Source organism: Rattus norvegicus, chromosome 9 (assembly GCF_036323735.1).
Source record: "Rattus norvegicus strain BN/NHsdMcwi chromosome 9, GRCr8, whole genome shotgun sequence".
Classification (NCBI taxonomy): domain Eukaryota; kingdom Metazoa; phylum Chordata; class Mammalia; order Rodentia; family Muridae; genus Rattus; species Rattus norvegicus.
Genome location: NC_086027.1, coordinates 76,588,108 through 76,660,196, shown reverse-complemented (window position 1 = coordinate 76,660,196; position 72,089 = coordinate 76,588,108). Strand labels below are relative to the sequence as shown.

General features: G+C 37.7%; 1 long non-coding RNA gene across 1 annotated transcript; it reads right to left on the bottom strand.

The window, feature by feature from the left end:
- Positions 1 to 30,058: 30,058 nt before the first annotated feature.
- LOC134480291 (uncharacterized) lies at positions 30,059 to 38,613 on the bottom strand. Its single transcript, XR_010054662.1, has 2 exons — positions 38,549 to 38,613; positions 30,059 to 30,574 (listed from the first exon to the last, which is right to left on the bottom strand). It is a non-coding gene; the product is annotated as an uncharacterized LOC134480291 (long non-coding RNA).
- Positions 38,614 to 72,089: the final 33,476 nt, after the last annotated feature.

The window sequence follows — 72,089 nt, the reverse complement described above, 5'->3', positions numbered from 1 at the left end:
TTCAAATGAAAAGCTGCTCCTCACATAGTAGTATAATTAGTCTATGTAGTGGGGTCAATTTTTTGTAGGTTTAAATTCCTAGGAACGCATAGATAGTCAAGGCAAATTACATAATTTATCAACTCACTGATTGATTCAACAGAGAAAACTCTCTGGCTAATGACAGACTCATGAGTCGAAAAAATACATGCAAGAAGCCAGTGCTATAGCTCTATGGTGTACACATAGACTCAGTACCCCTAGCACCACCACAAGAAAGTACACTAAGTCGTCTTCACCCATGGAACACCACAGCTTAGTAATGCAATACATGGTGGACTATGGTAGCAATACATGGTCATGATTGCTATCTGACTGTGCCGTATGGCTAACTGTTGTTGCCCAGGATTGTAATAGGATACCATGGAGCATATTATTTTCCCAGGGTGGGGGAATCAAAACCCAAAATTAAAAAATGGTTTCTACTAAAAAAATGTGAAACCATCTTAAGTTAAAGACCAACAGTATGGATTACTTACTATATACTAGGAAAAATGAAAATTAGGAAGGATTGCAAAGATAAAAGTAGACATACACTAACTCTAGAGATTTATACATACTATAATTAACATTTATATGCAACTCAACTTTATACTCTTCAACATAATTCTTCAATACATTCAATATATAAGTAATACATTTTCTGAATAATATATTACATTATTGTTAAAATGTTATATATGTTAATATGTTATTGTTATTGTTAAAATGTTATATATGTTAATATTATTATTGTTGTTAAATGCTATCTATGCTATTATTCATAAATATATAATTGTTATGATGTTATTTTTTTTTTGAAGTTGATACCAGATAGTGGCTGACAATGGGAAGTAAAATTGGAGAAAACCTATGAAAGAAATAATTTTACTTCTAAATATTTAGGCTTTGCAAAAATGCTCCAAGATTTCTTCCAGGACTGTTCACATAAAGAACGACTGGAATGATCTTTAAAATTAATAGAAGTGACAGTGGCAGCAGCTACAATCATAGCAAGTATTTCGCAGTTGTTCGCAAACATTGTCTGCTGGACTCTGAGAAGATGGCGAATATGAGTAAGGTACAGCTACACCAGTGTAGAAACAGATTGTATGGTTTATTAGGATATTTATAACCACAGGGAACCCTCAGTTACATTGTCACTTCAAGTACACAGATTGGCCAACGTTATAAAAAAGAATATTAAATGCTGACTCTATAAAATACACTTAAAGATTGGAAAATCATTTCCCTCCATTGCCAGGAAAACTGCAGATATGTTACCAATGTGAGTAAAATAATCAGAGTCAAATTAGGTAGTATAATCTACTTACTTTTGACCAGTGAGACAGATGACTGAGATGTAGGATTGAGCTTACCAAAGACCAGAGGATCTACTCACTTGAGTCTAGCCCAAATCATCAATGCACAAAGCTGGATTTGGGAGATGAGTTCTGTGTAATAATGGTTACATTCAACACATGCACAGATGTTTGAGCTGTCTGTATTCAGATGAGAGTAAAGAGTTCCATTAAGATACAAAAAAAAAAAAAGAGGAAAAGGCAGAAACATATAAGAAAAAATCTTGTATAATTATTTTACAATGAGACGGCACCTGGCAAGATAAGAGAATAATGAACACCCTGTTCATGTTCTGGTTTTACTTAATATGTCACATATAGTGGTCAAGTTCATTTCTTTTTCTCCTAGTAAACCTTTCACAGCTTTTACTGGAGCAAGTAGCCATCCTTTTCCTCCTTTCCTCCTATCATCCCATGAATTTGGGTCCCTAAGTTTGCAAGTGTACCTGGTGGTCATTGATGGGTTGACTATTTTATTGGCATGATTCTCCTCACTGGAAACCCAGGCAGGTGCCCCTTCCCTCCTTTGCATTGCACTTGAACCTGACCAAGTGGACCTACTTTGTCACAGCAAGAGAACGAAGACAAGACAGAGAAGAATTGAGCTAAGTAACAAAATGGAGAGTAGGCTTGAGGGATAATATTTAATCTTTTATGATAAATAGGCACTGCCCAAAGCCAGCATTTCCCTTGAGCTTTTTGATTTTGTGAGTCAGTAGAGTTTCTTTTGTTCCCAGCATTCAAATATAATTTTTATTAATTTTTTATTTATTTTTTATGCTCTAGATTTTATTCCCCTTCCAGTCCACCCTCTGACTGTTCCACATTCCATACCTCCTCCCCTTCCCCTTGTCTCCATGAGGAGTTTTAAGTAATATATTCACCAATAATTTCATATATGTTTATAATATTCTACTCATACTCACCATCCCATACTTTTATGTCCCTCCCACTCTCACCCTCCTACCTCATTGAAAAAAATTCTCCTTCCCTATAATTTTTGTTGCTGCTATTGGTTTGTGACCTAGTACATTTTACCAGGGCAACCATCACAGGCATGAATATCAATTCAATCAAAATAATCTAAATGATTTAAGACAGAAACTCCAAATGTGTATTTTTTGTTATATCTGTATATTTTATAGAAATAAAGTAAAAAATGAAATCATATTTTAAAAACAGATTAGATCATTGATTCCTTATATTTCTGGTGGACACAAAATAAATTTTATCAGACCTTTTTCATAGTTTTTTTCTAGAACCCTTATTGGTAGTGGCAACAATATGTGGCAGCCTATTCTTTACTGATATGTTTTGATAGGTACTTAAGCACTTAGATATGTTCTAATTCCAACATAATATTTAAAACCCTGCCTGAACTTAACTGTTTTTCAATTAATTTTAAACACATGGAAAATTAGATATAGAAAATCATGTTGCAATTATCTGTTGACAAAATCAAAACAAGACTGGTTTTTATATGTACTCCATTAGAGAAAAACATGTAAGAATTATGAATTCTATTTTGAAGTCATATTTTCCTTTTATCAAGAAAAGTGTAGAAAACACATTAGAAAGCTGAATACCATAGCAGCATGTCCTATGTAAGAATCTTTTTAAAACTCATAGCATTAAATGTGTAACAACATCAAACACACACCCATCGTGGTAAACGGGAGCCTTAGTTCTTCATGTAATGAAGTGCAGTGCCGCTACCCTATAAGATCATGGAAAATATAGACAGGATTCTCACATTCATATTCATTTACATTCAAGTTGCCAAATGCTGTAGTTACTCAAGGATCTAGGCATCTAAATTCAAGCCATGTATCCTATCCTGGTACACAGGGATTAAGGTGCTTTGATAATTGGAAAATCTGGCGAGTGCATATCTATTCCGATCCATATCTTACTTAGGCAGGTTTTGATTTTCTACAAAATATTCATTCAAAGTATCTTTCAAACTGCCCATTTAGAAATATATTGAGATATTCAAGGTCTTCGAGTCTTTCTTAGAATATTTCAAATATTTCCCCTAAATTTATTTAATAAATATCTTTACAATAATAAGCATAATTATGAAGGGAAAGGTTCATTTTTTAATGCATTGGCCAGAGTTTGACCTAACTGCTGTATTTATGGCAGGCAAGATATTTGTTTTGTAATGTGTTCTTTTCTCTAAACCAATGTCACTATCTTCCTCACTCCTCAAACAATAGAACTTATAAATTCCATTCTGTTATTTTGTTAATTAGGTATTATTTTCAAAGAACGCAATTTGGAATCAGACAAAGCAGGGTAAAAGCAGGGAGTGATGCACTTCTGAAGTCATAGTCCTATGAGATAAACTATCAGACCCAAATTCAGAGAAAGGTGAATCACTCAAAATCTTTTCCCTATATAAGTCTTCATTATTCTGAGAATACCGAGATTTGTTGTTCCTATTATTTTGCTGAAGTTTCTGTTTCTTATTTTACCAAATTATAGATCACTGTTTAGTGTCAAATAATAGTTCTCATTAAAATTTCCTTTGGAGAATCAATATTTCTCAGGCTTTTGGCCAGAAAATGGACAATTCCATTACTGTAGTGTTTCCTGTCTGATGTACATGCGATCCTGGAAGACTGGCTGTGAGGGACAAGCAGGCATGGCTGCCCCTCGGGAGCTTTTCAATAAGAGGTATTAGCCTACTTCTGCTGCTCTCAGGTTGATACTGTCAGGAAAAAAAGATATCATATGTACAGAGTGCACTATTACATATTACCTCCTTAGGGAGAGGATAATCTTCACTTTAACGGATAATGTATAAAGCTTTTACTTCATATGCTAATATTGAAAGATCATAAGGAGCCACAATCTTTTATTTCAAAAATGAATATTCTTATCATGGAAAAGTATGATCTATAATTAGAAATCTACCTCTATAAAATATTGACATTTCTCTAGGCTTTTCATATACACAAAAAATATGTATGTATGTGTATAATATATATGTGATATATAGACATAAATATATGTGTGTGTGAGTGCATGTGTGTGTGCAGTGTGTGTGTATGTATATATGTATATACATGGATTATTGGTGAATAGTCAGACCTCAAAGAAGTTAAGTCTCTCAATAACTATTTGTAAACTGAGGAGGGATGAGAAGAGTACGAATTCTTAAACTCTTCTGATGGAGCAATCACCACAAACTCTCTCCTTTTATTTATATACAAGGTCATATGAAGTTAATTTGTAACACAATGAAAGGCATTTAAAAAAAAGTCAAGAATAAGTGAGGCAGAAAAAAAAAATAAAGCTCCGTTTGCTTCCAAGTTGGCCAGAGTTAAAGGGGATAAAGCCATAACAGTCTCAAGAATAAAGAAAAGAAACAGGAGACAGACATCACACCATCTGGGAGGGACTGCCATACGGCCAGGGCAAACAAAGACAAAGGTGACCGGAGCCTCAGAAGCCCATGGTCACAGGAGTGATCACAGCTACGCGGCAGCATCTGAGATCTGTGGCTGTCTTTCCTCTTCTTTTAAGTCCATTTCTTTCAAGAATTACTGTTGTTGTTCTAGGTTGAAGCTATTTGTGTAAAAAGAACTGAAGTTGGCATCATGTACTGTTCAACTGTCATTTGCAGCCAAGTATAATTTTAACTGCCACATTTTACCAGTTTTGAGCATTCTAGGTTCTCCCAAATATTTGAGTCTGATTCTTTTTGATATAATACCCAATTTAAGAAAATCCAACTATCACCAATACATCCATTATAACCTGAATTTTAAATTAGCTTTACAAATGAAATTAATCCTTTGGGAATAAGTTGCCTAAAGGTTAAAGCTCAAACGTTGAGAACTTAGGAAAGGATGTCTCCGGTAGCATCATTTTATACCTAGCCATGTATACTGGCAGCTTACCTCTGCAAAAATAAATAAATAAATAAATAAATAAATAAATAAATAAATAAATAAATAAATAAACAAACAAACAAACAAACAAATAAATAAATAAATGTCATGTATGAGAAAAGGTTTTAACAATAAAATTGATGTTCTTTGGCTCTTTTAAAAATACTTATGATGTTTGAATGAACCATGCTATAATGACATATGCAAGCATATGGATTTTGAAAGCGACCCATAATTTTGTGGTTCCCACAGTGACTAGAAGTCACAGGCACTGGTAAATTTTGGATCAAAGGTTTTGTGGGTGGATTGGTATCCTCATTGCTCCACTGGGTTTCTGCTGGCTATAGGAGGTATCCTCTGCCGGTTCCATATCCTCAATGCTATGAGTCACAACTGGGCTCATCTGGACTGAATCTTGGGCATTTCCCTTATCCTAGGTCTTGGTCACATTCTAGCAAAGCCCTCTAATTCCCAAACCCCTCATGTTGAAAATTTTCATTCATTCTCATGGCCATTTGGTCATCTTTCCTGTCCCTCCCCATACCTGATCCTGAACCTCCATCCCCACTGCCCCCAAGGTCCCTTTCTCCATGTTTCTTAAGACCATTTAATTCCCCCTTTAGGTATCCTTCCTTGGGTCTTCCTTCTTGTTTAGCTTCTTTGGGTCTGTGGAGTGTAGCATGGGTATCCTGCATTTTATGGATACTATCTGTTTATAAGTAAGTACATACCATGCATGACCTTTTCGGCCTGGGCTATCTAACTCAGGTTGATGAAACAGAAAACTGAGGAGAGAATGTGGGAATGGCCAACCAATAACCTGTTCAACCTGAGACCCATCCCATGAGCAAGTACTAATCCCTGACACTATTAATGATGCTCTGTTATGCTTGCAGACAGGAGACAACATGGCTGTCCTTTAAAAGGCTCCACTCAGCAGCTGATTAAGACAAATGCAGACACATACAGTAAAATAGTAAATGTAGCTTGGGGAATTCTATGGAAGAATAAGGGGAAGAATTTGAGTCTGAGTGGGATAGGAATTCCACAGGAAGGCCAACAAAATCAACTAACCTGCAGCCTTGGGGCTCTCACAGGCTGAACTACCAACCAAAAAAAAAAAAAATAGCATACATGGGCTGGACCTAGGCCTATCTGCCCATATATAGAAGATGTGCACTGCCAGGGTCCAGCCTTGACACAGATCGGAGTTCTCAACTGAAAGCATGGATATCTGGAAGGCGCATAATAAATATACACAGACTACTCTTTGGGTACAAACTGACAGACAATTTCAAGGCAATTTCAAGGCAATTTCTCTCTCTCTCTCTCTCTCTCTCTCTCTCTCTCTCACACACACACACACACACACACACACACACACTCACACAGCTTGAGGCTGCTGCACACACTCTGCATTCTCTTGCACACTCTGCTTTTTTATTGTGATTTTCTTTTCTTGAACACCCACACTCATGTACACCTCTGTTCATTTCACACACACTCTTCATACACACCTCACACATATCCCACACACCACATGCATGCTCCTTTCACTCACATACACAATCTTCATACACACCTCACATTCTCTCATTTACTCTTCTCATGCTCTCTCACTCGCTCTCACATTTGTTCTCAGACTTGCTCTCTCATTTGCTCCCTCATGAGCTCTCTGATGAGCTCTTCACATTCTCTTACTCATGCTCTCTTCATGTGCTCTCTCTCATTCACTCTTTACATGTTCTCTCTCATTCTCTCCAGTCTTTTATTGATAATTCAAAAGCAGGTAGAAAAAAGACATCGTATAATCATTGCCAAATCAAATTCAAAAGAATAACCATATCCCACAAAGAACTAAGAATTATAATTGTTCCCCAAAGTTTCAAGCTTCCTCTATTCCCAGGCCTGTGGCCAAAATAATAATTGTAAACTTATCATTATTTAAACTTTAACTTTTAACTTATTATACTTCAGAACCCAAAGCTCCGAGGTCAGCTACTTGCACTTTCCTGTGAAGCTCTAATGATAAATGACATAGGCAAAGCTGTCAGGCAGTGGCCAGAAAGAGCCAAGTTAACCCTTAACTCAGTGGTTCCGCTAGCTTTCTGTTCCTTGCACACAATGACTCTCTTAAGAGTCCCAGTGTTTTGACTTAGTTATATATTGTATACTTCCTTATCCAGGAACCACTCTCAAAAGTTTTGTAAAACTTATTTCCTAATTTCAATACCATTTTCCTTTTTCAGGGTCCCAATGTTGGCTCTAATTCATTTTCTAGTAATTTCTTTAAAGTTTCTTTGCAAGTCAAGCATTAATCTGGAACTACTGTTGTGCAGTTATTACATTGTTTCCAAGATGAGAACACACAGCCTGCACCTGGGCCATTAGGGCTGTGCTGTGCTGTGCTCCTGTGCCTCAGTTTCCAATTGTTTAAGAATCATTACATCAATGAACATCTAGTTTCACAAAATTCACCAGACCAGAAGGAGAAAGAAGTAAGAAAGTCAGATATAATAGAATAATTATGCACACCAAGGCCAACTGAAAGGCAGTCACACACAAATGAAATCGATACAGCTGTTGTCCATGAGCTAAGGTTAGGAGAAATGGGAACAGCCAGTTTTTACAAAGAGCTGCTGCGGGCTTCTGAGATGTCTCCATCCCGGCCTACTGCAGGCAGCCTCTTATTTCAGATGGCCGGTCCCCTGGAGGGATGTGTCTCCTGCTTCTCAGGGTCCCAGACACCACCCTACTTTACAAGGAGCTGCCGCAGGCTTCTGAGATGTCTCCATCCCAGCCTACTGCTGGCAGTCCTTGTCATCGTATGCTGTCCCCAGCAGTGCACCTTCATCTCAATGTGAGATCCGAGCAACTGGAGCAAGGGCTGTCCCAAAAGCTCTTGCCTGTCAGAGGGATGTGTCCTTCTAGCTGGGCTGCCTTGTCTGCTCTCAGTGGGAAAGGATATGCCTAGCCTGTCCAAAACTTGATGTGTCTGGGTGGGGAGATAACAGGGGGCTCCACCTGCTCAGAGGAGAAGGGGAGTGAGGATGGTGGAAGAATTGTAAGAAGGAGTGACCAGGAGGGGGACACTGAGCATGATATAAAATTAATAAATAAAAACAATAGTTAATTAAAAATGTCACACGTGTAGACCAACAAACACACACAGAGGGAGTGGGAGGGAGGAGAGAGAGAGAGAGAGAGAGAGAGAGAGAGAGAGAGAGAGAGAGAGAGAGATCATAAACAGAAGTTTCAGCTTCCCTAGAAATCACTCCCAACAAAATATTTTCTTTGGTGCTTTACTCACAAGGACACAAATAGGAACAAATAATACTTTGAGTCTCCTATAATCTCTAATAATCATAATATTTTGATATATTTTCTCTGAAAGTAGTGTTGCTGAAAAAAGAATAATATACATTTAAAATGTAATGACTAGAGATACACTATAAACTAATTGCTAAGATAATGATGAACATTTAGTAACTAACACTCAGTGGGCATCTATGTGCCAAACAAATTTCCAAATATATCTCACAAAAACTTCTTTAGCTTCCCTAAGGATTTGGTTCAGTGAAAACTATTACTGCAAAGGTTTTTAGGTATGAGTAATGGTGATGAGAAATGGTAAGTAACATCTATTTCCAAGTTAATATTACAGAGCAGTAGAAATTAGGAGCCAAATCCTTCACAGTTAAGCAATTACAATACTTCCTTCTAGGAAGAATAAATTGGATGGGCAAACACTCATTATAAGTGTGATTCCCAGTCTTCTGCTCTTTCATTTAGTGCAGCTTTTAGTTTACAGTAAAATAAAACCTTTTGACATTTATATGTATGTGTGCGTGCGTGTGTGTGTGTGTGTGTGTGTGTGTGTGTGTGTGTGTGTGTGTATGTTGTAAAGTGTCTGAATATTGTGCATGTTTGTGTACACAGCTCTGGCTATCAGTTTTTACCTTTTCTAAAGAAAGCATGTAGACAAGAATTCTACATTTCTATAAACTGAATATTTAAGTTTTAAAGAATCCTTTTTATCTTTGGGGAGTAGAATATAAACTAACAAAAATAAAACCAGGTCTAGTGGGCAAGATATGTTTTCTGCATTGGGCTGTACACACAAGCATATTTGTAACCAAAATAGCTGAGACCCTTTAGAAAATCTTTCAAAAAGCCATTGAACGTCAGCCAACAAAGATCCCTTAACACTCTAGAATAAACAAGAGCATCTGGCGATACCCTCTATGAGCTGTCACCTTTACTCTGCCTGTTCATAGACTTTCTGGATAAGAAAGTAATGGTTCCATCTGGTCACCACAACAAGGAAAGCAGAAAACACAGAGAAGCTTCTGGTGGGTATCAGAGACAATTCTGCAAGGCTGTCACTGTGGAGAAGAATGCAGATATTGTGGATCTTTGCAGAATGAGAGATTCCAGTGTGACACACTGACATGGTACATGGCAGGTATCACGCATGGCCACGGACAACCTGCCCATTCTTGTTTAGCTTTGAAGTACACATGATCAAAAGTATTCAAACATTTTTATTGTTTTTCAGTGGTAATGAAGACATCTGAGATGTTGTTGGAATTGAAGGAAAGTGGTTATGGGACGATGAGACTTAGGATTTCCTTTCTAAAGTAAGAGTGAAGTAGATTATCAAATAAATAAGAGCAGAAGCTAAAAGGAAGATTGGTTTATACTAGAGAATATTAGGAGCTTAACCTTAAGACTCCAATCTACTGTTGGGAGATAGAAGAACAAAAAGTTGTGGAGTTTGAGTATATGGACATAGTATAGAAGAGTGGAGACATGTTTCATCTGAGAGAACAGAATTCTCATTCAGGGCCAGAGCATACAGACATAGAAGCCTTGCCACATCTCTGAGGAGAATAACCACATGCTAATGAATAAGTCTCCTTTTCCACTTCTATGAACTTCTTTTAGGTCAAGAAGTTTTACCTCTAAGCGTTTGAGCTTGAAATTCTATATGTGATTTCACTTCTCTGAGGTAGTGTTTAAAAGCATCACACACACTAAAAGTTAAAAAAAAACAAAACAAAACAAAACTGTTTGAAATGACTCCAACCACACATGTCTCTTCAATTTGGAATAAAGACCACCACCCCCTCCTCTCTGTGTCTTTTCCTTCCTCTCTCCCTTCCTTACGTCATTTCTTTCTCTTTTATATTAGGTCATAACATGGAAAAATCTCCATAACTTCTGGTGAAGGTGTAATGAATGAAAAGATGAAGGTCGCGGAAAGGAGGACACATTCTTACCATCAAGACTTTAAGAGGCACATCGGTTTGTTCATCCAGACTCGTTATTAGAGGGGAACAATGAGTGTCAGCCAAAGTCAAAATGGTAAGTTCAAGCTTAAAAGTGTAACAGGGTGTGGACAACCTCAAATGTCCCGGGAGATTCTTTTTACTTTTGGAAAGACTCCACTGTATTTTCATCTTAGGGCAGGAAAGCAGCCATGGAAAAGTGGAAGCTCAGAACTCTTCTCCTCTGATTTTTATCCAGGAGTCACTCCTGTGAGTGCTTTAGGTCATTAATCTGTTTAAATTGGAAAGATAGTGATGGGACAAGAGTCAGGGGATCTGCTTGATTTAGTAGCAGTTTGCCACCTCATTAGATATATAACCTTGAACATGTTACTCAGCCTTTAAAAATGAACTGTTTTAAATTTTTTCCTAATAGTATTTTCTTAATATGTCTTCACATTTCCAAAAATTCTCCACATGATTTAGATACATGTAGACACTTTTATGAATAGGAGGGGTGTAAATCTCTCTCACTGTGCATATTGCATTGGTAGGAGTGATGAAGCCACAATGTATATGTGTGGAAGAGAGAAAGAGAAGAGAGGGAGAAGGAGAGAGAGGGATGGAGGAGGAGGGGATGCGGGGGAGGGGGAAGAAGGAGGGGGAGAGGGAGTATTATCAGGGGCATGTGTATGTATTTATATATTAATGAGTTTTGCGTGTGCATATATTGTGATAGTTTATGTGTCTGTTGAACACATGACTATGAGTTTCAATGTCCTTGTTCCTCTTTTACTCTTGTCACAGTGTCATTTGTTCTATACTATATCACAGTGTTTTCTTTCTTTCCAGTGTACTATTAAGGTGACTGGTACTATTGATCTTTGGATTACATCATATCAATCACTTTGAATATTTTTTGAACGTCATTTTGTTCTCCTGTATCCTTACATAACTTGGATATAGTCCACAAGTGGAAATGTTTGGTTACAGGTCATATCTAAGGCTTTAACAAACTTGATAAACTGCTCTCAAGGAATTCCCACCAATTTGCAATGCCACAGAGAATATTGGATTTCTAATTGATGCACTGCCCCTCCCACTTGCTATTCACAGTTTGCGTAACCTTAGTAATTTCAGTGGCTATGCAATGCCATATCACTGAGGAATTAACTTTTGGATATCTGATGATTACTCTTCAAATAACCATTGCCCATGTAAACTCTTACTCAATTCCTATATCTGTTACCAACTACCAATATTTCATCAGTTTGTAAGAAATAAGCATGTATTCTAAATACATGTATTTACCTTATATTCATACCCATAAATTATTTATGGTATGTAGATGCTCAGTATCTCATGCTTAAGTTGGATACAAATCTTATGGTATGTGTGAGTTATGCATAGGTGTGTGTGTGTGTGTGTGTGTGTGTGTGTGTGTGTGTGTGTGTGTGTGTTTTGCTCTGGCATTTGGTATTTTTTGTAGTTATTGACAGACTATAGTCAAGCACCTGTAAGAGTGTGTCAAGTTTGGAAAGGTAGTTTACCTAACTTTAATGATAATGGTATGATGATAATGGTATGATAATGATAATTATAATGGTATGCTTTAGAGTTCTGTTTTGCAAAAGCACCAAATGTAAGAATATATGTACATCATTATAATATTTGACATCATTCAAGAGTTTCTTTGCTTCTCTCTCTCTCTCTCTCTCTCTCTCTCTCTCTCTCTCTCTCTCTCTCTCTCTCTCTCCTCTTTCTTAAGACTCTAGGCAGTTACTAAAGTGATTCATGTCAATACAAATTTACAAATCAATGTCTGTCTTGCTAGACCAGAACACAGGCAGCACCAATAGGCATGCTAACTTGGAATAGAGAAAGCTCATGAGGCTTCAACTAGACAAAGAACCACAGATGACTTAGCAATGCTGAGAATAGGAGAAAATAATTTTCCCCAAGGAAGAACACACCAACGGATTAATCCAGTATTCCCTAGGAGGTCTTCATGCATACCAGATTCTCAGTTGACTTTAATTTTATACTGTATGACCAATGTTTACCAACCCTTGTCCTCTACATCACCCCATTCTACTTTAGGCTTTCTGAGTTGACTTCCCGAGTATAAGTAGAATTTTAAATTACTCTTTTTTGATTCCTGTTTATTTTTCCTAATTTCCTCCAGGTGAGGTTCTGCTATTATAAATCATAGAATTTCATTCCTTAAGAATTAATAATATACCATCACTTGTGTGCCAGATTTTCCTTATGTGTTTATACAGGTAAGTTTAATGATCAATGCTCTCCAGCCTTCATTTTTTAATATGAGATAGTTCTATAGCTATGATCATCCAAAGTCATAGTTCTAGATTTTGAAATGTCATTTCTTTCTGTGGTTGCCTTTGCTAAGCATCGTTGTAAGCACCCACACTTAGTTACTGGGGCAAGTTTACTAGACATGCAAGTGAGGAATGAAATGAGGCTCAGGTTGGAATAGCCATGGCAACACTGACAATTTTTTGAAAGAAATCAGGCTTTTTTAAAAATACCTTTATCAAAAACAAAATATAATGGCAATTGACATGATCAATATACCTGCAGTTTTGTGGATACAATGAAGTTGGCAAGTTATACAGAATATACAATACTAATGTCTAAGTCAATTGCCCTGCCAAACTCCATGCTTCCTTGACTACTAAAGGAGCATACAAAGAAAAACACAGCAGGATGAATGTGTCACTGCCTGAAAGACTGCATCAGTCTCTCAAGACCTGAAAAGCACAGTGTGCCCTGGGAGCCATGGACTCTTAACATCTAAAACCAATGACACATACCTGGTTAGACCAGGCCAATTCTATGATTCCTTACACATTGTCAAAATCTTTTCTTTATTTTTGCATAGAATAGCTAGGATGTGTCTTCCCTGAATCCATAGCTGCAAAATAGGTGCTAAAGATTTCATGGGAAGTTGTGCTAGATGTGTGCCTTATTCTGTCCTTTAAATTTGAATGATGCTGGTTTCTATTTAGGATAACTGTTCACATACAGTTTTGTTGGCATTTTTACAGGTCTATCATTTTAATTTTGTCAAACATGTAGAGAATCAAGTTCATAGAATGACTAGTGCCTGGCAATTATTTAAAAAAAACTTTGGATAATTTTATGCAGAATTCAAAAAAGTATTTTTGGTAATCATAAAAATCTATTTAGAATTTAGCATGCAATTACTGTGCCCAATTTAATATATTGTTTCCAGTTCTTTGTGATAGATTTAAGTAAAGAATAAGAAACAAAAAGTTAATCTTTCATGTTCATGCTAGGAATAATATTATTTTATGTGTTTTTCAACAAGGAGATGTTCATGTGTCACATTTTGGATTTCAGTTTGATTGTCATGTTCATAAATCCTAAAATAAATTGCCGTTGTCAATAGTCTTTCATCAATCTATTTAAAGACCTAAAAAAATCTCTGTTGAATTTAAATTTTAATAGCGGATACACGATATTTAAGTCTGATGGTTACATATAAATATCAGATTAGGTATTTTGCAATTCAATTAAGTTGTGAATAATTATAGTTTGTGCTTGAGATTTAATGTTAAACACTGCATTGTTTAAGTTACTTTCCTTTGGGCTATAATCCATTCTTTAAACCGAGTTTTATTAATGTTGAACTAAATTTCTAATATCATTTCACGTTACATTGCTAATACTAAGTGTAATGTGTTAAATACTGCCACACACTAGTGAACTCTCTCCTTTAGAGACAAGTTTCTCTACCACCCTTAAATTTATAGTGGAATGAATTGTTAGTGTTGGATTCAAAGATGAGGTGATAAGAATTTTGAGTAAAGCCCATTAGTTTTATTGTTCTTCTTCTTTATGAGATGTCAGTGTCCTTGAAGAGATTAGTCTCAGCTATTCTAATATCCACTCAACAATTTCCTCAACATTGAAATGAGGTCATTTTGGAATACCAGCCCTCAGCTTTACTATCTATTGCTAGTAACTGGAAAATGTTCCAACAGAGCTCTGTAAGAATTACCACTGCAAGCTCACGATGACATTAAAAACCATGTTCTCAACTATTATGCTTTAGAGTTATATTTTCATACAGCATTTGAAAATTATTGACATGGTTTTGAAAAGAAGAAGTTATTACACTGGCCTTCATTTAGAAGTGTATGCTTTGAATAATTCTATCAAACTAATCCAGGGAAGATCAATTGAGAAATTTTTCTGAGTACCAGAGGATGAACCGTGGGGCCAAAGATGAGTTTTGTATTATTATAAAGTCTGTGACACTAGTTATATTTACAAAATGGACAAAAACAATGAGTATTATAATAGAACAGGCAATTTAAGAAAGTCTTTAAAAACACATATAGGTTATAATGACTCTACTTTCTCTGTAACTTGAGTAGATGGAAATTCTAATTTAAATATTACATTTTAGTATGACTTCATGAATTGGACATTGTAACATAGGGACAAACACACTAGGAATAAAACTGACATTATGAAGTGATTATTCTGAAGGAAAATGCTAAATGCATATCAAACTGATGTCAACATCAGATTGTACGTGTTGTAGCAACAAGTAGCCAATAAAATAAAAGAGAGAGAGTTAACAGGAGAGTGAACAGTGTCTTCATTTATAGCTCTCATGGTATTATTAATGAGGATACCATCCAGCTTCTGCTTATCCTCCATCATAGAGTGATATCTCATGTCACCAGAGACTCAATCTGTCACTGCTGTGTTTTCTCATAAAGAAAGCCAAGAACTTGGTAAATGAATGTCAAATACTCTTCTAGATTGGACACAAATGAAGTTCAGTGGGCTTGAAAACAGGCCATGGTGCTGAGTGTGGGGAGTATGGTGACTAAGGGGCACTTATCTAATAATAGTAAGTTCACCTCTAACGAGCAGCCTCACATGGTGTTCAAGGACAAGTCCAACAGAGGACAGAGGTGATAGCTTTCTTTTCTAATTGAAGAAGACAGATAATTGATCATCAGAGTTGTTAAAAGTACTGCTACAATGAAAATGCCAATATATACCTGTAAGAACAGTCTGTGCTCAATAGGAGTCTTAAAGGGACAGTAGATTATACACATACTGATTTTTATATACAAAAACATTACCGACGCAGTATTTTTATGTTCCTAAAAGCAAACACTTGGTGAACTCCCTTGAAGGTATTATTATTTGCATTAACATTTAATGCACTATTTTCTGAAAAGCCAACAGCCTTGTTGCAGGCCTTTATATAAGGTTCAGAAAATTTCTCATAAAACTATTCAACACAGTTAGTGTTTTCCTACCTAACTGATGAAAAGGAGACTTAATTGTTTGGCCTTTCTCATTTTAACAAAATGCTGGAGACAGATTAGTCTATGTAAGATGAAAAGAAAAATATATTAGCTCACAATATGGAGAGTCAAAGTCGTAAGTGTGTAGTACAGGTTTGATGAGGGAAAATTGTTGACAACACCAGCAACTTAGTCCAGTGCAATATGATACAAATTTTGTTGGAGTGCCTACCCCTCCATGATGATATTTAAAACACACTCCACAAGCTAGAACCTATGCTTGACACTGTTTTTGTGGCCAAGGACCTGAGAATAGATATGCCATGGGCCAAGGTCACATCCAGTTACTATTGTTCTGCTAATGGAATATAATAAGAACATCACTCCTATAGCCATAGATTAGTGTCTCATAAACCATCACAAAGAAGCTTCTTCTTGCTCTAGAAGGAAACTTACACAGAGACCCACAGTTGGACAGTGTTCAGAGTGTGAGAGACCTGGGAATCCTCCGTTTTAAATGGAATGTCTTCATCAAGCTCCTCCCCCCCCCTCAGGGATCAGGGAGCTATATGAAAGAGGACACAGGAAGATTCTAAAAGTCAGAGAGGATGGATAACTTCAGAAAAACAGTGTCTTCTAGAAAACACTGTGATCTGAGTTTTGGCCAACAGGCCTGAGATTTTTTAACACGCTAAAAGCTGGCTTGTTTTCCTAAAGAAAGCAGCAAATTAATAAAAACAGGCAGGAAATTATGTTAGTCCTAATGGCCATTATATAAAAATGACTAGCAAACATTTCTGCTTATATTTCATGTCTTGACATTTTCTTTTGTTTCAAGAAGAAAACTAATTGGAGTAGAGATTGAGAACTATGATAACTACTGTGGTTTGATTGGTCATTGTTTCAGTTTTTGCTCTCTAAGGTGGCTCAGTGGACTGTCTGATTCCCATGATTCCTATATGAGACAGGCGTCAGTTCCCACAGGCTGCATCTCCTTTATGATTCATGATGAATGTGATCTCATCAGGGGATGATTTGTCTTAAGAATTCTGCTATTTCTAGAATCGGTGGTGGCTGCAGGTTTAAGAAAATGACTGGAGACGTTTAGGGACTATTTCTGGAGTCTGGAAGAGAAAAAAATATGACTGTAAAAGAGTTCAGTTACTCTTGCCCTTCGTGTTTAACTTTGTGAGCTTGGTTAGGCACCACCAATTTTAGACAGATATTCATTGACTGATTAGCATGCCTATATGCAGAGTGGAGTGAGGACATGGCTTGAAGTAAAGGAAACAGATATAAAGAGAAGTCTGACGTGTTGTTGTTGTTGTTGTTAAAATGCAAGTCCAAGTGAAAAGTTTGTAGTTTGGGCAAATGATTTTCTCAGTAACTGTCATAGAATGACCTTATAGAACATGGGGGTTGGCAATGATGTGAGAATGTATCTGGAGAGAATGAGTAATTACATCTTGAACCTGAAATGAGTGACTTCTGGAATCCGAAGCCATGATTTCAGAACCATCTTCTCCTAGAGCTGCTTTCCAATGTTCTTATGGACCCAGCAAGTTTTAACATTCTAAAGACTCTACACCTTTGAATAGTGACATCTTTTATATGGATTAAGCTTTTCCCACATGGCCACAGGGAGACATTCAGTATCCCAGTGACAGCCCACGCATGCAGACACAACATCTTTGCTTTATAATTTCATTATCTGACGACTCCAAGATGAATATTGAGGGGATGTAAAAGATGTCTGCAGAAGGACTTACATTTATTTAACAGATTTACACTACTTTTCAGAGATATGTTTTCTTCCTCCCTTGTAGATGAGGCATGCTGCCGTCACACCCTTCACTGAACAGAGCAAGATGCACACTACACTCAGTTTGCCCCAGTGTCAGCTGCTTCGATTACTTTTCCTGTTTTTTTTCTTATATTTTATTTTTCTTCTTGAGACTTTTTTTAGTAAATGTTATATTTTACATTTAATTATGTGTCTGCATGTATGTCTGTGTTTGTGTGGGGGGTTTATCTATACATGAATGCTAAAAAGGCTAGAAAGGCTAGGATTCCTTAAAGCCAGAGTTGTATTTTTGTTTGTTTGTTTGTTTTTTTGTTTTTTTTTTAACAAAGCAACATGGGTCTTGGGAACAAAATTCAGGTTTTTTTCTTATCTACTGAATCCACTCTCCAGTTTTCTTTGACTCCCCTGATTTTATTTAGACAGGTTCTTCCTATACAGCCCTGGCTTGCCTGGAACTCACCTCGCTTTGTAAGGTAGCCTGGCCCAGATCACATCAAAGAGTTTCCTGTCTCTGCATCGCAAGTACTTAGAATAAAGGGATGCATTTCTACAACTGTCCCTTTAAAAATAAATATTGCTACTTATTCTTTGAAAAATTCATGTATGAATACAAAATATTTTGGTGATATCCATCTACTGTTTCTATCTATCTCCAACTCCCTGAGATCCTTCTAATCAACCTATCTCCCAACCTTATGGCCCCTTTTGAAATGAAATGATTTTATTATTAACAACTTCCTGAATCAGTGAATGCTGACCATACGCAGGGATGTGGGATGATTATTGGGGCATTGGCAGTTCACCATCAGCCATCTCCACAAAGAGAAGTGAACTGTCTTTTCTTGAAAAGAACACCCAAGCAACTGTTGAAAAGGAAGCTAACTAACATATAGATCATTTAATTAGTCAAAGAAGATCATTTAATTGATACTAATTATATCTGGAAATGGGGAGCATACAAAGACAAAATATGAGAGTTTTGAAGCCTGATTTAAGTATTCACTAGCTATGGAAGCCTGTTTAGGAATGAGCAAAATTCTAGGCACAATAGTAAAGCATTGTGGACATATCAGAGTCAGAGTTCTAAGCAAATCATAAACAGCCTGGGTAAAAACATCCTTGACATGAACCCTTTCATAAAGGTGAACTAAGTAATTCAATTTTGAAAAGGAAAGAAAAGAGGATTTTAAAATTTTCAAAATAGCCTTGAAACAACTAAAAATGTTACATTCTGGATAATAGGATCCTGAGTGACCCAGAAGAGTTCTCATTTCCAGAGGACAGGAGCCATTGCTTTCCAAACCAGATAGAAATATTGGGAAGAGTAAAACACCTATATGACAGTTACAGAATCAAGTTTATTCTTTCTAAAGTTTTTGGACAAACATAAGAAGAGTTTGAATTTCACAGCATAAGAAACATCACGATATCAACAGTGAAGGCAAAGAAGCCACTAATCTGTGAAACTTTCCATAGGCCATGGCCATTTGTTCACAGAGCACTCAAGGCTAAAGAGCAATATTCGTTCTTGGCTCTGGATACAAGAGAAACATAACACAGTGTTTTGTAAGGAGCCAGCTTGTTCTAAGTCAAGACTGAGTTTAATAACCAACACTGTTCTCAGCCTAAATGTCAAAAGCTTCGTGTTCTTCTTCCTTGTAATTGAACTCATACTGAGTCACATAGAGAGGATTAAAGTAAGTTGGAAACAACAAACTTACATTTTTCTTGGAATACATTTAACTTAAGAAACAACCATAACAGCAACAGAAACACTTGAGGATCATAACTCATTACAGAGAAATTCCCCTCGATACAAGCAGTGACAAGATACAATTCATTTGTACACAGCTTCTTTCCTAAGAAATCCAATTACTGAAAGACTAAAAGTGTGTTACAGTAATAAAGCCTTCATTGTAATCTAGTTATATGACATAATTAATACTAACTCTGATGTGATGGTTAGTTTACATGATCCCATTTACCCTGCTGAGGTCTTTTAGGGAACATATGTAAGAGAGAACAAAATGTCTGTCTTCTGTCAAAATTATGCATTGAAACTAAGAAAATTGTACTGGGAAGTAGACCTTTACGCTGCTGAGGAAAAGAACTAGGTTCTTTCCCATATTTAATGAGCATGGGGACAGAATGGACAAAGACAGAAATATCAAGTAAGTTTTAACAATCCTTTAAGATGGTCTGCAAGATCGAGATCTTTCCACCCTTGTCTTCACATGTCTGTGGCTTACTTCTAGACATGTATTAGAGTACACAGGTGAGATGTTAATCTATAGTTATAGAAAGACTGTGATTGCCGTTACTCCACTTTTGCTTCTCCTGCTCCAATTTTCCAGCCTCGAACTCCATTTGCCATCTGAGGGAAGTCAGCTGCCATGCCATAAACAATCCTATAGAGAAAATTACATGGCACTGAACAGATAACTCTGGCCAGTAACCATCAAAGCCTGCCAATGATACATGTGACCTTGGAAACAGGTCTTTATGTTGTGAATATTGCATCCTAGAAAGCATATAAATCACAGGCTTTTGAGTCACTAAAAATAAAAGTGTCAACTCTGCCATGTCCAGATAACCGATCTATAAAATCTGGAAAATTTGAACTTAGACTATTTAAATGGTTAGTAGACTATTTGAAACAGAGAAATACATAGTCAATGATAGATGTCTGAGGAAAGTTTTGCTCTTGTACAATTTGATGTGGAATTCCCCCCCCCACTTCCCATAACCATCACCATTTGAGCAAAGGCCAACTTTTCATTAGTTAATCGAACCCCAGATGAGTGGGATGTACATTTGTAATTGAATACAGTAAATGGGTAAATGTCAAGAGGCATTTTGTGAGATACAGAGAAGGGTAAGAAGGACAAGCTAGGTATCCATATGCTTTTAAAAGGCTCTAACAGGTAGCATGTGGTCTCACATTGCATAAATCTGTATCTTAACCTTTTAAATTCTAAAGTCTAACTGCCTTACAGAGGAACAATTGGGTTGATTAAATAAAGTCAATAGGACAGAAGGATGCTTTCTTTTCCCTGGTTAAAACTTGCAAGCAATGGTCTTAATATGTTAGAAACCCAAGAGAAGGATGATCAACATCCTCTGTATTCAAGGATTAATGAATCTGAATTATTATGTGAGGCAAATAATTTCTAGGCACGTAAGCTAAGTACTTGTGGACACCCTTAGAGTACTAGGTAAAATATTTTTATGAGAGCCAGTTCTAAATATCTGACTAATAGTTATGTATATGTGTTTAAATTTTTTTCTGAAGCATACTTTCAATAAAACTTGGTTGCAAAGATATATCAGAGTAGATAACTCCATGCTCCTCTAAGAGGCCTCCATTGTTTGTCAAAAGACTCAAGTTGTGAGTCTAATGCCATTGACATAGGATAGTTTGCAACTCTGCCTAAAATGACATTCCGGTATAAACAAAGTACACAGAAGAAAGAAGCTGTCTTGGGTATAGGAACAGGTATGCATAGAGGCTATCGACTTGTGAGTATTTGCTCATATAAAGGAACTATGACACTGGAGATTCATAGTGAAGGAGTCTTCAAATTAGCCACTGATGCTTTTACAGAGCCAGGATTCAGAAAATTAATACTATAGCAGGACTTGACTTTCTCTGTCCCTCTGCATGGCTAAAATCCTTAGATTCCATTCTTAAAGCTAGTCCTTGAGGACTATTCACTTGTTTGTCCACTTTCTCTTCCCAGGGCTGACTACCAAAGTCTAAGTATCAAAGAATTGGAGTCCAGCAATCAAAAAACCCTTTGCTCACCTAATTAACGTGTCCAATCAAAATTAAACACCTCTCTCTAACACGAGTTTCCCTTGTACCTATAAAATCATCATTTTACTATGGGCCATGGCTGTCTCTTCTCTACCCAGAGGCAGTCATTTGGTCCTCTGTACAAATACCTCTTCCCTCTTTCCCTTGCTCCCTTTCCTTCATCCTCTATCTCCTGACTCGGTCTTGTAAACCCTGACCTCTGTTCCTCAGCGGCAAGTAAATGTCCTTTGGTAAGAATTTGGCCTTTGGCGTCCTGAGCCAGTACTTTCCCTTTCAAGTAATAAAGTAGTGCTGATCAAAATAATTTTCATTGTTGTACTCTATCAAGTTCAGCAAATTAAATAAACCAACATGTGGGCATACACTAGGCAAACGGTATTAGTAGCACTCCACTGTCACGAGCTTTTTCATGAAAAATTTCTTTGGAAATTTCAAGGTTAAAATATACAGTGTTTGCTCTCTTCTCATGAACTACTCTATAGTATTTTATAGTGCAATTGTATCACTCTTTGAAAGCCATCTTTACTTAAAAATCTTTACCATAGAGTCAAGTTGTTTTACTCTTTTAAAAGTGATTTATCTTTGTGTGTGTGTGTGTGTGTGTGTGTGTGTGTGTGTGTGTGTGTGTGTGTGTGTGTGTGCAGACACCCACGGAGGCCAGCACATGATATCAGATTCCCTGGACCTTGAGTTGTAGAAGAGTGTGAGCTATACCACATAGGTGCTATAAAACAAACTCTCTGAAAGAAGAACAAGTGCTCTTAATGGCTGAGCAATTTCTTCAGTTCCTGATGTGTTACTCTTATGGATAATATTTGGGGGACTTTGTATATGAGTTTGATATATGATAGTAAGCTTTCAGAAATTCTGATTTTAGCAACCTTGATATCAACTGAGAGTTCGCATTTACATGTTTTTGATTGCTTTATATAAACTTGATATCTCTAATATATCTCTTCCATATTTTTGAAATCACTATAGTTGGATTTTGAGCCAAGCTAATCCACATAATATATTCTTGTCATCAATAGCTCCCACATTGTTCAATCTGATAGCTACAGCTTGTCCTTCTTACTGATAGAAATCTATTGCAGTTCCAAGAGGTTCTTTCTTTCCTTTCATTAAAGCATTTTCTTTTTTTTTTTTATTAACTTGAGTATTTCTTATATACATTTCGAGTGTTATTCCCTTTCCCGGTTTCCGGGCCAACATCCCCCTAATCCCTCCCCCTCCCCTTCTTTATGGGTGTTCCCCTCCCCATCCTCCCCCCATTGCCGCCCTCCCCCCAACAGTCTAGTTCACTGGGGGCTCAGTCTTAGCAGGACCCAGGGCTTCCTCTTCCACTGGTGCTCTTGCTAGGATATTCATTGCTACCTATGAGGTCAGAGTCCACGGTCAGTCCATGTATAGTCTTTAGGTAGTGGCTTAGTCCCTGGAAGATCTGGTTGCTTGGCATTGTTGGACATATGGGGTCTCGAGCCCCTTCAAGCTCGTCCAGTTCTTTCTCTGATTCCTTCAATGGGGGTCCTATTCTCAGTTCAGTGGTTTGCTGCTGGCATTCGCCTCTGTATTTGCTGTATTCTGGCTGTGTCTCTCAGGAACGATCTACATCCAGCTCCTATCGGTCTGCACTTCTTTGCTTCATCTATCTTGTCTAATTGGATGGCGGTATATGTGTGGGCCACATGTGGGGCAGGCTCTGAATGGGTGTTCCTTCTGTCTCTGTTTTAATCTTTGCCTCTCTATTCCCTGCCACGGGTATTTTATTCCCCTTTTAAAGAAGGAGTGAAGCATTCACATTTTGATCATCCATCTTGAGTTTCATTTGTTCTAGGCATCTAGGGTAATTCAAGCATTTGGGCTAATAGCCACTTCTCAATGAGTGCATACCATGTGTTTTTTTCTGTGATTGGGTTATCTCACTTAGGATGATATTTTCCAGTTCCAACCATTTGCCTATGAATTTCATAAAGTCGTTGTTTTTGATAACTGAGTAATATTGCATTGTGTAGATGTACCACATTTTCTGTATCCATTCCTCTGTTGAAGGGCATCTGGGTTCTTTCTAGCTTCTGGCTATTATAAATAAGGCTGCGATGAACATAGTGGAGCACGTGTCTTTGTTATATATGTTGGGGCATATTTTGGGTATATGCCCAAGAGAGGTATAGCTGGATCCTCAGGCAGTTCAATGTCCAATTTTCTGAGGAACCTCCAGACTGATTTCCAGAGTGGTTGTACCAGTCTGCAATCCCACCAACAATGGAGGAGTGTTCCTCTTTCTCCGTATCCTCGCCAGCATCTGTTGTCATCTGAGTTTTTGATCTTAGCCATTCTCACTGGTGTGAGGTGAAATCTCAGGGTTGTTTTGACTTGCATTTCCCTTATGACTAAAGATGTTGAACATTTCTTTAGGTGTTTCTCAGCCATTCGGCATTCCCCAGCTGTGAATTCTTTGTTTAGCTCTGAACCCCATTTTTTAATAGGGTTATTTGTCTCCCTGCGGTCTAACTTCTTGATTTCTTTGTATATTTTGGACATAAGACCTCTATCTGTTGTAGGATTGGTAAAGATCTTTTGCCAATCTGTTGGTTGCCGTTTTGTCCTAGCCACAGTGTCCTTTGCCTTACAGAAGCTTTGCAGTTTTATGAGATCCCATTTGTCGATTCTTGATCTTAGAGCATAAGCCATTGGTGTTTTGTTCAGGAAATTTTTTTCCAGTGCCCATGTGTTCCAGATGTTTCCCTAGTTTTTCTTCTATTAGTTTGAGTGTATCTGGTTTGATGTGGAGGTCCTTGATCCACTTGGACCTAAGCTTTGTACAGGGTGATAAGCATGGGTCGATCTGCATTCTTCTACATGTTGACTTCCAGATGAACCAGCACCATTTGCTGAAAATGCTATCTTTTTTCCATTTGATGGTTTTGGCTCCTTTGTCAAAAATCAAGTTCCCATAGGTGTGTGGGTTCATTTTTGGGTCTTCAATTCTGTTCCATTGGTCTATCTGTCTGTCTCTGTACCAATACCATGCACTTTTATCACTATTGCTCTGTAATACTGCTTGAGTTCAGGGATAGTGATTCCCCCTGAAGTCCTTTTATTGTTGAGGATAGTTTTAGCTATCCTGGGTTTTTTGTTATTCCAGATGAATTTTCAAATTGTTCTGTCTAGCTCTTTGAAGAATTGAATTGGTATTTTGATGGGGATTGCATTGAATCTGTAGATTGCTTTTGGTAAAATGGCCATTTTTACTATATTAATCCTGCCAATCCATGAGCATGGGAGATCTTTCCATATTCTGAGGTCTTCTTCAATTTCTTTCTTCAGAGTCTTGAAGTTCTTATTGTACCAATCTTTTACTTGCTTGGTTAAAGTCACACCGAGGTACTTTATATTATTTGGGTCTATTATGAAGGGTGTCGTTTCCCTAATTTCTTTCTCGTGTTCATTTCTCTTTTGTGTAGAGGAAGGCTACTGATTTATTTGAGTTAATTTTATACCCAGCCACTTTGCTGAAGTTGTTTATCACCTTTAGTAGTTCTCTGGTGGAACTTTTGGGATCACTTAAATATACTATCATATCATCTGCAAATAGTGATATTTTGACTTCTTCTTTTCTGATCTGTATCCCCTTGACCTCCTTTTGTTGTCTGATTGCTCTGGCTAGAACTTCAAGAACTATATTGAATAAGTAGGGAGAGAGTGGGCAGCCTTGTGTAGTCCCTGATTTTAGTGGGATTGCTTCAAGTTTCTCTCCATTTAGTTTAATGTTAGCAACTGGTTTGCTGTATATGGCTTTTACTATGGTTAGGTATGGGACTTGAATTCCAATTCTTTCCAGGACTTTTATCATGAAGGGGTGTTGAATTTTGTCAAATGCTTTCTCAGCATCTAATGAAATGATCATGTGGTTTTGTTCTTTCAGTTTCTTTATATAATGGATCACATTGATGGTTTTCCGTAAATTAAACCATCCCTGCATGCCTGGGATGAAGCCTACTTGATCATGGTGGATGACTGTTTTGATGTGCTCTTGGATTCGGTTTGCCAGAATTTTATTGAGTATTTTTGCGTCGATATTCATAAGGGAAATTGGTCTGAAGTTCTCTTTCTTTGTTGGGTCTTTGTGTGGTTTAGGTATAAGAGTAATTGTGACTTCATAGAAGGAATTCGGTAACACTCCATCTGTTTCAATTTTGTGGAATAGTTTGGATAATATTGGTATGAGGTCTTCTATGAAGGTCTGATAGAATTCTGCACTAAACCCGTCTGGGCTCTTTTTGGTTGGGAGACCTTTAATGACTGCTTCTATTTCCTTAGGACTTATGGGGTTGTTTAACTGGTTTATCCGTTCCTGATTTAACTTCGGTACCTGGTATCTGTCTAGGAAATTGTCCATTTCCTGCAGATTTTCAAGTTTTGTTGAATATAGGCTTTTATAGTAAGATCTGATGATTTTTTGAATTTCCTCTGAATCTGTAGTTATGTCTCCCTTTTCATTTCTGATTTTGTTAATTTGGTCAAAAAACGGGCCTCAACAGGTACAGAAAGATAGAAATAATCCCATGGGTGCTATCAGACCACCACGGCCTAAAACTGGTCTTCAATAATAATAAGGGATGAATGCCCACATATACGTGGAAATTGAACAATGCTCTACTCAATGATAACCTGGTCAAGGAAGAAATAAAGAAAGAAATTAAAGACTTCTTAGAATTTCATGAAAATGAAGGTACAACATACCCAAACTCATGGGATACAATGAAAGCTGTCCTAAGAGGAAAACTCAGCGCTGAGTGCCTGCAGAAAGAAACAGGAAAGAGCACAAGTCAGCAGCTTGACAGCACACCTAAGAGCTCTAGAACAAAAAGAAGCAAATACACCCAGGAGGAGTAGAAGGCAGGAAATAATCAAACTCAGAGCTGAAATCAACCAAGTAGAAACAAAAAGGACCATAGAAAGAATCAACAGAACCAAAAGTTGGTTCTTTGAGAAAATCAACAAGATAGATAAACCCTTAGCCAGACTAACGAGAGGACACAGAGAGTGCATCCAAATTAACAAAATCAGAAATGAAAAGGGAGACATAACTACAGATTCAGAGGAAATTCAAAAAATCATCAGATCTTACTACAAAAACCTATATTCAACAAAACTTGAAAATCTGCAGGAAATGGACAATTTCCTAGACAGATACCAGATACCGAAGTTAAATCAGGAACAGATAAAACAGTTAAAAAGTACTTTAAAATGATTCATTTATTTATTTTATTTCTTATGCATACCAGTATTTTTTTTCCATGTTTGTCTGTATACCAGGTACATGCCTGATTTCCACAGAGGTCAGGAGATGCCTTTGTTTTTGCTAGAACTGGAAATTTGAAGGATTGTTGGTCACTATGTAGGTGCTGGGAATAGAATCTGGACTTTTTCAAGAACAGTGAGTACTTTCAACCACTGACCCACCCGTAGGGCCCAACCCAACACTACAAACTCCATTTTGCATTCAGACTCCATCTTATGTTAAGGTTGTCCTTAATGTAAACTCAGTTACTGGAAAAATGGCAATTTGTTCCAGGAACCAAGACATCCTTAGCAACAGCCACAACTCCTCTAGCAAACAGCCATGTCACCACTACTAACAGCCAATCAGCTCTTAGGGCAAAAGTAACAAATGTTCCAGATGTCTCAAAATAGATCGCTTAGGCAAGTTACTATTGTTAATACCAAGCTGAAATCGTTACTAGCCAACAGAAATGCTGTAATTTTCAAATATCCACCAATCATGTAATTGCCAAGTTGGAATGCCCCTTACCCTGCTGAAAGTGTGATAAATAGGCAAGGCTTAACTGGCTCAGGGACTTCCACACACTTTTCACCCTCCTGCTGCTTTGGAGAGGTTAGAGAGGTCTGAGCCTAAGCTTAAATAAATACTGTTTGCTTTTGCATTTGAGTTGGACTGATGCCAAGAGCCATCTAGGAGAAGCTAAAAACTAGCAGGTGACCTTCCTGAGATGGTTTCACCATGGACTAAAATCTATGATGAATTTGCTTCTTTAGACAAGAATGACGATATTGCATATGAGGAAAGATCCTGCTACTACTATGCTTTTCTTGTTATTATTAAATATAAAATAATCATTAGGTACTGATCCACCCTTTTGAGCAGATTTCTGTAAACCCAAGATGTACTATCTTGGAGTTGTGCTATATAGACAAATAAATAATACTTCTATAGAATTCCTGATTTGATTCAAATAATTTTAGGAACAAAGTTTTAAGAGAAGATCTTAGTTGCTAGAAAGATGTAATACAGTTAGAACCAATAATAGAATGTGCTCATTCTTCATAGTTGTACCTAAAAACTGCACAATAAGAAGTAAAATGAGCTTTCATAATTACACTAAGAAGAGAAATAGACAGGAAAATTTTATGTTCAAGAAAACATTTGGGTCCAAGGATAAAGTGACAGGTGTGTACTATCATAAGGCAAGGCCATGTTAAAAATGTTGCTTTGAACTATAATGAGTACATTATAATGAACACTGCTTTGAACTTAAAATCAACATCCTTCTATAACTCCAAATCTAGGTAACATTTTTTCTCTGAGGTAATTTTCTAAAGAACTTTTTGTCTAAGAAGATATAAAATAACCAGAGAAAAGAAATAATGTTGTTAGTTGACTTGGGGAACTTTGCTCCACCCAACCATCCATCCATCCATCTATCCATCCATCCAAATGTGTATGTCTGTTTGTCTACATGTACATATGTAGGTATATGTGTATATATGTAAGCATGCATGAATACTTGTGGAGTTGACTGTGACAGACGTATGGGTTTGGCCAAAGTGTGGGTGTATGAATATTTGAATATATATGTGTCTGTATGTATTTGCCTGTACAAATCATCTTTTTTTTCAAAAAATTTTTAAGATTATTTATTATATATAAGTGCACTGTAGCTGTCTTCAGACACACCGAAGAGGGAATCGGATCTCTTTACAGATGGTTGTGAGCCACCATGTGGTTGCTGGGAATTGAACTCAGGACCTCTGGAAGAGAAGTCGGGTGCTCTTAACCGCTGAGCCATCTCTCCAGCCCCGTACAAATCATCTTAATTCTTTTCCTTTCCTTCTTCTTTGGTTCACAAAAAGTTAATGAACTTAGCCAGAGAGCTTTGTGGCTAACTCACCAGAGAAAGGAGCATTAGCAATAAATCCTTTCACTTCATTCCCTGCTGCTAAAGAGTATGTGTAAATTGCCACATTATCGCTTATTAAAAGTAATAAAGAGTTAAGAAAGAGTTAAATTTTAGCACTTAATGAAGCACAGAACAGTAAAACAGAGTTAAGTTCATAGCACAGAACAGTAAGAGTTAAGTTTTCCTAGTGTGTATTTAAGCATAAAGTGTTAAATAAAGCACAGAGGGTTATAATGCTTAATAAAGCACAGAGTTAAAGAGGACAAAACAACAACTTTAAACCATAGAATAAGCAAAACGGCTTTTAGAATCTTTTAGAAGTTCTCAGCAAGCATTCATTATAGTTAGAGAGGTAGAAATCCCTCAGTCTTTAAGTCACACACAATGCTGCGTCCTATTTCAAACCCATTCTAGGCTGGGCAAGCTCTCAACAGACTCCTGGTGGTCTCTGCTGGTCTGTGGGGATCCTGTATTCTGGGTATAACAGTCCGTTTCTCCAGTTCCTTACATATTGCTTAACTGTCTCAGATTTATTATGTTTCATATGAAACATCCAATTTTCACCTACATAGATACTTCTGTGTAGCCGCCCATCCACCAGAGGCCTAGATACGTTCTCTATGAATGTTAGCTAATGGTTGCTTCATAAATAAAATTCTGTGCACTTTGTTCAGTGTTACATTTCATTTTCCTGGCTTTTTTACACAAATATTTGTTGAACTAATGAAAATAACTCACCCATAGTTTGCATGTGCCTTGTGCCAGTTTAATCAGTGGGAAATCACCATGAACGGATATGGCCTAGAACAATGCTAATAATCTATTGTTTGCTTTGTGGAGAATAATTTTAGTAATGTTTATAAGTTACATGTCAGTGTGTGCCTGAGACAGTCTATTGGAGAATATTTATTCCATCATTTTACTTCTTGTCCCTTACATGGAAAGATTAATTTAATGAAGAAACCTATGTCCAGTGGAAATCTGTAAGTGGTTATGTGAAGGATTGTAGAGTAAGGCCTATGACTATGTTTACATCAGTGTTTTGTGCTTACTGTCTAGTATACTTATTCAGAGGATTTTCAGCACTGCTTCTCAGCAAGTTAATGACAGGATGGTGTTATATATTCCCCTCACTGACTTTCTTTATTATACATTACACTCTGAGGCCCTGCTGTGAGTGTCAGGACCTTCCCAGCTTGACTGGAATGCTGATACTACAGACCTGAGAGGCCCATGTTACCTGAAAGTCCTTGGCACCTGTCATCTGCCTCTAAGACTTGGAAAGTTTTCAGAGCAAAAGCACTCATGCAGGTCTCATCTCTCCAATTGTTCTCTCTCCTTTCACATTACACAAGAAGAAAAGTACACCTACTTTTTAATTTTTTACTGATAAAGTTATTTATTTACTTCCCATTCTGATTACAGCTTCCCCTCTTCCACCTCCCCCTCAGAAAATGGGAAGCCTCCCGTGGCTGTCAACCAGCCTTGTCATATCAAGTTGCCATAAGACGAGGTTCATCTTCTCCTGTTCGGGTTAAGCAAGGCAGTCCAGTTAGGGGAAAGGGATTCACAGGAAGGCAATATAGTTAGAGACAGCCCCTGTTCCAGTTTTAGGATGATCACATAAAGATCCAGTTGAACAATTACATATGTGAAGAGGTCATAGATCCATCCCATGCATGTCTCTAAGATCCACTGTAGGCCCAGGTTAAATGATTCTGTAGATTTTCTTGTGGTATCCTTGATCTCTCTGGCTCCTTCGTTCCTACCTCCCTCTCCTCCATATGATTCCACAAACTCTACTTGATGTTTGGCTCTGGGTCTTGATGACAGTTACCATCAGTTGTTGGGTGAAGTCTCTTTGACGACATTTACACTAGGATCCTATCTGTAAGTATAGCAGAATATCATTAATAGTGTCAGTAGTGGGAGCCCTGTCAGCACGCGTTTCAAGCTGGGCTAGTCGTTGGTTTGCCCTTCCCTCAAATTCTTCTCATGGCAGCTTTATTTGTCATATCCAGAAACTGGGAGCAATCTAGGGACCTCTCAACTGAAGAATGGATAAAGAAAAGGTGGTTCATTAACACGATGGGGTGTTTCTCAGCTATTAAAAACAATGACATCATGAAATTTAGAGGCAAATGGATGGAACTAGAAAAGATCAGCCTGAATGAGGTAACGCAGACTCATAAAGACAAACACAGTATGCACTCACTTATAAGTGGATGTTAGTCATGCAGTACAGGATAACAATGCTACTGGCTTACGTAAGAATCTAGAAGAAGCTAAGCACTAAGCACGCATGCATTTACTCTCTCTGTCCCTGACGGTGGCCAGCTATTTTAAATTCCAGCTGGCTTGACTTCTTTGCTATGATGTACTCAGAATTGGGAGCAAAAATAAGTCCATTCTTATCTAAATTGCTTTTTGTCAGGGTATCTTACAATAGAAATAAAACTAGAAAAATATAATAATATAACCGTGCAAACAATGCTTGCTTTTTACTGCCTCATAACTAAAGGCCATGTACATCATGACACGTGACATTGTTTCATTTTTTAAAAATTATTGAATACTTTACGGAATATGTTATGTATTTACATTTCAAATGTTATCCCCTTTCCCAGTTCCCACCTCTGCCATTCCCCATCCTCCTGTTTCTATAAGGATGCCACTCCACATACCCACTCCAACCTCAATGCCATGGCATTGCCCTACACTGCGGAAATGAACTTTTATAGCACCAAGGCCTTTTCTTCCTATCGATGCTGGCCAATGCCATCCTCAGCTACTTATGTGGCTGGAATCATGGGTCCCTTCATGTGTACTCATTGCTTGGTGGTTTAGTCCCCGGGAGCTCTGGGGTGTCTGGTTGGTTGATATTGTTGTTCTTCCTATGGGGTTGCAAACCCCTTCAGCTCCTTCAGGATTTTCTCTAACTCCTCCATTGGGACCTTCTTGTTCAATCCAATAGTTAGTTGCAACCGTCCTCATCTGTATCAGTAAGGCTCTGGTAGAACCTCTCAGGAGACATCCATATCTGGCTCCTGTCAGGAAGCACTTCTCGGCATCAGCAATAGTGACTGGGTTATGTGGTTGCGTATGAGATGGATCGCAGGTGGGGCAGTCTGTGGATAGCATTTCCTTCTGTCCCTGCTCTACTCTTAGTCCCTGTATTTCCTCCTGTGAGTATTTTATTCCTCCTTCTAAGGACCTTTTATGGCAGTGTAACATTTTCATGCACACACACACACACACACACACACACACACACACACACACACACACTTGCTTATCCTCTCATCTGCTGATGCTCATTGTGTTCGTGTTTATCTTTTGCTGTGGGCATTTCCTGTACATACTTTCTTTTGCCGCTTCCTCGCTTCCACAATGTAAAGTAAGTTTCAAATTACAGTGTTTCATCCCATGTTCTCTGCTACACAGTTCCCACCAGTATAGACTGACACTCCAAAACCATCATTCTTCATCATTTTTTCTTATTTTAAAATGTTCCTGCAGGTATTCTAGCAAAAATCATAAAAATCACACCAGACAATTGGGCTAAACCTGGTCCATACACCTCTTTTTTTTTTTATTAACTTGAGTATTTCTTATATACATTTCAAGTGTTATTCCCTTTCCCGGTTTCCGGGCAAACATCCCCCTCCCCCCTCCCCTTCCTTATGGGTGTTCCCCTCCTCTTAATCACTTACCTTTCTTTCAGTTCTCCAAACTGCTTAACATCCATCCAAAATAATTTTCTGTTTAAAATTTTTTAGTAAATTGTATTGCTCAGAGCAATAATAAAAAATTCCAAAGGATAATCTCATGCTAAGGAAAAGAAAATTGAAGCTTTGGCATGATTGAAAAGAACTTCTAAGGTCAAAGTGTAAGATGTGTGGATGGGAATTCATATCTCTCAAATCATATTATCTGTAGAAACAGCCTTGTAAGAGATATGAAAAGTACATTTTACTGTGCTCAGAGTAGAATACTCTTAAGATTTTGTAAATCTGATAATCTGAAATAAGTGATCCTTTTCATATTGGCATAGATTTTTAACTGAACGCTAACAAATTATTGGGACTCATAACAATTAGGAAAACTTTATTATAAATGAGTAACAATTTCACTGTAATGAAAGCACTTTCCTGGGAAAAAGGTCAAGCTACTCAGGCTGTATAATAATGGGTAGACCCAACTGAAAGAACAAACAGATCACTGCGATTTTCTCTAACAAGGAACTTATAATGAATAAAAACTATGGTAAGAGGAAATAAATTTAAATGTTTCTCAGAAGAAAATTTGGAAACTTTTCAAAAGTTATAAAACTACTGTGTGAGTAATCCACTAGCCAAATTTCATCAGAGAGACAGAAACGATGGGATGAGTATACAGTTGGATGGATGGCAGTGGCCTTGCATTATAATACCTAAGAAGACTGCAATTGTTTCAGTCCAAATGCTCCAAGTCAGGGAATCCAATGGTTAAATTCTCATTTCAAGGCCAAAAGCATGACTATCTAAAGAGGGAACATTGGTATAGAACCAGATGTCCCAAGTCAGCGAGCTCGATATTTTATAACCAGTAGGCAGCTGAATGTGTCCATGATGGGAGGCACTGATAAAAGATTTGAGTCGTTCTTCCATTGAATGTACTTTTTGTGTCTCCACCACTTAGCCATATAAGATAAGCTCCTCTCAAACCCCATAGCAGACACACCCAAAATTATCTTTTACTGAGTGTTAGGTATTTCTCAACAAGTTGACACATTAACTATCGCAATCCTTTGGCACATTTAAAACAAATACGCAAACAGTTCTCACAGCTGTATGTAGAAAATACTATTCACAGTGATCTGTCTTCCAGCTAGGTCCTACATGATACTATATGCCAGCCGTACTATCAAAATATGAACTCATTAAAAGACCAACCCATTCATGAGGTCAGAGCCCTCATAAGCTAATTATCTCTGGTAATGCCACCAATGTCACCCCCAGATGTGTGTTTTACTAATTTTTCCATCATTTTCATTCTAATTGAGTTGGAGAGAGTAGCAATCACATTGAGGAAGTGTGAGAACTATCTCTGAGTATTGACGTTATTGATTCCCTCTAATGAGCATTAAAAGTTCTTGGAGAGGGGACCCTGTTAAATTAATGTGAGTCACATTACCCATTATGTAGAGTCTAAGAAGAAAAAATACATTATTTACTAGCTCCTACAATCCTGAATTCCTCTAGAGAAAAAATTTCAAACACAAAAATCAAGCTTTTGTACTTAACATGAGTAGGAATATCTCCAAGTCTCCAATGATAATTAAATAATGTTGCTCATTTAAACATTTAGAACGATTGTTACAAAACTCACAACTATGTATGTATAGCTCTCAATGCTTTTACTCCTGCTGCTTATGTTAACTGGATAATCAGCAGACAGTTAGACACACTGAAATAGATTCCTTCAGTGAGTAGACCTTCTGTCTAAAACTGTGGGCCATTTTGATAATTGCTATTTGATCCCATCAGCTCTATTTGCTTTAGACATACATTTTAGAGCTTACTTTCTTTAGGGGAAATGCAGTTGAGAACACATATGTGCCTACATCTAGATCTGTTTTGTTCATTAAGAGAGACTTTGGTCAGGTGTAAAGCAGAGCCTTCCTGTTGAAAGACTGCAATTCAGGTAAATATTGTTTTCTTATAGATCTTAGAGATCGTGGGTAATATTCATCTTATTACTAAAATTATGTTTTTCTTAGACATTTGCTAATATTAGCTTAATGATTACAAACCAACCAACATAGGTGTACCTTGAATTTTCAAACATTTTTGGGTTCCTTATTTGGAGTTATGACACAGGCATTCCAAGTTACCCATTGCTTTCTTTAGGAAAGATGCTCTCAATATTACAAATGAATTGAAAAACAAAACAAAACAAAACGACAAAAGCCTATGTCTTTCTATTTCCACCCTGGGGTTAATTTCCCTAGAGCTTGAGAATTAGAAAATCCAATTAGAAAAATTTGTACACTAAATGTGGATCTAAACATTCTACATAATTGTTTCAGAAATATTTCATGCGAATGATGGGTTCCATATCATTCAAAATTCTGTTGGAAAATCAGAAAATACCATCTATTTTCCCAGAGAGATGAGTTCCATCTCATGGAGAAAGCCCTATATCTAATGAATAATTTTTAATGCCCATTACATATGTATCTCTAGTTGCACAAGCACTCCTTTCTTTTCAGGACAATCATTGTTACAGCTTTGAGGGTTCACATTTTGGTTCAAATATTTATTAATTTTCCTCTGCATAATAAAATGTTTAGTTTTGGTGAGATGCAATTTAGTAGAATTTGTTTCCTTGAATAATCATTAGTTTTTGTCTTTTATCAAGTGAAGTTTAGCATAAAACAAGCAGCAGACAAGATGCTTTTCTATATTGAATGCATATTCAGTGGTTCTACCCATCCCCTTTTTCAAGATGTCTTCTTCTAGACTTAAGTAAAATATTATGCATATGTTGACCTATTTCTAGACTACAAAGAAATTATGCTCTTTTTGTAGTTTTCCTTTTATGAATATATGATACACCACAATGATATTACTATACATTTAGGGTTGGTGTTGAATTTTGTATCTCTTACATTTCTATGTGAACCTGAAATTCCTGTAATTTTGCTAAATTCCAATAATATTTCTCATAGTTTATTTAATTCTATATTTTAAAAATATACAAATATATCTTAGGTATACCATGGCAGACTAATTTTCACCTCAGATTTTTCTGTCCAGGTCTTTCATTCTCTACATCTCTCTTTCTCTGCTCTCTTTCTGTTCTGTTCACTGTCTTATGGAGTATGTCATCTCATATAACATGTAATAGATATCATGACTATGTATATTTTATTTACTTGTATGAGACAAGGCAATACAGTATTCAATAATAGTATGTGGTATCAATTGTAGGGTTCTTTTAACTCTTAAATTGAATTTTTATTTCCAGTTTTCTAGGAGCTTTTCTTTTCTTATTTCTAGGCGCTTTCCTTAAATTACATTTTTTATTTCATAATGCTTTCTGTACTTCAGTAAACCCTCATGGATTTCCACCTTTATAATGTCAAGTAGATGAATTCCATTGACTAATTTTCTAATGTTAAATCATGATTATCTTTCTGAAGTAAACAATAATTATGTTAATCTGTGTTTTAAAAACATATGTAAATTCAAATTCCTGGTACTTTGATCAGTACTTTTTCCATTTGTCTTCACTGGGCTATCTGGGTGATGTCATGTGAGAAAATTCTTTTATGTATATAAATTCTTGGGATGATCTTGGCATCAGTATTCTTCTGGACACCTGAAACAATGAGAAACTGTATCTTTGATATCTAAAGAGGGTATGGATGAGGTCAGGCCTTTTTCCTCTTAAATATTTGATAGAATACATCAGTGAGTTAATGAAGGTATAAGAAATAAGAAAGGCATTTTGAGAGACTGATGAAATAGTCAAATATATTTAGTAGTAACTTGTATATTTCAAAATACTTGTCAAGTGCATTGCTATCATTTTTCCCACATATTATCTGATTCTTTTATGGCAATAGGATTTGTACTGATAATGCAATTTTGGAAGTCTTTAAACCTTTTGATTATTTATGTTTTTATCTTTGTGAGGCAAGATATCACATATCCAAGATGGCTTCTACCTCACAGTTTAGGCAAGGTCCTCTCTACCTCCCAACTGTGAGGATTAGTAGGAATGCTCCAAGATATCCAGTTTTGATTTTTATGCATTGTTATGTTATTGATTTTAATATATATATTATTTTTGTTCCCCTTTACAAAGTGAGAAGTTTGACTGTATTGATACTGCTATTTAAAAAACCTCCCTTTAATTTTTACTCTCTTCTTAATTTTTTGTCTTCTGACTTTTTATTGCATAAGATTTGCTGATCTTTTATAGATTCTTAATATTAAACTTCAAATAAATTATGAGTTTCTCTTGGAATATATAAACTGAAAGCTATAAGGACTTCCTATTTTCTGTCTACTTTATATATAAATGCATGTATGAATGTTTTCTTACCATTTCATTCCAAATATTGCAAATTTTTGTTTTTCTTACATCAATCTGACACAGTAGATATTCAGATCTGTGTTCTTTACTGTTCAAATAGTTGGCTAATTTTGTAGTTGACCACTTCTCTCTACCTATCCTCTATTTTTCCACAATCAAAATGTATCCTATACAATTCCATTACTTTGTAATTTATTGAATTTTGTTCTGTGACCTGGCTACTTTTTAGTGAATGTTTTACAGGTTATTAAAAATGTCATGCACTGTAGCTGTTTAGTACAGATAGGTGAATTTGGTTAATGGAGTTATTCAAATCTTTTATAACTAACTCATATTTTTGACTGCTTATTTATTTAATTTGTGGAAGAATTATATTAAAAAATTTACCAGGGTTGCAATTTGACTATTTCTCCTTCAAGTTCTACTATTTTTGCCTTTTATATTTAAAGCTCTGTTATCAGCTATACACCATATTTGAAATTATGCTTACCTGTGAGGTAGCTGGTTTTTTAAAGACTTTAATGAGCTACTTTTTAAAATAGGCAATACCCTTTGAATTAAATTTAATCTGATATTAAAACAGCCATACCAGCAGTTTGTAGTTAATTTCTTACTTTGGCTCATCCCTGTCTTTCACTCTCCTTCTGAAAACCATAATTTTGTTGGCTTAAAAACAAATCTAGATAGAAATTTTCTAATATTCTGTGTTTCCTTATTTTTGTCTGTCTGTTTGCTTTGTTATAAAAATATCACAAAGTTAGACACTAATACACAAATATATTCTTCTATGCTTTTATGTGTTAGAAATCTAAGACTTTTCCTCACTGATCTAAAATCAAAACACCATAAAAGTTCTGCTCCTTTTAGGAGACTCTAAGATAGAAGAGAATAAGGCAACACTATTTCATTGCTTTATTTTTGGCTTATGGAATATACCTTTGGAATATCTCAAATCTACATTCTTATCAATCACACAGGTCATCTCTATAGTCTCCACTCTTTCAAGACTTTCCTGAGTCACTCGGAAAAGGTCATCTATGTAGACAGTAGATAATGTACATCTCAAGGTTAACAACTTCAGTCACATCTGCAGAGTTCCTTTACTGCTTAAGATGACATACACAGGATCAAAGGATTAGATGTGCACATGTTGCATGGAGCCTCATTATTTATATGTACCAGATCACACTTGTATCTCTATTACATTATTATAGATATAGATGCATTTAATCAATTATTCTGGGAGACTTTTATGTTCAGCTTCCTAAAAAATCTTCTCCTTTACCTAGAGTCAAATTTTAAAAGTAGTATTTTATGACATAATTGCTTTAATCCATATTTGGTGGGCACATAGACAAAGGCCCTTTAATAATTTCTGAATGTATGTTTCATATATGGTTTATTTGACACTTTGTCACATATATTTTATACATAGTCTATTGAGAAGCCTATTAATGTATTGTTAAGCTGTTCCATTATTTTTCTTCCAAAGCATCACTTTAATGGTGACTTTATTCTGTTTAAATTGCCTAATACTAGCTTAAACAAAATTGTGTCTTCCTCAACAGAAAGCTAACTTCCTTCTGTTTCCATTCATGCTTTCACCCTCCAAGGGTCAGGTTAACCATCTGCTGCATAGCTAAAGCTGATCACTTGCCCAGCAAGAAAGTCTAAGAAAATATAACCTTGAACTCATTTCTCAACTGTACTTTTAGTTTACAGGCATGTTTGCTGTCCATGGTGTTTTCATTTGTTTTCAAAGCAATTAGTACTATACCTGTTCTCTCTGGATACATCACTGTCCACAGAGCTTCATGATTGGGTGACATGCTCTTCCCCCACAGAATTGTTGCTAGGAAACTCACTGTGACATGACACTACTGACTTAAATGGAGAACATTATTTTATTAAAGCTGCCTGTACCTAGCACTTCCTCTAGGGATACAGAGACAATATTTGCTGCATTGTATCTAATTACAAAGTAAGAACACAGAGAGTACATGCTTTCTCTAGATCTAGGATCAGAACTAATCATAAGAAATTTCCAGGTATGACTTCTCTTTTCTATGCTACTGAAAAATATCTTTTCTGCTTAGATGGCCAATAAATTCTTAGTGGAGGCACACATATAATGTATTTATGCAACAGCCAATTCCACTGCCAGCTAATTTTTCATTCTTCTTTTTCTCTCATTTCTAAGAAGTTCAAACACAATGAAATTTATTCTGCTACTAGAAGCAGAAAATATTTTTATTTAATATGTACACTATATATTAAATTCAATAGAAATAGCTAATATGTAGCTTCCTTTCCAGTTTCTAACTTATTTTTATTTTAATATCCTTGGCATACATTTTTGAATGGAGAAAGCAAGGTAAATGCATTACTACTGTTAGAGGGGACTGTGTTTGTTCATATTCTTAACTGTAAACCACAAAAACAGAAGCAAGCTAATTTATAAAACAGTCAACTTTACATCCCGGTGAGCATTCAGGTGACACTGGTTGGATTAGTAGGCACAAGTGTACACACGTGAGTGCATGCACACACACACACACACACACACACAGAGAGAGAGAGAGAAAGACACACACACATACACACACAACACACACACAGACACAGACACACCTGAACACACACAAACACACACACTCACATACACACACACACACACACACACACATACACACATCATTAAGATAAACATGAAATTGAGAGGAGGACACAGGACACAGAAGGAGTTGGGGATGGAAAGGCAAATGTGACCAAATGTGTTGTGCTTATCTATGAAATTCTCATAAATGTCAAAAAGAAAAGACAAGGCAGTTGTTTATATTTACAAAATACCGGGAAAAAATGCTGCTGTGAATTCTTACAAGTTACTACCAGAAAAAAATAAGGACTAGAAATATGTTTTTAGGACAGTGTTTTCAGTCAGTGACCTCTGGTTATGCCTGTGACTTCCCTTCTTTACTCATATTTCAGCACTCTTGGGGACAGTTTTTGGTTGGCCAATTCTGGGTTTTATGTCCCTATGCCAGGATGTTCTGAAAGATGATCTACTCCATTTTACTGTTTCAGCTTTCCAAGGAGGAGACAGACACTTCCTTCCAACCAAGACTATACACACAAAGATAGGAATCCTGTGGTGATTGGTACCATAAAGACTAAAAGAAAAAAAGGCATCCATGATAAACCAAGACACAAACTGACTTGCACCTATTTATTGCTAGTGGTCGTTGCAGAAGTGGGCAGAAGGCAAAGTCCCACATGTACAAGAGTCTGTCCTTGCCATGTACAGTCGGCAATGGTGGTTAGAACAATAGCAAGACAGGACAAAAGGTATGCTTCCCTTTGTACTTCAAAAGGACTTCCTATGTTACAAGATGGTTGTTATGGCGATGGGGGTGTCAGAACATGAAGCAGGAAGAGCAAAAGGGTGGAAGACTGATGCTCTAGCTTTAAATTACAATTCTTTCATAAAATATATGACTTTATGTTAATTATTCTCTGTCAACCTTAGCATGCATTGGTAAAATGCAACACTCATTCTGCACACTTGCTGTAAGATTTTAATAAAATGATGTAAGCAAAATCCTAGAACAAGTACATTGCTCTTATTTTCTTCATGTATGGCCTTTATTTCTGCTAGAGATGGATGTTTCTGTCTCTCTAGCCTCCTTTGACTTAGCCATAGTCAACGGTGCTGGAATGTCAACCTTTTCTCTCTTCCTATTACCATCAGAGGACAAGAGTCCTGCATGCTCCATTTTGTGCTTTATTGACTAGATTGTGTTATATTTGCTTGAATTTTGAGTTATTTTCAAAGTATATTAAGCTACTTATATTCAATAAATATACAAGTCTGGAAATATTAATTAACCTGTTAAGATGAGGCCGTATGGTAGATCCCAAAGTAGATAGAATAACTTTGTGTGAAATCAGAAAAGAACACTGAATGTTCATACTGTGGAATTTGGGGATGATATGGCAAAATGACACAACCAGAAAATAGCTTTGGATTCTTAGCAAAGCTTCATGGGAAGCTTCAAGCATATGATGAAAACCAGAAAGCAAAAGATCCCCCAGCAAGACAATTTGTGAATCCCTATGGAGTATAGAAAGAATTCCCACCTCAATTCTCTGGTCTGGTTCACAAAAGTCACCTAAAAGCATGAGTTTGACATCACTCATTTGTTCTCGATTCCTACCTAAAGGTTTAATGCTGCAACCTCAGAGACTGTAGGTAAGATAGACTTTCCATAGTCAGCTCAGACTGAATAACAGTTTTGTTTACAATTATTTCACAGAAGAAACACCAGAATACTGCACTTTCTGGACTCTCCTCTCCATCAGACAGTCTCTACTACTGACCTTGCATAATATCCAAAGAGTAGATGATTAAGGCAAAATGACTCTGCTACTTTAAATGAAAATGGCAACATAAACGTATAGGGTGTGGCACTATTAGGAGATGTGGTACTGTTGGAGTAGGTATGTCATTTTTGAAAGATAAATTCTCTTCCTGCTTTCTTGGGATCAAGATGTAGACCTCTTTTTATTTTCCTTTAAAGCATTTCTCTTTTTTTTTTGGTTATCTTATTTATTTACATATTACATATTATCCCACTTTCAAGTACCCCCTTAACAAACCACCTCCCTCCACTCCTGCCTCAGAGACCTAGCATTCTCCTATGCTGGATCATTGAACTTCCACAGACCCAAAGGCTCCTATTTATGTCACATAAGGCCATTCTCTGCTACATATGCAGCTGAAGCCATGGGTTCCTCCATGTGTACAAAAGTTTGGTTGGTGGTTTGATCCCGGAAGCTTTGGGGGTGTCTGGCTGGTTAACATTGTTGTTTTTCTTATAGAGTTGCAAACCCCTTCAGCTCCTTCAGTCCTGCCCCTAACTCCTTCATTAGGGTCCCCATCCTCAGTTCAATGGTTAGATGCTTGCGTGTGTGTCTGTATTGGTCCAGCTCTGAAAGAGCCTCTCAGGGGACAGCTACATCACGATCCTGTCAGCAAGCACTTCTTGGCATCATAAATAGTGCCTGGGTTTGATGTCTGCAGATTGGATGGATCCCTAGTTGGAACAGTCAATTGATGGCCTTTCCTTCAGTCTCTACGTCACTCTTGGTCCCTGCATTTCTTTTTTTTAAGATTTATTTATTTACTTAATGTATATAAGCACACTGTAGCTATCTTCAGACATACCCAACCCCATTACAGATGGTTGTGAGCCACCATGTGGTTGCTGGGAATTGAACTCTGGACCTCTGGAAGAGCAGTCGGTGCTCTTAACCGCTGAGCCATCTCTCCAGCCCCCCTGCATTTCTTTTTAATGCAAGCAATTCTGGATTAATATTTTTGAGATGGGTAGGTAGCCCTATCCTTCAACTGGGGGCTGTGCCTATTCACTGGATATGGTCTCTACAGTTTCTATCTGCCCTTTGTTGGGTATTTTAGATAATTTCATCCATTTGGGTCCTGGAAACTTCTTAGGTCTCTGGCATCTGGTGTTTTTTAGTGGCTTCCCCCAGTTTTCCATCCCCAACTGCTACAGATTCAATCCCCATAAAGATCCCAACTCAATTTTTCACAGAGATAGAAAGAGTAATTCTCAAATTCATCTGGAATAGCAACAGCAGCAGCAACAACAACAGCAGCAGCAGCAGCAGAAGCAGCAGCAGAAGCAGCAATAACAACAAAATCAGTATAGTGAAAACCATTCTCAACAATAAAAGAACTTCTGGGGGAAGCACTATCCCTGACCTAAAGCTGTACTACAGAGTAATAGTGATAAAAACCACAGGGTGTCTGTACAGAGACAGACATGTAGATCAGTGGACTAGAATTGAAGTCCCAGAAATGAACCCACACTCCTATGGTTACTTGATTTTTGACAAAGGAACTAAAACCATCCAATGGAAAAAAGACAGCATTTTCAACAAATGGTGCTTCTTCAACTGGCAGCCAGCATATAGAGGAATGAAAATTGACTCATTCTTATCTCCTTGTCCAAGTGGATCAAAGACTTACACATAAACCAGATACACTGAAACTAATGGAAGAGGGGAAGAGCCTTGAACACACAGGCACAGGAGAAAACTTTCTAAAAACAACACTAATAGCTTATGCTCTAAAATCAACAATTGACAAATGGAACCTCATAAAATTGCAAAGCTTCTGTAAGGCAAAGGACACTGTCATTGGGACAAAGCAGCAACCAATGGATTAGGAAAAAATCTTTACCAATCCTACATCTGATAGAGGGTTAATATCTAAAATATACAAAGAACTCAAGAAGTTAGACTCCAGAGAACCAAGTAACCCTATTAAAAATTGGGGTACAGAGCTAAACAAAGAATTCTCAACAGAGGAATCTCGAATGGCTGAGAAGCACTTAAAGAAATTTTCAACATCCTTAGTCATCAGGGAAATGGAAATCAAAATGACTCTGAGATTCCAACTCACACCAGTCAGAATGACTGAGATAAAAAACTCAGGTGATATCAGATGCTGGTTACAATGTGGAGAAAGAGGAACACTCCTCTATTGCTGGCGGATTGCAATCTGTTACAACTACTCTAGAAATCAGTCTGGTTGTTCCTCAGAAAATTGGACATAGTATTACCAGAGGGCCCAAATATACCACTCCTGGGTATATACCCCCAAAGTGCTCCAACATATAACAAGGCCACATGCTCCACTATGTTCATAGCAGCCTTATTTATAATAACCAGAAGCTGGAAAAAATCCAGATGTCCCTCAATAGAGGGATGTGGTACAGCTACACAATGGAGTACTACTCATCTACTAAAAATAATGACTTGATGAAATTCTTAGGCAAATGTATGGAACTAGAAAATAGCATCCTGAGTGAGGTAACCCAGTCACAACAGGACTCACATGGTATATACTCACTGGTAAGTGGATATTAGCAAAAAAAAAAAAAAAAAGTTGGAATTCCCACAATACAACTCACAGACTGTGTGAAACACAAAAAGAAGGAAGACCAAAGTATGGATGCTTCAGTCCTACTCAGAAGGGGGAAGAACATATTCTCAAGAAGTTAGGGAGAAAGGGGTCTGGGAGGAACAGAGGAAGGGACAGAAAAGGGGGGGCAGGATCAGATGTGGGAGGAGATGTAAAAGGGGGAGAAGTACAGAGGGTCAGGAATTTGAACAAAAATGTTGAACTCTTAACTCCTCCTCCTGCACCATGTCTGCCTGTCTACTCTCATGCTTCGTCCCTTGACAACAATGGACCAGATCTCTAAATTGTAAGCAAGCCCCAATTAAACATTTTCATTTGTAAGAGTCGTTGTAACTAGGGTGTCTCTTCACAGCAACAAAATCCCATATAAGACATTGATTTACTCTCTGGACGCAACTATAGGTAGATGTATGTGCTGGTATCACAGGCAGCAATACTAACTGACCTTCTCAATTACTAACAGGTTAGGTGATGCTGGATGAATCACTAAGGCCAGGCTTTCTATCCGAAAACCTTTATACTCTTTTAGTAGCTACTATCTGAGCAATTCTTTTATGCCCAGATGTAAAGTATGCATTTCAAAGGCATAGTGACTTTTATCATGATGCAGTCCCATGTAAGCAAAGTTTCCACTTTTTGGTAACAAGGGGGCCAACTCCTGATCTGACCCAGATTTACCATTTAACACTGAAAAGCAATATCTAGTGACAAATACAAGAATACAATTCCAGTTGGATCCTCTGTGAAAGTCCTTTAAGACCCTGTTCTTGGCATAGCAGCTCTGTTTTGGACCCAGGAATATACATTTCATTACCTTCCCAGAACATACCTTATGCAAGTGACCTAAAATATAATTTAATGGGAAGCAGTAAAAACCCTGAGACCTTTTGCAAATTAACTCTTTCATTATAGAACCAGTTGACTGGCGTTGGTAAGGAGGCAGGGAATATGAGTCATGAAATTTCGTTTGGTAAGTTAAAAGAAAGAAAAACAACTCAGTATTCTATTTGACTTTCTTATAGACTTTTTCTGTAGGATACCCTGGAGAATTTGGGGTGGGTAAAGCCACAAGAAAATGGAAAAAAATATAAATAATTGGATGTTTTCCTTGGGAACTTTTGAAAGTCTTTAAGCCAGTACCTCTCGACCTTCCTAATTCTGCAACCCTTTAATACAGTTCCCCATGTTGTGGTGTTCTCCAAGCATAATTTGCTACTGTTGTGGATCATAATATAAATATTAAGTATGCAGGATATCTGATTGTGACTCCTTTGAACGTATCATTCTTCTCTGAAAGGGGTTGGGACCTACAAGTTGAAAATCACTTTTTTAAACCATACTCAGAGACAGAGTGAGTACTTCATCTGTGGCCACCTGTGAGCATCTGTTGGCTTACTGGAAAGAGTAAGAAACAAATTTCTAGTTTAGAAATAATCCTGTATCTGATATTTTTGCCATGGTAACACTGCTGACAAATAATCACAAAGTCCCAGTTGCATATAGCAGTAAATATTGACTTTAGCTTGTGGCTACATGGATTGTCCCGAAATGTAGTCCAGAGTCAACTCTCCTTGGCTGGCCTGGCTTATATCTAGGCCAGCTGTTACACTGGCTCAGAGCTGGCTCATCTAGGAGGATTTCAAACCTCTGGACTCTCATCCACATGGACGTTTTCCCCTACGGTAGGCTAGTGTTGTTCATCTTCTTGGTTAGGATAGATGTATAAGTGAGAGTGAAATACGAGATCTTAGGTGATTATTCTCCAAAGTAAGAAAGTGTCATTGCTACCTTGACCAAATGAATTTACAAGCCCTTTCCTACTGAGGCTAGGAAATAGCATTCTCAAGACTCTGGAAGGTGGCTCTAAAGAACATGGGTACAGAGAAGAACTGGAGGATCTTCACAATCAGTATGACTTACTCTGAATGGCACTGCAGCATGGAAAGAGAGCGCCCTGTTTACGCTGTAACCCTGCTCTGTTTTTGTGTTGCAGTTTGCTGCCAGCAATCCAGAAAGATAACGCTTGCCATATGTGCGACCACAATTCAATAAAATCATTTTCCTATTCAGATAAATAGAGATGAATGAAAGAGAGCTACATAATAGCACTCCAATCCTCTTTAATATCCGAGGAAAGAGAAAAGCATCACACTTCATTCATAGGTTTTGGTGTCAAGTTGGCAATAGCCACAAACATATTCTCTGCCAGTAATTCATGTGAGGGCCTAGGTTCTAAGTACTCTCTATCAACCGCGAAGAATGAAGGGAATTGCTTTCTCCCCTACCCCTTATAGTGCATTGTTTTGTGAAAGCACAAACCTTATTGTGCTGGTTGAAATGCAAAGATGAAAAATATAAGAAAGAAGGGAAATAAAATAAGCAGTAAGAGGAAATGCTTGACTCTGCCCAGGGATGTGTATAGTAGGAAGCCTTTGCCATCTGTGGAAGGCCTCCGTGCACTAGCAATGCCCTGCATTTCAAGGAGAATCTGAGCACAGGATGTGATCATCAGATTCAGAACCTAGGTGAAATTTTTCAAGAAAACTTAAAACTAAACGTTCTAATTTCCCAAAACTTCATAAACTTCTCAGATGGCTTGACTTATTTAATAGAAGTGAGGCATTGGAAATTACTAATTTCCGCTGTTTGCACAGCCAGTCCTTCCACAGATACATTCCTCACTGTTCTGACCCATGTCACATCCTCCTATTTATATACTACTGTTCTTTTAACGTACTAAATTAACAGAACATGGCATGATTAACTGGTAGGCAATGTACCACGGTCATGGAAATACCTCCCCCGGTTTGTTTTGTTTTCATTTTAATACATCTTCTTGTCTCCAGATTTGCTTCCCTGTTTCACCTCAGGGTCTTCAGTCTATTCTTCCCTCTGGTGTTTTTCTTCTTCTTAAATATTTACTTATTTTCAGTATAAGTATGTGATTGTATGTGTCTGAGGAGGTCTTTGGCTCCCCTTAGAGCTGGAGTTATAGGCCTTTGGGAGCTGCATGGTGTAGAACTGGGAATTGAAGTTTGGCCTTCTGCAAGAGCAGTGTGACTCTTAATCACCAAGCTATCTCTCCAGCACCTGACATCTTTTTAAGCTGCAAAAATAATTTGAGGAAAAGTGATGCTTCATAAGACATCATGTGCTATTGCTAAAACTTAATAAATGCTGCTGATAGCAACGATTTCATTACTAAGAATGCAGAACGTGTCGTGGAAAGAACTTATAAAATTACTTGCATCCAGAAAGGTTTCTGTCAGTTGTGAGCTACCTTCAAATGTGTTATTTTAAGAAAATACAGAAAAAATTTATGTAGCCCTCCAGTCCCTAGTCATTCTTAGTGTTTGCTCTGTGAACCTGACATAAATAAGATAAACAGAAAGAAGGATAGTCATTTCAACTTGCTCTGCACATTTCCTAACTCATAGTGCCTCACACAAGTTGAGAAGGACTCTGCCGGGCAGATTCATCTACAATCTTAGTTATGCTTCAGTTGCTGTGATAAAACACCACAACTGGTAGCAACTTGTGGAGGGAAAGGTTTATCTCATTTTGCAATTGGTAGTCTATCATCCAGAGAATACAGGGCAAGAAGCAATGGTAGAAACACAGAGAAAAGAATGGAATGTGGCTTACTGGATAACTGCTCATTGCTTCCTCAGCCTGCCTTCTGAAGGAAAACATAAAACAATTAATGTTTCTTTAGAACATCTAACAAGTGTTGGGATTTTATTCAAAAGCAGTATTATTTTTCACCTTCCACTCATACTCAGCACTCATGTTGACTGTTGAAGATGGATCCTTAGACATAGCTTGAGGTGTCTCTTTAGAAACTGCTGACTTCACTAAAGTAAAAATAAAAGTGAAAACTATAACTCTTGACATAGTAGCCTGTATTGTGTGGAACACTGCCGTGATATCGTTGGGGGAAAATTTAAAGTGTATATTTCTCTGGAAATGTCCTAGTAATATCAAAATATAGAAGAGTGTAACTCTAGTGGGTAATAAAATTCTCCCAAATCCTGACAAGCATTTGCAGCCTATTCACAGTTTTCCTATTTCATTTTATACAATATAACAGAGGCTTGAGCTCTTATAAATCCTCCTCTGGCTTCTGTCCTGTCTTGTATTCCCAGAGACTCCTTTCTCGGATTGCAGGCCTTTAGTTCCTGTGGATAGCAGTAGAAACATCTGTCACCAGACTCACTCTAGACAATATGGCCTTACTGAACACATGGGGAGTTCTACACGTGGATCTTCGCTTACCATATTCAAACAGAATGCTGATCCTGCTCAGTATACAAGAAAGCCACTGGGCACAGAACAGCTGACCGTGTTCATGGGACAAACTGTCTTCCTCAGAATAGATGGGGACAGCTGATCAGAAGACACCAGTGTCAGACAAAACTCAACAGAGATCCTCAATGTGGCTACGTCTGTAATGCTACACATAACTGTAACATAAATCTCAGCAAACACACAAGAACAAATTCTCCTCCCTGTAGAATGCCCAAGAAGGTACAACATGCCAGGTTGACAAATTATAAAACATATCTATAATAAATCCTTGACAAATCTATTGTAACTAAAACAGCCCTGAAACACATTCAGTAGCTTGTCTATACAGTCACTTTTCTTTCTCCTTTTTACTGTTTATTTGTTCTGTTTATAGAGAATCTTTATTGCATCTGATGGGCTGCACGGTTCTGTCTAGGGCAACTAATCCTTCCTTCCCTTGACTACTAAAGCAGACAGGGAATCTCACGAGGAGACAAGTGAAAACATCTTAATTCAACATCACACTACTTACTTGAAACTCAATTGCCTGTATACCAAACACCAATTTGCCTACCTCTAAAATCAGAAGGATTTGTTATTGGTCATGGATTATAAGATTATAAAGAAATGTTTCTAAATCTACACTAAACTCAAACAGAAGCTTTATCAAATTCGATTGTTTCTGGGTCTTTTTTGAGAAGGAGACAGAGGAAAGTCAGAGAAAAACTTCTCTGAGGAATCTGACTGTGTCCTTGCCTATAAGGTCTGTTTAGATCCTCAGACTGATATGTTGGGTAAAAGAGAATTAAGTGAAGTTGTGCCTGCTTCCAATGGGAGGAGCCTAGAGTATACAGAATTGGCTTCTGACAGCTCAATCTCCATGTGGTAAACTGAACAGTTCAGGCTTCATGAGAGTTGACCTAAGAGTAAAGGACCACAGCTCAGGAGGCACCTAGCAATAGGGAGTGCTGATAGAGAACACTGGAATTTGTATCATGGAGCTGAACATAAAACCTGTCCTTACCAGGTACTATCTGATTCATGTAGAGCTAACTACCAGCCTTCAAGGAAGTCTCTTGCTTAAAGGATGAGGATGCTATTGATGACTACAAAATGAAGATAGACTATTTCTTCATTATCTAAATATGATGTACTTTCATATTTCCCATGACTCTTGAAGAAGGTTGGTAGTTTCCAAATGACTAACTTCCAAACCCCAGAACTGCTGTTTAGGTACAAAGGTATGATTTGGCTTCACACAAATGTGAGATCTCATTCTTTTGTAATAAGATAAAAAAGTGAGGCTCATGTACATTGTGCCGCTATTAAATCAGAGACATGGAAATTGTCCTGTAAGTCTTTACCAGTTACAAAGAATCAAGAGATATCACTCTCCTGATTGGCACTGAAGGATCCCGAGTCTTGGAAGAATAATGGGAGAAGCCTCAGGATCTGGCTCAGTTAAAGGAAAGTTGATCCCACTTGTTTCAAAGAGGAAGGTAGAAGACTTAGAGCAAATCCACCTGCTTAAAGTCTTACAATAGTCTTGTTATAGGCTAGTACACTTTATGTCTGTACATACTGCGTTTGAGTGTATGGATTCTTTTGTGGTACAACAAATCATAGCAGTTTTGTTAGACATAATATATTCCACAAAATAGGATATATATATATATATGTATATATATATATATATTCTTCTCTTCTAGAAATAGAACATGTAGTGCAAACCCTACTGGAACAGAGTGGGCAAGCAGCTGCCAATCCATAAGTCCATAGAGCTGTTTAAGCCAGCAGCCAGAGACAAGCTAGTCGGCTATTGATTCCAGCAACAGCAGCCTGTCTTCATGCCCAGATCCAGTACTGGTTGTTCTCCAATCCATTTTCCCCCTAGTCCTGCTCTGTCTCAGGTTTTTTTTCATGTCTCTCCTTGCAGTTGCTTGTCAGCAGGCTTCTAGCTGCATTAGGGCAGTGAAAAGTACCTGGGAAAGGTGGGGAGGAAGGAAAAACTCAGAATACCAGTGATTTCTCTGCTTCTGGCAGACTCTTAGGCAATGCTTGGACCTCTTCTATGAATCCAGCTCCTGACACATTCTCCTGTGGATACAGCTTCCACCCTTAGCCCTGATTTCCTTGCTAGTAACTTCTGGTTGTGACAGTTCTCCAAAGGCCCGACAGGTTGAGAAAACTACTGGCTTCATGCTGCAGTTGATCTTTGTGTGCATGGGCTGAAATGCATAGTTCTCATCTCAGAAAGCAACTATTAGATTCCTGTTATGTGGCTGGGAAGATAGCTCTTTTGGTATAGTGCTTTCTCCAGAAACATGGTCACCCCAGTTGGGTCTCCAAAACCTATGTAAATACCATGCTGAGTAGAGAATGTTTATATCCCCAGAAATGGGGAAGTAGGGATGGGCAGGTGCATGGCCCTTGCTAGCCAGACACACTTGCCTATTTGGGAAGTTCTGGGCTAGTGAGAGACATTTTCTGAAACAAACACAGTGGAGAGCTCTTAATAATGAAAACCAGATTGTCTTCTGATCTCCACACATATGTAAAATTCATGTGTATATATACCCACACAAAAACATATACAGAAACACACAGATACACACACACACACACAAATACACACAGACATACAGACAGACACACAGACACACACACAGACACATACACATAGACACACACAGACATAACACATACACAGACAGACACACAGACACACACAGATACATACACAGACACACACAGACACATACACTCAGACACACATACAGATATAAACAGACACAGACAGACATACACACAGAGATACACACAGACACACACTCATACAGACATACACAGACACAGACAGACAGATAGACACACACACACACACACACACACACACACACACACCTCCCTGCTATAAGCACTGAATGTGACGCCTACCCTTGAAATCTATTTCAGTTATTAGAAGCCATGAGCGTGACCAGTCATCATCAATATGCCATGCTTTGAAGTCACATCTTCCGCATTCTCAGAGACACTGGTGGGCAATAAAATTCCTGTATGAACAGGTGATGGCGTGGCATCAGAGAGACATGGGCACAACTATTAATATGACTTCAGTTATGCTGAGGGCGGGGACATTTAGGTCCTAGTGGTGATCCTGCTTTGAACTGTATTGCTATTGATTTGTCCTGTCGAGTGCCATTCAATGCTTTTCCATAAAAACTAATCGAATTACCATTCTGTCTATGGAAAACTGGAGGAGAAATTGAAGATGTATCGATCTAATGACGTCCTTGTTATTGTTGCAAAAGATATGCATACACTTTCAAGTTCAAGCACCCAGTCCAGTTCTACTCTCGGTCCTTATCTTACTCGGTAAGATCTCCGAGAACTCCCAAGGCCACCATAGTTCAAACTCATAGCTTGATAGAAATAGTCAGCCCTGGTTAAATGCCATCAATCGCTAATGCAGTTTGGACAGTTTAATTATGTACTTGTCTGAATCCTTGACATGCTTTGGGTGACTTCAAAGCAATGTAGTTATCTTGGGCACTAACATTTGCAAAGTGTTTTATAATGGTTTTTATTAGTGCTTCTTCACATTATATCACTGCAAGACATATGAAGAGGTTAAGTAATTTGACCAAAACTAACCTGAACTGACAAGAAAAATTGAGAACTAAAACAATTAGCTAAACAGTTCAAGTGAGATTAAAACACAGCTGTTGGGAGCGGTGGGGTTGGAAGAGCAGAGGGGGGAGTTTAAATTGCTAACTACTTGACAATAACTCAAGCTTTCAGATATAAGAGGAAAAAAAATCCGTGACCTCTCAAGTTAGTGTCAGGATGTTTTGTGTATTTTAAAACCCTTTTTAATGACGTTCGTCTGATGGCAGGCTCACAGGTGAGAACACCACAGTGAGCGAGCACTGACTCTGGAAAACCTAGATGGGAGTGTTGGTTCCTGGAGCGGGGGTGACAGGTCACTGTGAAACCCCTGAGCTGGATGCCGGAAACTGAACTCTGGTCCTCTGTGAGAGCAGTGCACATTCTGGCCCATCTCTCCAGTCCTGTGGCTTTTAAAACAAAATTCTTACCGTTTAACGTACAATTTAATGGGTTTTGTGACACCTTTATACATGTAAATCAGTCAACTACATTATTTGTCCTCCTTAACGGCCCTCTGCCTTCCCTCTTAGCCCCTCTTGCAGATCCTTTTTCTCCCGTCTCCCAAATATTCCATCCTTCGGTTTTCTTTTCACACACACTCTTTTTCTTTCTCGTTTTCTTTTCAGCTCCATTATTTGTTTTTCCGTGTATTTCTTAATATCACGCCTTTTATCTGAAAATATAAACATTTGCATTCTATTTGCAGATTGCCAATTTACTCTTTTCAAGCCATTACCTATTTCTATCGCCACCTAGTGGACAGATGCGTAACGAACGCAGAACCCTGTATTCTTTGAGTGTCTCAACTGACTTCTAATGCCCAACCTAGAATTTTTGATTTTACTATGAATTCCCAGAGAAAGACACCTCAGAATCATTTCTTAACAGACATATTTTGCCTCCTCAAGGAGGAATAAATAAATGAAGACCCCACTGGCTAAGAAAACAGAAACATATGTTAAAGTCATTAAGGGCTGTGTGGCTTCTGTTAGCAGCAGCAAGATATGATGACACCGCTGATTTTTTTCCTCATTTTGAGGTGTTAACATGGAGAATAATTACAACAGTGGAGGCAAAAATGGTTATATTCTCAGGAGCAGAATGAAAGGATTAATTTGATCCCAATGCATCTCTCTTGCTATAAACAATGCGTTTTTACAGAAAATAGATGTGATACTTTCATTATGAGACATAAATCTCGGCCCGTTCGAGTTTAGCCGGGATTCTCCTTCCGTGTTCCTTCATGTTTCTCTGGCTTCTCTTTAGGGCAGACCTGAGTTCACTTAAAATCCCAGCTTGTGTTAGTTGGCTTTTGTGTTAAGACAATTTCTCAGGGTCATTTCTGTAGGATATATATATTTTTTTTTGAAATCTAATATTCTTCGTATGTCCAAGGCACCCAGAGTTCATGCCTTTGCCTTTTCAGATAATGGTGTCCTTGTAACTGACAGGCATTTAAAAGGGAATGAACATCCTTCTGTTGAATCAGCTCCTCTCTTTCTGCACAACTCCGCTAACTTTGTGAGCCAGGGTTACTGCAAACACTAAGTGAAAAGTATCCTCTAGGTAAGCATCTTAGCAATTCTGAGAGCCTAAGAAGAAAGTTAACATGCACCCTTTACCTGATTCTTATACTCCGGTTATTAGCAACTGCCTCAAAATTAATTTGCTACATTAGGTTATTATACAACCAAGAAATATTTGGTGGCTAAAATAATGTAAAATATTGACAATTTAAAATTAATTTAGACATGAAGCAAAAAATTCCACTACCAGTGATTATGCTTGTTCTGTTTTGTGTTGTGTTGTGTTGTTTTATCACAACATAAATGCAGAAAATGTTTGGGATTTCTGGTAAAGTGAATACCCTGTACTGAAACTCTAGACATACAACAGTGCACATGCAGGTTGAACACTGAGTAGGATGTGAAATAAAATCATCCCCTTTGCAGTTTAAATACATTCCCAAAACTTCAGAACCTTTCTCTGTGTCTCTCGTTCTCCTTTTAATACAACTTTCTTTCCTTCCTAACTCTCACTTGGACATTTGACATTTAAAAGCAACTTTGAACACATGAAATTCATTTGAAAGTCCAGCCCATGTGGGCTTTAAAATAGTCTTTGGGAAGTGAATGTGTACGTACGGGTACATATGTACGTGTACATAGGCATATATCTGTGCATATGTGTGTAGATGTATGTGTGAGTGTGGGGCTATGTGTGTCTGCATATATGCAAGTGAACGTGTATGAGTTTTTATGCTCAACGATTGAAGAGTCATTGATATTATGAATGTGCTTCTCTGCCCTGTGCTATGTATTATTAATTGACATCACTGCAGGAAGTTTGTTCTCTGATGGGATGGTTCTCTTCCCTCCACCATTTGATCCTTTCTCCCATTGCAAGCTTTAACTTTGAGCAAAACAATGACATGACTCATTAGTAGAAGATCATAAATTTATAAAGAGGCAGTTTTAAAGGAAAAAAATCCTCTACTTCCTTCAGTACAAAGAATTCATGACTGGCCTTCTAAGGATGGTTAATATTCATTACCAACTTGACTCCATTTGACACCTAGGAGACACACCTATGGATGTGTCTTTGGTAGCAATCCCAGAGAGGTCTAACTGAGGAGGAACACTTTGAGTGTGGGTAGCATCACCCTGTAGAATGGTTCTCAGACAAGTAAACGAATGGTTAAATGAAAAACAATTAATTGAAAGGCTGGAAAGCCATCGCCATGTCAGTTTCTAGTTGGCACCACAGATCAGGCCAGCACTGCTCCAAAGTATCCCCTCCCATTACTGAACCAATAAAATCCTTTGCCCCTAAGTTGTTTTGTTGTTGTAAAAATATAAAAATAAAAAAGTAAGGATTCTCTTTTACCCCACTTGGTTTGCACCATGATGCCCCCAAGACATCTGCTAGGTATCTTGGCAGAAACACATCCCAGTTGCACACTTTCCTACACTCAAACCCTCACATAAAAGAACACACAACACAATAATCTTAGATCCAATTGACAAGATATAATTGCCCACTTAAACATACAAAGCCCAGTACCATCCATCCCTTGAGAACATTAATAACAACCTGTAAATACACAGAGCAGAATCTTAACATCACCTGCCATGGCTTCTCACCCTCTCCCCTCCTGTCTCTCCCTCTCTCTCCTTCCACTCTCCTCCTCTTCCTTCAAACTTCTCTCCCGCCCATCCTTCCTTCTCCTCCAATGGCAGGCCTCCTTCTATCCTGTACCTGCCACTCACCTGTGACATCATCCTACATTGTTTCTCTTTAGATGTCTGGGCTCAGAAACAAAGTGATAAATGCCCCCAACACTCATGATCTCATATAGTTGGTTACTATTAGGATTTTCAACAATCTTACATAATGTGAACCGGTTCTATTTTCTCCCCCTACCCCTTAATCCTAAGAACTTTCCCAAATCTCAGTCAAATTTCACCCTATCTTTCAGTCTCATCTTTGGGTATGAATCCAAGGCTATATTTTTAAAATGTCAATGATAATTACTGATATGTAATGTGCTAAGGTATCCTGCAGAGTTGATATGATTTGTCCCTTCCAAAACTCATGCCAAAACATGATTGTTATATAATGCTGTTTCAACATGGTGCAGTCATTGAGAGGTAATTAAGTCTTATGGTATCACCCTCAGGAAGTTAAATGCTTTCCTTGCAGGATGGGCAGAGTCTCCCAGGATGTGCATTCCTATAAACAAACACTTATAATCCAGCTCTTCTACACGAATCCACTAACTTGCCATAAAAACAGCATAGAGTACTCACCAGAAGCCAATCAGATGCCAGTGTAATGCTGTTTGACTTCCTAGGCTCAAGAGCTATGATCTGGGTAAATCTCCTTGTTTATAAACTACCTTAGTCTCTGGTACTCTGTCATGGCAATGGAAATTAGACTCTAACAAGGTTATATTTTTCCCCTGAACATTTGTGTTCTGTCTCTCAAGATAAAAAGTTATTTTCTTATTTCTATTTGCTTTATATCTAAGATTCTTACTTCATGTTCTTCCTCTCCTTCCTGACATGATTTCCAAATACCCAAATCTGTCAGGCAACCCATTATGGGAATCTTTTTGATGAATTCTCTTCCTGAATCTTGTGAATTGCTACTATTCTCTAGAAAAACACACCTCATGTAATCTAATCATTTGTTTCCAAGGGAACCTTTGTCGGTTGCTCCCTTTCTCCAGCCCTTGGTCTTCCCCTCTCTACCCTCTGTTCTTCTGCCACAGTTTGAACTGACCGTCTACGGTGCCTCGCCTGCACCTGGGATCTTGACACTTCATTCATCCTCCTTCTGTGTTTGGATCACATTCTTTGTGTAAAAACCTGTGAGTACATATTTCTTGGTTTGCTCCATATTTGACAGAGAACAGTCTGTGCATGGGTAAAAGAATAGGAAAAAGTTATCAGACCCCATCATTGCAGTCCTGTCTGAGTAATACTATACCTGCATTGTAAGTCATGCTTAGAATTCCTTCCTTCATAATGTGAAAGCATCTATCTCATTCCATCCAGGCTCCACTGCTGTTTAGAGACCCCGGAATGATTGGGAATTCTGATCTTTTTGTGCATCACTGTTTCTTCTTTATATATAAAATTATAGATGTTTATAACTGCAGCTGAAAAGAAACGGGTTGATGGCCTCAATTACAATTAGGGGCAAAAAATCATTTGGGGGATTGTTTGACCAGGGCACTAACACTGTTAGTGAAAATACCAGACTTGTTCACCAGATAAAGTTACTTTTTCGACAGACGTCACATCAGTGAATAGGCTTTTAAAGGAAGTCTTATTTCAAAATTGTATGTGTGAATATGTGCCTGCACTTACGTGTACCACATATGTATCTGGTGCCTGTGGAAGCCAGAACATGTTTTCAGATTCCCTGAAACTGCAGCTACAAATAGTTATGAGACACCACGTGCATAGTAAGAATCAAACCTGGGTCCTCTGCAAGAGCATCAAGTCTCCCTAACCACTGAGCAATCTTGCCAGCCCCATGTGAACAGGCTTTAACATACCAATTCTGAGGATCAACATGGACATTAATTCCACAGAAAAGTTCTGGCTACAGTAGCCCTCTGCCATTGAACCTATCCTTCTTTTGGTACGGGCATGATGGGACAACAAAATATTCCCTCCTACAATTTTTTCCATAACCACAAACCACAGATTTCATAAACAGACAATAGATGTTTAATGTGTTACTTCGATTTGTGGTAGTTTTCTATGTAGCCACAGATAGGATGTAGGCTCGATGTTTCTGACTCATGACACATTTGGATCCTGAGCCCATCAGGTAACTTCTGAGATCTCCTCACCACAGGCTTGGGACTCAATTTGTTCAGGTCTGTTAAACTCCTTGCCAATAATAACACTACTGTTTCTGGAGTCTCTCTTACTGTGCCCCAAGCTTATGGATGTAGGGCTTTGGAAAAATAAACTCTTTTCCTCTCTTTTTAGAACTGTGTCTAGACATATAGAAAATGCATACAACTGAGGTACTATCTTTATTTCAAAATCTGCCCTAAGGTTCACTTGCAAATATCCAGTTTTCTTAGATTAATGCCACATTAATTGGACTCTGAATAGAAGAGTTGCTGTGTTGTTTTCTTGGTTCTCTCACAGGTAGAGTGAATTTGCAGCCAAAGAATGTTCAGCTGGCCCTTGCTGCCAGCCATCCTGGTGGCCTTTATTTATTGCTGTGAATGATCAGGACTTTCCTTTGACCTATGTCTGACTTTATGCCTCAAAGTGCCATTTTAATTTCTAAATAACCCTCTGAAAAAATGCAATAAGTATCAAAAACATTGAGAATAATATTTCCCCATCAACTTTTTCTATAAGTTTAAAGCACCTCAAGCAGTATACATATTGAAATCCTCATAACTCTCTTGTAAAGTGAAATTTTGGTAATATAGATTCACTTATTCCATTTTAGAAACTTCCTTGAAACTTGGTTCCCTCCAGTAAGACATAATTCTCTAACCTGAACACTAAAACCTCCATCTACTAAACCTGACTTCAAGTTCATTCTTTCCCCCCACTATTCAGATTGAGGCCTTTTAACTTAGCATCACATTTAATAGTCTTGTGATCATCTCTTTGAACTGGGCTTGAGGTTTATGTCTAACTACAAATCATACACAATGGAATGAAGCAAGAGCAGAACTCATCTCTGAAAATGTGAGGTAAAGTTATATCAGGCCATGATGGTATACTTCTGTCATCCCAGCAATGTGGAGAAAAAAGCAGGTGAATCACAAGTTCAAGACCAACCAGGGACACAGAGTGAGTTCAGAATCAGCCTGCACAATTAGGAGAGACCATATCTCAGCATTTAAATAAATAAATGCAAAAAGGAGTGGGACAGTAGCCCAAGGGTAGAATACTTGCATAGCCTACACAAGGCCCTAGGTTAAATTTTCAGTGCAATAAATAAGTAGCAGACCTTACCTCATATCCTTTTGGCAAAAGATAAGGATGTTAAAAGTCAAAAGAGGAAGAATGTTAAAACATCTGTGCAAAGCATAATGAGATTGTTAAATTTTAAAGCCAATGTAGTTAGCAACAGGCCAGGTCTTGGTCCTTGTACAGCGAACACTCACCTGATATCTGGCTATTCTTACAGCCTTGTCTTTGTTTAATTTTTTTCCCTCAAACACTTCATATGGACATGTTTTATTTTATGTGCATTTCAACGGTTTCTATTTAAAGGTAGGCATGCATTTTAAGTGCACCAAACTGCACAACTAAAGTAGTAACTTTAGCTTGTGTGTCTTGCTTTGAATTCTTCTAGTATTCATGTCTTTAGGCTTATTGTACTAGGAGACACACAGGGAATGCACTGCTTCAGATGTGTTAATATGAACACATGTTCCTCATGCACCATTAACACTGCTTCTTAATCACATCTTAATGTGATATTTCTAAATTAAAACAGAAATTACAACAACTTTTATGTATACTTCCCACATCAAATTGGTTTGAGATCCCCAGTAATCAATTTGAAAATTCACACAAGATATTGTTCTCAGAATGCTTTTCGTGTCATGGCAAGATAGACTTAAATTGGACAATATATTTCTGCTCACAAGCTCAGAATTTAGAACTCATTTTAGCAGTTCTTCTCTTCTCTGATTTGTCATATGTAATGTCTTCAAGTTTTCTACTTAAAATATACTTTCCTAAATATTAGTTTTATATTCAAATATTCAATCCTGCCACAATGAATTCATTTCAACTGATCTTTAAATTTCCTCAATTCTTTAAATTTATAACAAAATAACTCAGCACAACAGCCTGAGTCTCCTCATCCTCCTCCCACTGACCTGTGCATGTGAAATAGTCTATAAGCTGATCTCCAAAAAAACCCAACAACTCAATCAAAAACAATGGGGTATAGACTAAACAGAGAATTCACAACAGAGGAATCTCGAATGACTGAGAAGCACTTAAAGAAATGTTCGAAGTTCTCAGTGATCAGGGAAATGCAAATTAAAACCACCCTAAGATTCAACCTTACACCAATCAGAATGGCTAAGATCAAAACGGCAGATGACAGCAGATGCTGGCAAAGATGTGAAGAAAGAGGAACACTCCTCCATTGCTGGTACGATTGCAAATTGGTAGAACCACCCTGGAAATCAATCTGGCTACTCCTCAGAAAATTGGAAGTAGATCTACCTGAAGACCCAGCTATCCCACACTTCAGCATGTACCCAAAAGATACCCCAACATGCCACAGGAGCACATCTTCAAGTATGTTCATAGTGGCCTTATCTGTGATAACCAGAAGCTGGAAACAACCCAGATGTCCCCAAATGGAAGAATTGTTCATTTACACAATAAAATACTATTCAACTATTATGATCAAGGACATCATGAGTTTTGCAGGTAATTGGGTGGAACTAGAAAATGTCAACCCAAGTAAGGTAACTCAAACCCAAAAGTACATGCATGGTATGTACTCACTAATAAGTGAATATTAGCCAAAAAATACAGAATACCTAGGATACAATCCATGTAATAAGTCGAAGTACACAAGTGAGGATGCTTCAATCCCACTTGGGAGGGAGATAAAACAATCACTGGAGGCAAAGGGAAGGCGGAATCTGGATGGGACAGGAGAGGAGAGGGAAAAAGGGAACATAATTAAGTATGGTAGGGCTGAGACAGTAGAGAAGCAATGAGGACCAGCAGACTGAATGGAAATATGCAAACTCAAGGGGTGGTAGGAGGTTGTAGGAGGAAGACCCTCTAAAATGTACTGGAGACCTTGGAGGTGAGAAACTTTCAGGACTCAAAGGGAGGCACATTAAATGAGGTGCCCAACAGTGAAGAGAGGGAACTTGTAGATTCTACCTCCAGTAGAAAGACTGGGCGTCAAGTAGAGGGATGGGATTGCCATCCCACAGTCAAAAACTCTGATCTAGAATTGCTACTGTCTAAAAGAAATTTAGGGACAAAAATGAAGAAGAGACTGAGGAAAAGTCGGACAACTTGGGGTCCATCTCAAGGAGAGGCTCCAAGACCTGACACTATTACTGATGCTATGATGTACGTACAGAGAGGAACCTAGCATGAGAAGCCCATCAAGCAGCTGACTGAGACAGAGGCAAATACTTACACCCAACCACTGGACTGAAATCGGGGACCCCTATGGTTGAATTGGGAAAAGGCTGAAAGGAGCTGAGGAGAGAAACCCATTAGAAAGACCAGTAGTCTCAATTAACCAGGACTCACAGGATATCTCAGACACTGAGCCACCAACAAGGTAGCATACACTAGTTGATATGAGGCCCCTGCCCCATATACAACAGAGGACTGACTGCCTAGTCTGGCCTTGTAGGAGAAGGTGTGCCTAACCTGTGAGAGACTTGAGGCTCAAGGGAGTGGGGAGGTTTGGCCAAGTTTGGACATGGGGAACATCCTCTTGAGGACAGGGGGACAGAAGAATGGGATGAGGATCTATGGGAGGGCAGACCAGGGCAGGAGTAACAACTGGATTGTAAAAAAAAGAATAAAAGTAATAAAAACAAACAAACAAATAAACAAAAAACAAATATGGGCAGCAGCTCATTGAAAGAAAACAGTTGTTATATAACGAAAGAATGACTGTGTACCTATACATAGTTCAATCTTACAACATGGTTACACAAATTATGAGGCCAGTTCTAAAGAGTATCACAGTGAATAATGCATCTGCTCCACCAATGTATTACATCCCCCACATTTTCCTTGGAGCTAATTTATACAGTTGGGAATTGAAAGGACACACTCCTGTAATCTTTGTTGGTGATGGGAAAAGAACTATAACTTCAAGAAATCAGATTTTTAACATGTGCACCTTGTTTATCTTTTAGTCGGCCATCATTAGTTGTGTTCTCACAAAATGTATTCTGTTTTACTTGTACTCACATACAGGATGAAGAGGTTTCCCAAAGGAGCATCTACAATAATTCTGCATCCTATGCATGGCCCAGGCTAATATTGTGGGAATCTTTTCTGAGCATTCACAGACTTTTGGCAGAAGGTGCTATGCAAATGTGGAGAATCATGAGGCACATGGCAGCGATCCATTGTCATTGCTGGGCTACAGCACTCATCTTCATTGTACAAGCCTTTAGGCTTAAGTGGATTATAATACAATAATCTAATTCAATTAAAAGTGCATCTGGAGAACCATGTAAATTTACATTCAGTGTTGATAACTTGCTGTGTAGCTGTCAATATTTCTAATCGTGTACTATTCGTGACCCTCTTTATTCTGTCTTCCAGTACTGTTGCAAATGTTCTTACTCCATTCATTTAAAATCTGTAGTCAGAGTTGTTCTTCTACATTTGTAGCTGAGTAGCAAGGGAAAACAACATACTCCTACCTTGTTACACAGATTAGATATAAGCTCCTTCCAGGACAAAACATTTATGAGATTAATATCTTGTTAGTGAATAGTAGCAATGTTTTTCTATCAATATTAAACAAAAAAGAACTTGATATCCATTTGCCAATAATTAACACCCTTATTGATTTTGTAAATGAAGGGATTCTGCACTCATTTTCTATCACAATGACTTGAGAAAGCAAGTAGGAAATGTCACTTGACAACCTTTGCACATTCTTCATTCCGGGGAGAAATGCATTCTGTTAGCTGTCCAATCAATTATGTAGACGAAATGAATTTCATCATAATTCTGTCAACAAAATGCTAACTTGGTTAAATTATTCTCACCACAAAGTGAATTAACTTAAAAATCCTCTGTCCACAAAATAGATTTAATCATTTAGTAAAGCCTTGTAAATAATATAGTCTGTTAGTTTAGTATGCATAATGCAAATATGTGGATTGGCTATATCAGCATTTTCAGGTCTTCAGAGGTTATGGACCTGTCTGGCATAGCATCCCTTTTCACTTAATGTCAAATGGAGAGCAAGGTCAATTACCTAGAGAACAGCATGGGGTAGATGAATGGAGCTCTGTCTGAAACTATTTTAACTTAGCTACATTTGAATGTGATAGACTTTAGGAAAATATAATTTAATATGCTTATGAACTAAGTCCATAGAGTTCCATGTTCAACAAGTCATCTTGGGGATAAAAGTTCAGGAATAAAAGATGAATTGTTTAAATCATGGGCAACATACTATTAAGGAAAAGAAATTCACTATTTAACATTATGTCATTTTCAAACTATCCATTATCACATTGTAGAATGTTGATCTACTATTTGAATCTATTAGTATTTTAAAGTAAATACTTTAGTGAGTATATGAAAGTTAGAATTTACAATGGTTTTGTTTTAATAACAACAAAAATAATTGGATCAAGTTATTTTACTTAAGCAATCTTTTGAAAGAATCCTTCAACAATGTGGTGTTCACAAGCATATAATTTCATATTGTTTATTTTTAAATATTAATTTATTATGTTGATGAAACTTTAGAAATAACAATTGGAAGGTAATATTCTTCTGTTTGATCTCTGTATTTGCATAATCATATAAACTGATACATATATGAAATGTAAATGTAAGCAGAATGAAAAACTATTAACAGGTTACATGTTGTCTTTTTATGTTACAGGCTTCAGACTGACAATATTACTTTATTTTATTCCATTAGTTGTCAATGGTTTACTTTGGAAAATTATTTGTTTTTCCTCACATCATCACAAAATTCTTCTTTGGTTGGGTTGGAATAGAATAGACAAAATAGAGAAAAAGTTTGAAATGAATTACATTGGTTTTATAAATGTATTTCGTTTGATTGTGATACATAGTTTATAATAGATACTGCAACAACAGTTGTACAGGAAGGCTGTGCCTTTACAGACAACACCAAAGTTCAATAAGATTATACGATTAAACAGAAAGGACATGACAGTTCTGCATCGCTTGTTAAATGAACTTGATAATAAGACCCTATCGTTGAAGACAGTATAAACTATGGTTTCACATAAAAAAAAAAAATCAAGACCGCCGGAACCTGATAGAAACAGACCGGATAAACAGTTCTCTGCACCCAAATCCCGTGGGAGGGAGAGCTAAACCTTCAGAGAGGCAGACAAGCCTGGGAAACCAGAAGAGACTGCTCCCTGCACACACATCTCGGACGCCAGAGGAAAAAGCCAAAGACCATCTGGAACCCTGGTGCACTGAAGCTCCCGGAAGGGGCAGCACAGGTCTTCCTGGTTGCTGCCGCTGCAGAGAGCCCGTGGGCAGCACCCCACGAGCGAACTTGAGCCTCAGGACCACAGGTAAGACCAAATTTTCTGCTGCAAGAAAGCTGCCTGGTGAACTCAAGACACAGGCCCACAGGAACAGATGAAGACCTGTAGAGAGGAAAAACTACACGCCCGAAAGCAGAACACTCTGTCCCCATAACTGACTGAAAGAGAGGAAAACAGGTCTACAGCACTCCTGACACACAGGCTTATAGGACAGTCTAGCCACTGTCAGAAATAGCAGAACAAAGTAACACTAGAGATAATCTGATGGCGAGAGGCAAGCGCAGGAACCCAAGCAACAGAAACCAAGACTACATGGCACCATCGGAGCCCAATTCTCCCATCAAAACAAACATGGAATATCCAAACACACCAGAAAAGCAAGATCTATTTTCAAAATCATATTTGATCATGATGCTGGAGGACTTCAAGAAAGACATGAAGAACTCCCTTAGAGAACAAGTAGAAGCCTACAGAGAGGAATCGCAAAAATGCCTGAAAGAATCGCAAAAATCCCTGAAAGAATTACAGGAAAACATAAATAAACAAGTAGAAGCCCATAGAGAGGAGACACAAAAATCCCTGAAAGAATTCCAGGAAAACATAAATAAACAAGTAGAAGCCCATAGAGAGGAGACACAAAAATCCCTGAAAGAATTCCAGGAAAACACAATCAAACAGTTGAAGGAATTAAAAATGGAAATAGAAGCAATCAAGAAAGAACACATGGAAACAACCCTGGATATAGAAAACCAAAAGAAGAGACAAGGAGCTGTAGATACAAGCTTCACCAACAGAATACAAGAGATGAAAGAGAGAATCTCAGGAGCAGAAGATTCCATAGAAATCATTGACTCAACTGTCAAAGATAATGTAAAGCGGAAAAAGCTACTGGTCCAAAACATACAGGAAATACAGGACTCAATGAGAAGATCAAACCTAAGGATAATAGGTATAGAAGAGAGTGAAGACTCCCAGCTCAAAGGACCAGTAAATATCTTCAACAAAATCATAGAAGAAAACTTCCCTAACCTAAAAAAAGAGATACCCATAGACATACAAGAAGCCTACAGAACTCCAAATAGATTGGACCAGAAAAGAAACACCTCCCGTCACATAATTTTCAAAACACCAAACGCACAAAATAAAGAAAGAATATTAAAAGCAGTAAGGGAAAAAGGTCAAGTAACATATAAAGGGAGACCTATCAGAATCACACCAGACTTCTCGCCAGAAACTATGAAGGCCAGAAGATCCTGGACTGATGTCATACAGACCCTAAGAGAACACAAATGCCAGCCCAGGTTACTGTATCCAGCAAAACTCTCAATTAACATTGATGGAGAAACCAAGATATTCCATGACAAAACCAAATTTACACAATATCTTTCTACAAATCCAGCACTACAAAGGATAATAAATGGTAAAGCCCAACATAAGGAGGCAAGCTATACCCTAGAAGAAGCAAGAAACTAATCGTCTTGGCAACAAAACAAAGAGAATGAAAGCATACAAACATAACCTCACATCCAAATATGAATATAAAGGGAAGCAATAATCACTATTCCTTAATATCTCTCAATATCAATGGCCTCAACTCCCCAATAAAAAGACATAGATTAACAAACTGGATACGCAACGAGGACCCTGCATTCTGCTGCCTACAGGAAACACACCTCAGAGAAAAGACAGACACTACCTCAGAGTGAAAGGCTGGAAAACAACTTTCCAAGCAAATGGTCAGAAGAAGCAAGCTGGAGTAGCCATTCTAATATCAAATAAAATCAATTTCCAACTAAAAGTCATCAAAAAAGATAAGGAAGGACACTTCATATTCATCAAAGGAAAAATCCCCCAAGATGAACTCTCAATCCTAAATATCTATGCCCCAAATACAAGGGCACCTACATACGTAAAAGAAACCTTACTAAAGCTCAAAACACACATTGCACCTCACACAATAATAGTGGGAGATTTCAACACCCCACTCTCATCAATGGACAGATCATGGAAACAGAAATTAAACAGTGATGTCGACAGACTAAGAGAAGTCATGAGCCAAATGGACTTAACGGATATTTATAGAACATTCTATCCTAAAGCAAAAGGATATACCTTCTTCTCAGCTCCGCATGGTACTTTCTCCAAAATTGACCATATAATTGGTCAAAAAACGGGCCTCAACAGGTACAGAAAGATAGAAATAATCCCATGCGTGCTATCGGACCACCACGGCCTAAAACTGGTCTTCAATAACAATAAGGGAAGAATGCCCACATATACGTGGAAATTGAACAATGCTCTACTCAATGATAACCTGGTCAAGGAAGAAATAAAGAAAGAAATTAAAGACTTTTTAGAATTTAATGAAAATGAAGATACAACATACCCAAACTTATGGGACACAATGAAAGCTGTGCTAAGAGGAAAACTCATAGCGCTGAGTGCCTGCAGAAAGAAACAGGAAAGAGCATATGTCAGCAGCTTGAAGCACACCTAAAAGCTCTAGAACAAAAAGAAGCAAATACACCCAGGAGGAGTAGAAGGCAGGAAATAATCAAAATCAGAGCTGAAATCAACCAAGTAGAAACAAAAAGGACCATAGAAAGAATCAACAGAACCAAAAGTTGGTTCTTTGAGAAAATCAACAAGATAGATAAACCCTTAGCCAGACTAACGAGAGGACACAGAGAGTGCGTCCAAATTAACAAAATCAGAAATGAAAGGGGAGACATAACTACAGATTCAGAGGAAATTCAAAAAATCATCAGATCTTACTATAAAAACCTATATTCAACAAAACTTGAAAATCTTCAGGAAATGGACAATTTCCTAGACAGATACCAGGTATCGAAGTTAAATCAGGAACAGATAAACCAGTTAAACAATCCCATAACTCCTAAGGAAATAGAAGCAGTCATTAAAGGTCTCCCAACCAAAAAGAGCCCAGGTCCAGACGGGTTTAGTGCAGAAATCTATCAAACCTTCACAGAAGACCTCATACCAATATTATCCAAACTATTCCACAAAATTGAAACAGATGGAGCACTACCGAATTCCTTCTACGAAGCCACAATTACTCTTATACCTAAACCACACAAAGACACAACAAAGAAAGAGAACTTCAGACCAATTTCCCTTATGAATATCGACGCAAAAATACTCAATAAAATTCTGGCAAACCGAATTCAAGAGCACATCAAAACAATCATCCACCATGATCAAGTAGGCTTCATCCCAGGCATGCAGGGATGGTTTAATATACGGAAAACCATCAACGTGATCCATCATATAAACAAACTGAAAGAACAAAACCACATGATCATTTCATTAGATGCTGAGAAAGCATTTGACAAAATTCAACACCCCTTCATGATAAAAGTCCTGGAAAGAATAGGAATTCAAGGCCCATACCTAAACATAGTAAAAGCCATATACAGCAAACCAGTTGCTAACATTAAACTAAATGGAGAGAAACTTGAAGCAATCCCACTAAAATCAGGGACTAGACAAGGCTGCCCACTCTCTCCCTACTTATTCAATATAGTTCTTGAAGTTCTAGCCAGAGCAATCAGACAACAAAAGGAGATCAAGGGGATACAGATCGGAAAAGAAGAGGTCAAAATATCACTATTTGCAGATGACATGATAGTATATTTAAGTGATCCCAAAAGTTCCACCAGAGAACTACTAAAGCTGATAAACAACTTCAGCAAAGTGGCTGGGTATAAAATTAACTCAAATAAATCAGTTGCCTTCCTCTATACAAAAGAGAAACAAGCCGAGAAAGAAATTAGGGAAATGACACCCTTCATAATAGACCCAAATAATATAAAGTACCTCGGTGTGACTTTAACCAAGCAAGTAAAAGATCTGTACAATAAGAACTTCAAGACACTGAGGAAAGAAATTGAAGAAGACCTCAGAAGATGGAAAGATCTCCCATGCTCATGGATTGGCAGGATTAATATAGTAAAAATGGCCATTTTACCAAAAGCAATCTACAGATTCAATGCAATCCCCATCAAAATACCAATCCAATTCTTCAAAGAGTTAGACAGAACAATTTGCAAATTCATCTGGAATAACAAAAAACCCAGGATAGCTAAAGCTATCCTCAACAATAAAAGGACTTCAGGGGGAATCACTATCCCTGAACTCAAGCAGTATTACAGAGCAATAGTGATAAAAACTGCATGGTATTGGTACAGAGACAGACAGATAGACCAATGGAATAGAATTGAAGACCCAGAAATGAACCCACACACCTATGGTCACTTGATTTTTGACAAAGGAGCCAAAACCATCCAATGGAAAAAAGATAGCATTTTCAGCAAATGGTGCTTGTTCAACTGGAGGGCAACATGTAGAAGAATGCAGATCGATCCATGCTTATCACCCTATACAGAGCTTAAGTCCAAGTGGATCAAGGACCTCCACATCAAACCAGACACACTCAAACTAATAGAAGAAAAACTAGGGAAGCATCTGGAACACATAGGCACTGGAAAAAATTTCCTGAACAAAACACCAATGGCTTATGCTCTAAGATCAAGAATCAACAAATGGGATCTCATAAAACTGCAAAGCTTCTGTAAGGCAAAGGACACTGTGGTTAGGACAAAACGGCAACCACAGATTGGGAAAAGATCTTTACCAATCCTACAACAGATAGAGGCCTTATATCCAAAATATACAAAGAACTCAAGAAGTTAGACCGCAGGGAAACAAATAACCCTATTAAAAAATGGGGTTCAGAGCTAAACAAAGAATTCACAGCTGAGGAATGCCGAATGGCTGAGAAACACCTAAAGAAATGTTCAACATCTTTAGTCATAAGGGAAATGCAAATCAAAACAACCCTGAGATTTCACCTCACATCAGTGAGAATGGCTAAGATCAAAAACTCAGGTGACAGCAGATGCTGGCGAGGATGTGGAGAAAGAGGAACACTCCTCCATTGTTGGTGGGATTGCAGACTGGTAAAACCATTCTGGAAATCAGTCTGGAGGTTCCTCAGAAAATTGGACATTGAACTGCCTGAGGATCCAGCTATACCTCTCTTGGGCATATACCCAAAAGATGCCTCAACATATAAAAGAGACACGTGCTCCACTATGTTCATCGCAGCCTTATTTATAATAGCCAGTACATCTACACAATGGAATATTACTCAGCTATCAAAAACAACGACTTTATGAAATTCGTAGGCAAATGGTTGGAACTGGAAAATATCATCCTGAGTGAGCTAACCCAATCACAGAAAGACATACTTGGTATGCACTCATTGATAAGTGGCTATTAGCCCAAATGCTTGAATTACCCTAGATCCCTAGAACAAACGAAACTCAAGACGGATGATCAAAATGTGAATGCTTCACTCCTTCTTTAAATGAGGAAAAAGAATACCCTTGGCAGGGAAGGGAGAAGCAAAGATTAAAACAGAGACTTTAGGAACACCCATTCAGAGCCTGCCCCACATGGACTGACCCTGGACTCTGACCCCATAGGTAGCAATGAATATCCTAGTAAGAGCACCAGTGGAAGGGGAAGCCCTGGGTCCTGCTAAGACTGAACCCCCAGTGAACTAGTCTATGGGGGGAGGGCGGCAATGGGGGGAGGGTTGGGAGCGGAACACCCATAAGGAAGGGGAGGGGGGAGGGGGATGTTTGCCCGGAAACCGGGAAAGGGAATAACACTCGAAATGTATATAAGAAATACTCAAGTTAATAAAAAAATAAATAAAATAAATTTTAAAAAAAGAAATACTCAAGTTAATAAAAAAAAAAGCAAAAAAAAAAAAAATCAAGTTGGTACTGGCCTGAGAGTTTCATCATTGCTGGATGGACTTCACTGGATGGGTGCTGTGCAGGCTGCTTGGAGAAGAAAATCACCAATGCTCTTACCCGGCTCTGAACCTTTTGGGAGTGTGGCTAAGTTGCCTAAGCAGCAGTGAACTTGTAAGATACTAGTTCTCGCCATCTGCAATGTTTTTCTTCGCTTTCAATCTCTTAATATTTTAAAGTAAACACACCTATGCACATTGGGGAGAACAACTTTCATTCAGTGGATTATGTATTTTAGAAGAAGAAAAAGACTTGAAATTGGGAGTGAGGAATGTTGATGGAGAATGGGGAGAGTTGGGTACAAAAGTGGTGAGTAGACAGAAACAAAATACAAAATTTCAATACACACACACATACACACATACATACATACACATACACACACACATATATACATGCATACACACACACATACACACACACACAGAGCCATCAATGTTCTCAATGGTTTCACTCTTTGAGCAAGTTTAAGTAAACATAGTTTATAAGTGTTATTAAGAACAGATCTTTTATCTGGATAACAAACATATTTAGTAGAATCCTTTACCAGAGTACAGGTTGATCTTTAACTTCATCCTGATTTCCCCAAAATGAGAGCAGTGATGAGATGATAGCAGACACTTGGTATGGATTTGTGGAAAAATGAAATAATCTGTATAATTTCTCTTTTCCTAAAAGAACACTAGAATTTATGTAACTTAACCATATAGCTGGTTTCCCCCCTAGAACTCTGAACTACTTGTCATAAATAGCAACAATCTGTGGTAAAAAGGTGACACAGCACAGACAATCTTTCTGGACTATTTATTTACTGCAGTGCCAAGCACTGAATTGGGGTCTCACACTTACTAGGCAAGCACTACACTACCACACTCCATTACGAGAACCCTGGACTTATCTTATTTTGACAGAAAAGCAAAACCATTATTTGCGGAATTAAAAATTAGAGTCCGAGAACAATTTATTCCTATTTGGGGCAAATATGTGTACAGGACTTGGGCTACCAGCCTTTCCTGAGATCATTTTCTATTCTGTGCCATGCAGGAATTAGAAACTTTTAAACAATTGGATGTGAGAGAATCCCAGACAGCAAATACACCACAAGCTATGCTGCTGTTGATAAGAAAGTCAAGGACGTTCGACCGAGAAAAATGCAAAGGTTCCAAGGCTGTGATAATTAAATCCTATGACATAAGTCATAAATTCTAACAAGAAAGAAAAGCCACCTGGAAGCTTGGGGATACAAGCTCCTTACACACTGTCCTGTTCTCACACTGTACATATGAATATATAAGCTGAATGCTCTGGAAAATTATGATAAAAAAACAAGTGTTATGGCTCTTAAACTTGCTACTGGACAGACTTACTGCTGTTGTTTATGATTTTGTAGTTACAAAATGAGATGTGCGTGTATGCATTTGTATTTGTGTGCATGAATATGCTTATCTATGTGTATTTACAGTTAGATCATCCACATCCACAGTTGCATTTTCTGTCACTTTAATTACTTATCATCATCTATGTGCTTCAATTTTACATGAGCAATATCAAAATATAAAATACATAAATTCTATGCTATGTTTTGAGTATTGTGATGAAATCACAGACTTCTCCCTTCTTGCCAGAAAAACAACAAAAAAAAAAGATGTCATTCCTTTCTTCATGTATCCCTACTTTGTTGCAAGACTCTCAATAAGAGCACAAAACTCAAGTCCAAGTGGATGAAAGACTTCAGCATAACACCGGATACATTAAATCTAATAGAAGAGAAAGTAGGGTTTAGTCTTGAACTCATTGGTACCAGAGATAACTTCCTGAACACAACATCAACATCTCAGGCACTAAGATCAACAGTTAATAAATGTAACCTCCTGAACCTTAAAAGTTTCTATAAGGCAAAAGACACTGTTAATAGGACAAAATGGCAACCTATGGACCAGGAAAAGATTTTCACCATCTTACATCTGACAGAGGGCTAATATCCAAAATACATAAAGAACTCAAGAAACTAAACACCAACAAGCAAATTGATCCAAATAAAATTTGGGCGCACAGTAGAACAGAAAATTCAACAGATGAATCTTGAATGGCCAAGAAACATTTAAAGAGATCTTCACTATCTTAAGTAAGCAGGAAAATACAAATCAAAATGACCCTGAGATTCTATCTTATGCCAATCAGAATGGCTAAGACCAAGAAATTAAGTGGCAGCACCTGCTGGCAATGAAGGGGAGCAAAGGGAACATTCCTCTACTGCTGGAGGGAGTACAAACTGGATACAACCGTTTTTGAAACAAATTTCTCAGAAAACTTGGAAAAGGTCTACCTCAAGACCCAGCTACACCACTCCTGAGCATATACACAAAAGATGCTCCACCATAGCACAAGGGCACTTGATCAATTATGTTCATAGAAGCTTTTATTTTTAATAGTCACGAACCGGAAACAACCTAGATACCCCTCAACTAATGAATAGATAACGAAAATGTGGTATAGTTACACAATGGAATACTACTCAGCTATCAAAAACAAGGACCTCATGAAACTTTTAGGCAAATGGATAGAATTAGAAAATACCCTGAGTGAGATAACCAGATCCAGAAAGACATATATGGTATATACTCACTTATACGTAGATAATGTCTATAAAGTACAGAATAACTAGTCTACAATCTACAGACCAAAAGAAGCTAGCTACAGAGGGCCCAAGGGAAGATGCTTGAATCTCATTCAGAAGAGA